At 40.6% G+C, this 71,535-nt stretch overlaps 2 protein-coding genes and 1 long non-coding RNA gene across 11 annotated transcripts; 2 read left to right on the top strand and 1 right to left on the bottom strand.

The window, feature by feature from the left end:
- The first annotated feature begins 20,837 nt into the window (after nt 1–20,837).
- SNRPB2 (small nuclear ribonucleoprotein polypeptide B2) lies at nt 20,838–31,448 on the top strand. Of its 8 annotated transcripts, none has more exons than XM_070485532.1 (8): nt 20,984–21,030; nt 21,987–22,198; nt 22,661–22,768; nt 23,157–23,329; nt 27,254–27,394; nt 28,225–28,275; nt 29,703–29,791; nt 30,248–31,448. In XM_070485532.1, the coding sequence occupies exons 3-8, from the start codon at nt 22,705–22,707 to the stop codon at nt 30,405–30,407; spliced, it is 678 nt and encodes a 225-aa protein (XP_070341633.1). In that variant the 5' UTR covers nt 20,984–21,030; nt 21,987–22,198; nt 22,661–22,704; the 3' UTR covers nt 30,408–31,448. The 8 variants fall into 8 exon arrangements, with proteins under 8 accessions (XP_014685183.1, XP_014685181.1, XP_014685176.1 ...); XM_070485533.1 differs by having other exon boundaries at nt 21,023–21,224; XM_014829697.3 differs by lacking the exons at nt 20,984–21,030; nt 21,987–22,198 and adding an exon at nt 20,838–20,965.
- A 3,894-nt stretch (nt 31,449–35,342) lies between these two features.
- On the bottom strand, nt 35,343–47,977 carry LOC123277179 (uncharacterized). Of its 2 annotated transcripts, none has more exons than XR_011494549.1 (3): nt 47,621–47,859; nt 46,247–46,432; nt 35,343–35,553 (listed from the first exon to the last, which is right to left on the bottom strand). It is a non-coding gene; the product is annotated as an uncharacterized lncRNA (long non-coding RNA). The 2 variants fall into 2 exon arrangements; XR_006513925.2 differs by having other exon boundaries at nt 35,413–35,553; nt 47,853–47,977.
- On the top strand, nt 36,423–39,875 carry OTOR (otoraplin). The gene is made up of 4 exons (XM_014829689.3): nt 36,423–36,697; nt 37,054–37,193; nt 38,112–38,222; nt 39,061–39,875. Exons 1-4 carry the CDS (start codon nt 36,583–36,585, stop codon nt 39,082–39,084), a joined length of 390 nt encoding a protein of 129 aa, XP_014685175.1. The 5' UTR covers nt 36,423–36,582; the 3' UTR covers nt 39,085–39,875.
- Nucleotides 47,978–71,535: the final 23,558 nt, after the last annotated feature.

Raw genomic sequence — 71,535 nt, 5'->3', positions numbered from 1 at the left:
AAACACCTCTTCTTGTTTTTTAACCCGATTATGTATTTGTTTTTAAGTATATTTCTCCTATAATTTCTAAGATTGTGCAATGGGAAAGAGAAGTTAAAGAATATTGGCAGGAGCCTCTCTCTTTCTGAGTAGACTTTAGAAACTGTTTTCTTTTAAGTTTTGTTCTCAAAGAGCACAGGAAATAGTGTTGCATTTATTTATTACAAGGAGTTATCTTTATATTCTATCAGGGTTATATGTCAACTCCTTGAAAGCATATTGCATTTTAGAGATACTCTTGTTAAAAGAGAAATCTCTGAAGAATGACAACGGTTATCTTGGCAGAAATCCACAGTAAACAGAGCTCTGGCTAGAAGAAATCACAATATGCAGTCTCCCAGATAAATGACCCTGTAAGAGGAAGCATAATCTGCGTTTGCCAGCATTGTATGTCTGTGTGTGTGTATGTGTGCTTTTAATAGAAAAGTTTTATTTGCAATTTCATGTTAATTAGTGACCAGTTACTGGCCAAGATTTGAAATTAAATTAGGAAATAAGTGTAATGAGAACCTGTATCTTTTCCAAGAGCAACATTCCCCTGGCGGGAGAAAACAAAAAATATAGCTTTTCCTTTTCCCCCATAAAATAGCAAGTTCAGCATTAAGAGAGCATTCTGCTCTCTTGGATGTAAAGTTTAGGTTTTGAAAGAAACCTCTAACCACTTACTGTAGTGACAGTGTGCTCTCACCTCTTGAACTCACTTCTAAGCTTAGCATTCACTCCTATATTCATTGTATTAGCTAGTTTTTGCTTTGCAATGAACCCCCTCAACTGCTAGGGACTGAAAACAGCAGCCATTGATTCAGTTCAGGAGGTGACCGGGTGCTCTGCTGCCTGGGCTGGGCTTGGCTGAGCTCAGCTGGCTCATTCATGCACCTGTAGTCAGTTTGTGATTTGGCTGAGAGCTGCCTGGGCTATTTGCTGAGGTGACAGAGGCAACTGGTTTGACTGGTCCAAGTGTCTCTCACCATCCAGCAGGCTATCTTTTGCTCCTTCACATGGAGGAGGGGTTCCAACAGCAGCAAGAGGACAAATCCCGAAGCATGAGACCCCTCAAGCTTCAGCTAGCCCCACTCTTGTTAAAGTCCCATTGGTCAAGCCAGTCACAAGGTAAAGAATATATTCAAGGGGTGAAGGAGTGCAAGAATTTGTGACCATTTTGCAGTCTATTAAGTCATATTTTAATGAATTCTATTAATGTAGTTTATCTATACACATTAAAGATTACTCCACAAACTTGAAGGTATTAAGAGAAAATATCGGGGGGAAACCATTCCATGGTAATAATTTATTTAGTAATAATAATTACATAGTAATTTCTTATTCTGAAATAACATGAGATTGGGTAGGAGAACTGAGTTCCAGACCCAGCCCACCATTTTTTAATCAATGCAATTTTGGACAAATCATTTAGCGTGGGAGATAGATTTTTTAACATTTAAAATGAAGACGTTGGATTGGATTATCTCTGAGGCCCCTCTTCTCACTCCATTATCAGTAAAAAGAAATTTGACATAAAATGGATAAAAACAAACAGCTTTATCTGGAAGAATTTACAAAGACAAAAATTCTTCTGCACCCAGCAAAAGCGTAGGAATTTCTCTTCCAAGAAAATGAGCCCTAAGTATTCCCAGTTTTGGACTTTGGATACTTAATCCCCAAAGAAACACTTTCATCTTCTCTCGAACTTTCTCCTACCTCTCCACTCAGTCTTTGACCAGATTTACCATGAGGAGGTCAAACCAGTGGATTTGGGCTTTACCTTCTTGCCTTGCTATGCTGCTCTCCCATCCTGGGTTAACTTTGACCTCATTGAGGCAGACTGTCTTACACCTTCCTTTTGTTCCTAGTAGTTAGCAGAGTGTCACCTGTCAATCATCAATAAACATTGGTTGAATAAATTGAATAAAACTGAATTGGTTTTCCACACTGAGTAGAAGAATACGATTCTTCGAGGACTGTAACAGTATATTTTTTGGGAAACTGGAAACCACTGAAGGCTGCACCTCCAGCCCAAGTTAGAGGTTTTCTACCCTCAACCAGGAAGTGATTTGATTTGCTATGGCTGTCAGAGTCGGGAAGCAGGTTGCTCTGTAATGTGGAGAAGACGCATTCTCCAGGACACGAGTCAGAGATTCCATTCTGTTTGGAATAGAAGCAGGCGGTGAGGAAATGAAAGTTCAGCCACCGCCTGGGCATCCCTGATCTGGAACATTAAAGACACTTGAACCACAGCTCTCTGAGGTTGAGCCGAGAATTGGCACCAGCCCTCCCAGCAGCAGTGAGGCAAAGCCATTCATGCAGCCCTGTTGGTCTACATATTCTGCTCCAGCCCCCCTCCCAACAACAGTGAGCACCAGGAGGGAGCCGGGGAGGAAGACAGCTCATCATGTTCATCCTAGAAAACCAGCATTTGGATAATTAGCAGGTTCTTAGACTTTCTTTTTAAAGTCATTGACTTTCCATCCAAGTTCTGTCATTGTTCTGTCTTGGGTTTTGGCCAAGATCGTCTCTGAGGATACAAGATGGAAAACTAACTCATATTGGAGAGTGGAATCTCTTTCATTTAACTTAAATAAGCAACGACAATAATAACAAAATGCATTAAATAGCAAAGAAAAAATCCTTGTCATTTTCATTGACTCAAAATAGAACTACTAAATGTAATGCAAGATAACATTGATTAACCCTGAGAAGTGGGTACTAGAAGTCAGTCTGGCAGGGAAAAAATATCTGATTTGGGAAAAATTATATTCAAGAGCTTTATGTTCATTTTAAACCTCAAAGTGTGACTAGTAATGAAAAACTGAGACTCTAAGCTTCTGATTAAAATTGATAGGGGCAGTCTTACTCAAAGCCAAGGAAATGCTATAGAAATCCTCATTATCTCTCTTGCATGGTTGCTCTCCAATTAATTAATTAACCCTTAATTGTTCTGCCTAATACTCCTGTGAGCGAGGAACCTGGTGAAGTACCACCATGTTAATGAGAAGGAACTGGAGGCAATGGGATGAAAAATGATCTCTTCAGTCACAGAAGGAATCCATATCAGAACTCGGCACAGGATGCGCGTGCTCCCGGCTTCCTCTTCTGTGCAAAGAGCGGCTTCTCCTGAAGAAGCAGGTGGCTGCTCTTCCTTCTCCACCAGAGGCAGCCTTTTTAACTTAAAGCGGGAGGGAGTTAGACCCTACACTGCGTTTTCCGCAGCCTTTCAGGACAAGCAGCCAAGATGCCATCAGTACCTGGATTTCCAAATCTTGAAAATTTACAAAGCATTTGAAAAGGAGAGAGAAAAACGGTTACATATTAAACATACAATGATCTTTATTTTCTTATGACTGGCTGCACCTGAACTATTTATTTCCCTGCCTCCTAAAGGGTCTAGAAATCTAAGTTGGGAGCACATTTCCCGAGCATCGTGCAGGCAGGACATCGTGATGGCTCAGCCACATTTACTACCATTCTTTTTAAACAATTTTAAATGGTTCTTCCAAAACATCTTGAGGGATTGAAGTAAATGAATGTTTTGGTGGATATAATACAGTACTGGGTCCAGAAGCTCTTTATTTCGAGATTAAGAAGACTAAGAGAAATTATGATCAAAATAAATCCTGAAAACTGGAAGGAGCAAGTGCTCTTAACAAGTTGGCAGATAGACCATGAATTCTCACGTGACGAGCAGGAGCAACATGGCTCCACAGCTTTCCCCTCATTCAAATTCATGGAAGAATAAATCGACAGTGTTTGAAATGCCTTAGAGGAAGAATGCACCAGACGAGCACAGAAGGCATTACTGAAGGCATGAATTCAGCTCTGCGTGGCAGAGTAGCTGAAATCCACATTAGCCACTTTGGAATCATTCAGAGGAAAAAAAGAAAGAAAAATATAGTATAAGCAGATGTTTCCTTTTCAATGTTTTTAGCGAACACTGGGCAGTTGGACACAATTGCTTCCCTGGTTGTCACAAGCCCTCATTGTATGGCAGTTGGTGGACTGTTGGATAACAAACAACACGGAGAGATTGCTTCAGCGTGGTTCCTCTGCTGCATGCCAGGTGCATTCAGGGTTTAAACCTTTGCATGAATCCCAATGGGCTTTCCAGGCCCAGCATAGGTGGACGAAGTTAAGGTCCCGAAATATTGGTCAAGGCATCAAATTGTCTTCCCAGCTTGCTATGGGCTGAATTGTGTCCACCACACCCTACCCCTCAAATTCCTGTGTTGAAGCCCTAACCCCTAGGAGCTCAGCATGTGACTGTATTTGGAGATAGGGCTCTTAAGGAGGTAAAGAAGTTAAAATGAGGCCTCTAGAGTGGCCCTAATCCAGCCTGACTGGCGTCCTTTTAAGAAGAGGAGATTAGGACTCAGAGACATCAGGGATGCAAAGGCCACGTGAGGACACAGCAAGAAGGTGGCCATCTGCGAGCCAGGGAGAGAGATCTGGGGAGAAACCATGTCTCCAAGGACTTCTGGCCTCCAGAACTATGAGAAAAGGAAATTCTGCTGTGTAGGCCCCTCAGTCCATGGGACTTTGTTCTGGCGGCCCGAGCTGACTAAGATGGCAGCTCTGATCCCGCCTGCTGTTCAGCACTCACCTGCAGCTCAGCAGACTTCCCGTGTGTCCGGGCATAGAAAAGCTGCTCAAAAGTATTTGTTGAGTGAATAAATGAGTGAAATGGATATTCCTTTCCTTCACAGTTTCCTTATTTCTCTAAAATAGGCCTAGTCACAGTACCTCCATCACAGGGTTGTGGTTGGAAGTACCTGCAAGTGCTTAGATCATTGCGGCTGGCACAGGGTAAGCCCCATAGAAGTGTTTGTTCTTATAGCGTTACTCTTAAACTTGGTATAAGTTTTCTTCTTTTGGTGGCTTTAGAGAAAATCATCCTTAAACCAGGCAGTGAGATACACTCTTGGGCGCCAGGAGTGTTTTACTTCATGCAGTTCCAACAGATCCTGGGCTGTTTTTCTCTATTATACCCAATAGGTTTGCAGACCAGAAAATCACAGGAGTTAGAAATGGATGAGGTGGGTCTCATCACATCTGGCTCATCCTTTAACAGCTGGATTAGGTTCTTTTATATCAGGGCTGGGAACGGAGGATAGAAGGAACAAACTGAAATTCTTGACTTTCCCCACTCTCCAACCTCCTGCGTCCCAGCAAATGCATCAGACTCAAAGCAGGCAGGCCTGGCCCGTGCCTTGAGGGGCGGTAGGGGGGAAGGCCAGGTCCCTACAACAATGCTTCAAGTATAATGAGTGACAGTTTACCGACTTTTGTCTTAGCGATGCTTCCACTATGGACTAGATTTTACTTCTTGTTCAAAACTTTCCGTAGCTTCACATGATATCCCTTAGTTATTCCTCCTCCTTTGGAAATAAAATTCCTCAGTAAAAGCCCCCAGATAAAGCTAACAGAGCCAGCTTTTGTGCTCTCTGTTTCATGATTACAGAGCCAGCCTGCAGCATGCTCCATTAATCTCTCAAACTAGCCTCAGACTAGGGCTGCACTGGAAGTGTTTCCAATTTTAACCTGTCTGTCTGCCTTCCACGAGGCTTTGTTAATGCAACTGACACTGTCTGGGAGGGCCCCATGGCCCTTTTGTGTCCCTGTGTCATTTCCACTTCATCACTGCATCATTATTAATTTGCAATTTCCCCTTGTTGATTACATAGACATTTGTAGATGAACAAGGAGAAATCTCAGATTATAACAATGCAGTGATGAAATGGACCCTTTAGGTCAAGAGCTGTGGAGAACAGGTTTGGCATCGTTTGCATTTGCTGTCACCTGTCCCCATGGTGTGTGAGCAGAAAGTGCTTAATAACTAAGTGATAGGATGGGAGGTGCTGGTCACACATCCATTTCTACGTTTCATTCCTCTGCCCACCCATGATACCTCTATTCTTTATTTTCTCTCCTCGATTACTTTTTTCTGAGTAGCCAGTGTAGTGTGGCACACTGAAATTGACGTGTGCCATTGAGAGGTAAGGCAGAGAGAGCGAGTGTTCTAAATTTTTAATTTTGAAATGCTGTGTGCTGCCAGAAAACAACAGGGCAAGCTCGACTAGTAGGTGAATGGGGAACACAAGCCACAAAGGATGCTTGAGCTCGCCGCAGCGACCATAATGGGGAGAAATAAGACAGATGCCAATGAGGGAAGAGAAAAAGGGGCACTTCTCCCAGCCAGCTGTCAGCCCTGAAAGCAAACGGCGCCGGCCGGGAAAGCTGCTGACACCACTCAAGGTAAGAGGGAAAAGAGGATGATGGAAGAGAAGGTGAGGAAGAAATCCAGAAAGTGACGCTGCAGTACAGACTCCCAGCCTCTCACCTCTTCAGGAAAGGATGCTCCGCCCTGCCCACACTGACTGCCCCCCAGGACGCGGGACACACGGATAGCCAGCTCAGGCATGGTGGTACTAGCTGGTCCCAGGGCCTCCTCCTTAGCAAGTAGAATTTCCCACTGTGGCCTAAAGTTGAAGAATTTTTCTTCCAGTCTTTTTCCAATGGGCTTTTACAGAATCGTAGAACCATAGGATATTAGAGCAGCAAGCAAGTTTGGAGATCTTGCGAGCCCTTCATTTTGCAGTGCCCAGCAACACACAGCGGGGTTGGGATGGGCAATTACACACCAAATGCCAAGCCTGGCTTCTGTGTTTGTTTTCTGGTAAGCTTCTTATTGAAGTATAACACACTCAGATAAAAATGCACAAATCCTAAGTGTACAGCTCAGTTTGCATTTCATAAAGTGAATACTATGTCATACCCGTATAACCAACACCCAGATTAAGAAATACAACATTCCCGGCCTCCCAGAAGCCCTCATTGTGTCTCTTTCCTGGGGTAACCCCGCCCCACCTCAGGGAACCTCTATCCTGATTTCTAATAGGATAGATTAGTTTGCCTGTTTTTGAAATTTATATAAATGAAACCAAGCAGTAAGGCCTACTTCATGCTTGGCTTCTTTCACTCAACATTACATTTGTGAGATTTATCCAGGTTGTTGCATAAAGAAATATTTTGTCCATTTTTGTTGTCATATAATATTCCATTCTGTGACCATACACCTTATTCACTCTATTATTACACTGGGGAAGGACATATGGGTAGTTTCCAATCTGGGGCTATTGTGTATAGTACTCAGAACCTTCTAGGGCATGTTTGTCATCTTGTTTTTGTTGATTTTGCGTGTACACATGCACTTCTGTTGAGTGCATAACTCAGAGCGGAGTTTCTGGGTTATAAAATGTGCCTATGTTCAGCTTTACTAGATACGGTCAGTTTTCCAAAATGGTTGTACAAAGTTACATTCCCACCAACAGTATATGAGCGCTCCAATTATTCCACACTTGGTATTGTCTGTCTTTTTCACTTTAGCTATTCTGGAATGTGTGTTACAGTTTGCTTTTGAGACACAAAGATTTGGAGTTAGATTTTTTCCCTTAGTGGACACAGTCAATGAACTGGTTTGTATACGCTCCTCTAGTTTCTGATGCCTGGTGCCAGAGCCATCTGTAAAGCTCTGTCAACCTGGAAATACCGAGCGCCTAAAATGGAATGATGCAAAAAAAGGATGGGGCACTCAGAGAGCTCACACTCAACTTGGGAAGATAAGAATTCCGCATGGGACGCTAACAGGCCACAGTGAGGCACTGTTTGGAAGTAATATTAAATGCTCTCTTAATGTTTGTGAAATGTTGGCTATGAGCTTCACAGTGGAATCGGTCCCTGAGTGAGGAGAGGGGAAGACGGCAGAGCATGGGTGCTGGGAAAAGCTTCAGCAATGAAATGGGATTCAGCTGGGCCTTTAAGTATAAGGTGTCTGCAGGCGGAGAAAACTGGAAAAATATTTCATGACCTTTGCTCTGTGGAGGGGTGTGCGCATTCATGTGTGTTGTGACATGGAGCAAATGTTTTCATATTGACAATGACCCAAATTGCCAGCACCTTGAGGAGAGTCATGATTATGTGAGAAACACAAGGCACGGGGATCAGTTCACTGAACGTCTCCGAGCATTAGTGCCGTCCTTCATGTTTCAAAGTGTCCCCTCACATCTTGCATTAGCTGTAACTTCAGTCACTTAGACCAAAAGAACAAAGTGTGCTTTGAAATTAGGGGGAGTTTTAAGACATGATTTGAACGCTGCTGTCAAGTGTTTAGAGTGGGCAAATGGATTCGACAAAATCTATTTCCCACCTCAGATTTTAAAGTATTGAAGCAAATCTCTAATTTCTGGGAGGCACTTACATGTCACTAGAAAGTCTTTATGAGGCATTTAGCTTGGTGAATATCTTTTTTTATCTTTTAAGCAGGAAATTTAAAGAAAGGGCTTCTTGCCTCCAAATATTAATTTTCACTTTTTTTTTCCTGAGGAAGATTGGCCCTGAGCTAGCATCTGTTGCCAATCTTCCTGTTTCTGCTTGAGGAAGATTCACCCTGAGCTAACATCTGTGCCAGTCATCCTCTACTTTGTCTGTGGGATGACTCCACAACATGGCTGCTGATAAGAGGTGTAGGTCTGGCCCTAAGAACCAAACCCAGGCTGCTAAAGCAGAGCACACCAAGCTTAACCACTAGACCATGGGGCAAGCCCATAATTTTCACATTTAGGTTTTAGAAAAAAACCTTGGGCAATATCTCCTGCTAAGAAACTGCTTTCCTAGCCTTGTTTGTAACTTGGTGAGCCCATATAACTAAGTTCTGGCCAAAGTGATATAAATACAAGTATAGTTTGAGACTTCTGAGAAACCTACCTAAAAGACAGTGAGATAAGCCTTCCTCTTTTCCTTCCTGTTGCTTGGATATAATGACTGGAGCTCCAGCAGCCACCTTGGACCATGAGGTGATCTTTTGGATGGAAGCAGAGAAATAAAGCAAGAAAGTAGAGCATAAAAATAGAGAGAAAACTGATCCATGAAGATTTTGTGGAACTGCCCTAGACTGCTGTTTTTTAGTTGCTTTTTATTTAATAAATGTTTATGAATTTAAGCCACTGCAAATGAATCTCTATTGTTAGCAGTTGAACATGATTCCCCACTGATGCTTGCAGATGGATAGAACTGTATAACCCATACTTTCCCAACATACAGATTAAGGCCAATCAGTGGCTCCTGATGGTGTTGCCCTCTCTCCTGGAATGTGGACAGGGATACGCACCCAGCTCCGTGTTTGGCTTCCTGCACTATTCATGAATGTCACTATCGGTCAGTCCTGTTTCTCTCCCTACCCTCACTTCTGGGTTAAACTCAAAATTGTGGGAAAAAGAAGTGTCTTTCCTCACTGAAAGATTGCAGACCTCTGTTGTGGCCTTTATATCAGAGACATCCATGGCCCAAAAGACTCGAGGCATCTTGAGGAGAGCCATGATTATGTCGGTACTCCACCCAGCAATGTGAGAAGCCATTCTTCCAGAAAGGCCAAGTGGCAGATTATACCTTCCAAAAGTGAACACAAGATTATCTCTGGTCCCACATGAACTTCAAGAAATTCTCCACTTCTCCGATCAAGAGTGGAGCTGATGTCCCCTCCTTTGAATCTGGGCAGGTTTTTTACAACTGTCTCAAGTAATAGAGGACACCCAGAATAGATTCTATGTGACTTCCAAGGCTGGGTCATAGGGCAACACAACTTCTGCCTGGCTCTCTCTCTCTCTGTCTCTGTCTCAGTTGACATGTGCATTTCTAGTTCGGAGCTATCAAATAAGAGGTCCACTACTCTGAAGTCACCCTGCTGGAAAGACCATATAGAAGTGGAGAGATGCCCAGAAAACACTGATGCTCCAGTCCTACAACTGTTTGAGTCTTGCCAGCCCCGGTGCCAGACACAGCAGTGAAGAAGTCTTCAAGGTGATCCCAACCCCAGCTGCTGTCTGACAGGAGATACCCTGAGTAAGAGCTGCCTAGCTGAGCCTTGCCAATCCCTAGAGCTATGAGAGAAAATAATCAAACGATTGTTGTGGTTTTAAGCCACTAATTTTTAAGATGATTTGCTCACAGCAATAGAAAACCAGGACAGCCCAACAGGCTGAATGTCAGGGCTCTGAGATGCCGTTCATTCCTGCCCCGCATTCCATGCTTGGACACCTTCAGATATGTCCCTGGTAGGCGGGCCTTCCCATTTCCCCTGAGCTCCTCCAGACTCTCTACCCCTGAGACAGCCAGCATAGTTTTCAATCTGCTCTAAAAGTGGAAATTTGCCTCCCTGTGATGTCCACCTTTTGGTCTTAACTCAGAGCTCTGGGATTATCTGGGTTAAGCCAGACTCCTCCTCCACAGCAAACTTTGAACTATTTAAAGACGTCTGTCTTGCTTCTTGAGAATTTTTATTGCTCTGATTATTGCTTTTTTCCCCTTTTTTCCTTTGGTATATCTTTAATTCCTTCTTGACGACCCCCTAAGGAGCTAGGAGTGAGAAGAAATGATGTGAGGCCAAAACTCTTCTGTAGAGAAATCTCCAGAGGGCAATGATGTAATAGAAGGTAAAAAAGCAAGATGCAAAATTATGCATTCACTTATATTATTCAATTATAATTGTGCAAAATAAGCATATAAAACAGGTCATAAGAAATACCCCCGATAGAAAAATTGTATTAAAAGGGTGATTTCCTGCCCAATTTTAAAAACTTTTAATAATGTCATTAAATTACTTATACATAATGTGCTTGAGCATCTCTAAAGAAGGAAATAGTGCTTCGTGGCCTAAGGAAGGTGGAGATACTAATGAAAGAGACATGCAGGCATCCCAAAGGGATGGCCTGCCTCATGTGGGTGCCACCCCTCAACTCTGCAGGGCTTTTGCCATGTCTAAAGATTATGCTCGATTCATAAACGCTGCTCAAGGTCAGAGGGTCCAGCTGACTTTTTAACCAGCTGCCAGATAATCACTTTACCGCAAACAAGTAAACCAAGGTTCACTGCGGGCAGACCATCCACAGTTTTTCTCTCCCCTTTCTCCTCTCTCTCATAAATCCTTATTTACTTTCGTTCACTGACAGCCTATGGATCACCTCCCTTGTAAGGGTCAATTTGCATGCAAAATACTAACTAAAAACCTCTGAGTAATTTTTTGACTTTTTTTAGTCTTAAAAAAAACAAACCTTCAATGGCTTCCCATTTTCTAGCATTAAAGATAGAAAGAAGCTGATCACCACTATTTATTCCAGTTTATTTCACATTTCTTTCTGACTCTAACACTGGTAGAGTCCACTCATTGTCGCTGAATGTGACCTGTGAATGTCTTATTTGTCTCTGTCCATTCTCAGAGCTTCCTCTTTGGTTTTCTTTGAGCGTCCAAGCTCAAATTTTCCTACTTCTCTGCACTTCACAGAGCTTGTGCATGTACCATTTTTTACATTTCATAAAGTGCCTTTTGAGGGGCTGGCCTGGTGGCACAGTGGTTAAGTTTTCATGTTCCACTTCGGTGGACCAAGGTTTGCCAGTTCAGATCCCAGGTGTGGACCTACACAGTGCTTATCAAGCCATGCTGTGCCAGGCATCCCACATTTAAAATAGGGGAAGATAGGCATGTTAGCTCAGGGCCAATTTTCTTCAGCAAAATAGAGGATTGGCAGTGGATATTAGCTCAGGGCTAATCTTCCTAAAAAAAAAGGGGGGGTTTGGGTCAGTTACACTTTTTAAATGTCCTCTTTCCTTAACAAATTTGTAATTCCTATGAGAGAAAATATGGCATATTATACATGCCTTGTGTCTCCCACAGTATATAGAATGTGCTTAATATATATATATTTAATTCCTATAGAAAGAACCCCTTTTAGTCAAATAGAACCACAGGAAGAAATGAAAACCAATATTTTTAGCACCCACTATGTGTCAAACATGTGGTAGTTTCTTTCCCATTACTTTATTTCTTATATTCAATACAATAACCATTTATTTTGACAGTATCACCCTTAGACAACAGGGGCAGGGGAGCCCCTCCCAGTCCACAGGGCCAAGTGATTGTAATCCCAGAACCGGTATCCCTTCCTTTAAGGGATTATAGTCTGGGTCCAGGGACCTCAGAATCCTCTGTCTGAATGGCTCAAGTCCTCTTTCAGGGCCTCCATGGGTCTCCTTACTCCCAAGGACAGACCTTGTCCAAGGGACAGCCTGTAGGTGGTTTCTTGGGGCAGGGCAAGTTGAGGAGAGGGTGAATAGAGCTTGGACTCACCAGCTTGGTGTTTGTGCATCTTCCTTGTGAAGTTCCTGGAGGTTTGGAATAGAACAGAAGGGATGGGGCAAGCTCGGAGAGGAAGGGACCAACAGACTCCCTTTGTACTCTTTCTCTGGGGCTGCAGATGTTAGGGGTGGCCCTCAGTTTGGTTCTCATTAACCCCAGTTTACAGAGGAGGAAACTGAGTCCTAGAGGGCTTAAGTATCTTGTATAAGCTCTCCTATCTAGTAAGTGGCAAAGGCAAGATTTGGCTATTCTCAACACCTGGTCTGGCAAGCAACAAAATAATTGACGATAACATGAAGCATATTACGCAGAAAACTATCAGTCAAACTTGGCTTTTAGAATGGCCAACCTATCTGACAGCTATTTGGCTGAAGAACAGGATGAATCCTAGCAGTGTCTTTGAAAAAGGGTGAGAGGGTGCCTTCCGTTACAGACTCCGCCAGACAGGACTCCAGAGAGTGAGGGAGTCTTTTCCAGCCTTCCTCCTTTATGTGTATAGAAATCTGTAAGCCAGGACTGACAGTCACTGAACAGGAGTGTCATTACCTATACTTTGCCCATTCAACTGTGTAATTGTAAAACAGCACATCCTCTGTTCAAAGGGCCCCATTACTATCAGGACAGAACCAAAGGTTTGCTGTTGGGATTTATGCTATCTGACAGCAGAAAGGAAGCTTGAAGAGAGCAGCCATTCATTTTATAGATAAAGAAACCAAGGCCCAGAGAGGATACGTTAACTATTCAGCTTACACTACTAGTAGCATGAAACTGGGCCAGGGGTGTGTTGGAGCCAGCTTGTACCAGCTTGCAGAAATCAATTTTTAAATTTTCAGGAACTTTTCAAGCCTGTGACCATGGTGGGAGTATTTACACCAAGGGAATTGGCAAACTTTACAAATCGGGCCTTTCCTCTCCTCTCCTCCCCATGGAAAGCAGTTGTTAGACATTTACCAGCACACTGTTGGCCTTATTCTTCTCTCCCATGTCTTGAGAGATTGCGTGGAGGTTCCCTGGGCTCTAGGCTTTTCTCTCTGTTCTCACCAGCCAGTTATCTGCACTCCCTCATTTGTCACTCAGCAGGGTACATTTCCCACGACATAGGGCTTCCCATCCAAATTTCCCCTCCGAAATCTCCAGGCTTGTCCATTCAACTGCCTGCGTGACATCTCCACCTGGACATCTCCCAGTCAACTGAAATTTAACCTATTCAAGATGAAACACTTCATCCCCAGCTGCCTTCCCCAGCCTGCTCTCACCGCAACACCGTTTGCCACTATTGCCCCAAGTACTTGTGCTGGAAACCTGGGAGGCATGATGATTCCTTTCTTTTCCTCATATTGTGGGTTGAATTGTGCCCCCTTCAAAAGATATGTTGATGTCCTAACCCCTGTGAATGTGACCTTATTAGAAATAGAGTCTTTGCAGATGTGATTAGGATGTAAGTTAAACTGAGATCACGCTTGTGTAGGTTGGGTCCTTAATCCAATGTGACTGGTGTCTTTATAAGAAGAGAAGAGACACAGAGACAGACACAGAGGAAGAAAGCCACGTATGACTGAGGCTGAGTGATCTGTCTACTAGCAAGAGAACACCAATGATGGCCAGCAACACCAGAAGCTGTGAGAAAGGCGTGAGCAGATTCTCCTCTAGAGCTTGAGAGAGAGCACGGCCCTGCTGACACCTCGACTCCAGACATCTGGCCTCCAAAACCGAGAGAATAAAGGTCTGCTGTTTGAAGCCACCTAATTCGTGCTGGTTTGTTACAACAGGCCTAGGAAATTAATACATCTCATAATCCCTACCCTCTCCATGTTCAATCAACCAGCAAGACCTGTCAATCGTGTCTTTGAAAAGAACCCAAATCTGTCTACTTCTCTGCCACCACGTTAATTTAGGCCACTCTCATCATCAGCTTGGACAACACAACTGTTTCCTAACTGGCCCAGATGTGACCCCTCCAATTCATTCAGAAAGACCCACGCGAAGACTCAGATCACATTACTCCCCTGCTTAAACATCTGATTTCTATTGCTCTCAGCATAGCATGTCTTACAAGATGCTACCTGATCTTGGAAATCTCACCCTCTACGCTCTGGCTACATCTGTCTTTTTGTCTGTTTGTTTGTTTGTTTGTTCCTCAAATTTGGCAAGTTCCCTTTCATCTCAGGGCTTTTGCGAGAAGTATTTACTCTGCCTGGGGAACTGTCCATTCCCTTACTCCTACTTGCTACCTTTCTAACTTCCTGCTCCTTCTCACCTTTAGATCTATAAAGTCTTTCCCTCTGCCTCTGTTTTCTTTCTTTCTATCTTCCTCTGGCAGACTGCATTTGCAAAGATGGTTGTAAAGAAGATCTGCATATCACCCACCTTCAGACAGCCCAAGACACTGCAGCTCTGAAGGCAGCCCAAATATCCTCAGAAGAGCACGCCCAGGAGAAATAAACTTGAGCACTATGGTCTCATCAGATTCCCTCTGTCCACCGAGTCAGCCATGAAGAAGATAGAAGACCACAACACACTTGTGTTCATGGTGGATGTCAAGGCGAACAACAACCAGATCAAACAGACTGTGAAGAAGCTCTATGGTATTCATGTGGCCGAGGCCAACACCCTGATCACGCCTGATGGAGAGAAGAAGGCATGTCTGGCTCCTGACTATGATGCTTTGGATGTTGCCATCTAAACTGAATCCAGCTGGCTAATTCTAAATACTAATTTTTTCACCATAAAAAATAAAAAGGTGTCCATAATAGTATCTCCCTTCCCACAAGATTTCTACAGTGTGAAGCTGCCATTCCCACATCAAGAAATGGAATCTAGGCTGGCCTTATGACTCACTTTTAACCAACAAGAAATTGCTAAAAGTTTGTTGTGTGACTTTCCAGGCTAGGTCCAAAAGGGTCATGAAGCTTCCACCTAATTTTCTCGGGACACTTGGTCTAGGGGAACCTGGCCCCTATGTAAGAAATCCAGCTACCCTGAGACCACCAAGCTGGAAGCATCATGATGGTCACTCCGGTTGACAGTCCCACGTGAGCTCAGTCTTTTAGCCACTACTACCGCCAAAGCGAGTACAGCTGTGGGTCCTCCAGACCAGCCCGTCCACCAGCTGAGTCCCACTGAGTGATTTCAGTTGCTCCAAAAGGAGTAGAAGAATCACCCAGCCACACTCTGAGTGAATTCCTGACCCACAGAGCCCATGAGACATAATCAAACAGTTGTTGTTTTAAACCATTAAGTTTTGGGATAGTTTGCAATGTAGCAGTAGTAATAGGAACACCTCCACAGTTGTCACTCAAAACTCACAAACATTTACTTATTGATCTGACACCTCCTAGAGGTCAGAAGCTCTGTAAGAGCAGGTAGCATGTCTGTGCTCTTCCTTATCGTGTCTTCAGTAGCTTGCAAAGGATTTGCTATGTTGTAGTTGTTCAGTGAAGATCAGAGTGTCCCCAAGTCTTAGTACAGTGTTAACCTATTTAAAGCTTAACACTCCACAAAGACGTCTGGGATACCCTCTGCTGAATGAAGCGAGGGATGAGCTTTTCCAGTCTTAGCCACTTGAAATGGATTCTGACGTTTGCAATTTCAGTCACAAGGAAATAACTTAGAACTAATTTCTTTCAGGTTTCTAAACTGACCAGTCTCATTCAGAATCTTCTATTGAAGTGACAAAATACATTATAAGTTATATTAATACATTTTAGAAGCTGAAGTAATTTGGTAACATTAAATGTCAGAAAGTAGCTTCATATTAAAGCTGAGAAAAAGACTATGATTAAAGAGAGACTATCCAATATCATTGAGAGATAAACACTATTTCTTATTTTTTTCACCATCCATTTTAATAAACTCATTAACCCTGTGCTGATGTTTCTGCCAGTGGATATTAGAGAAATTTACAATAGTTGAACTGACCCACATTCTCCTTAAACAAAATAGAATAGGAAGCATGAGTCTCATTTACATAATTGTTTTGGATTCCCTAGACAGAAATAGTTTTCAGCGTTGTCTTGTCCGAATGTAATCTGCAATTCAAACTAGAGGCTTCATTTTTTCTTTCAACTTCTTTGTGATAAGAATCCAAACTGTCTCATGATGTTAACTCTTACCTGAAATGTTTTATAGATATCCTGATCTTTTATTGCCAGATAATTTTGACCACCCTAAAATTAGAGCGTGAACGTGACATCTCTTTATTTCTTCAGAACCTTCTCTGAAGGTATGTGAAAATGCTACCAACCACTAATTTTTCTCTCTGCTAGCCCTCAAGATATTTTCTTATATAGCCATCTTACATAGGTGCTCAATAAATCTGGGATTAAATTACTCAATAAAGGTCACTCGGAAGATGGATCATATTGTAATAAATTGATTACGTTGATTTCTTCTTCAAAAAGAATGTCACCTCAGATACACAATCTCTTATGCACTCAATAGTAACCTGTAATTGTGAAACTGCTCATGTAAAACTCTTTTGAAATTTCTAAGAATGATTTCTCAGAGGTGGTTTTAATTAGTGTATTAAGTCAGAACGGTGAGGTTCTGTTACATTAACAAATATGCCCTAAATCTCAGTTAATTATTTCTTGCTTATGTTACATGACTAATTTGAATGTGTGTGTGTGTAGGGGAGGTATTCTGTAATCATTATAGTCACGCAGGGACCTAAGCTTGACAGAGGTTCCATCTTGGGATATGTTTCCAAGATCACAAAGACAGGAAAAAGGGCACGTGGTGAATTGTGGACTGGCTCTTGACACTTCTGTCTGGAAGTGATGCATAGCTCATGTGGTCCCACTTTGTTAGTCAATGCAAGTTACACGACCATGCCAATTTTCAAAGGGAGTGGGGAAGTGCAAGCCCTTCATGAGCCTGGAAGGAGGCAAGAACCAGAACGCTTGTGCACCGCTGTACCGACTGCCACAAATCCGAAAGTGACCCAGGGCCTCACAAACCATCAAACACTCTCATGTCAAGAGGAAACAAAAATTCCAGACTTTCTCACTCTCACTTAAGATTTATTTCCAAGTGCCCAGTAGAAGGCAGATAAAATAAAGTTTCAGATAAATAGTACCTCCTTTGAAAGAAACAGTCAGTTTGTGTTTGCATAAGAAGATGGCATTCTGCATCTGGTAGTGGCTCTGTGGCTCCTGAGCTAACTGGTGTGAAATGTTGCATAACTTACCACACCTTCTTAAAGAGGAAGTGCTTAGGGTCTTGCTACCCAGAAAATGGGGGACGACTACCAGCATCAGCATCACCTGGGATCTTGCTATAAATGCAGATTCTCGGGCCCTTTCCCAGCTCTACCAAATCAAAATTTGATTTTAGCAAAATCCCTAGGTGACCTGTGTGCACATTAACATTTGAGAAGCACTGGATTAGGGTATCTGGGGTATGCCCACGAAATCAATGATATATCATGTTTGAATGTACATAACTGAGGTCCAACATAAAAAAAAGTTTCCTTCTTTAACTTTGGTTTTTTGAATTGTCATAGGAATTAAGACTGAAGAAATTTACAGCATTGAATCATGGAATAAAAACTTGCTGTACTTGAGGATTTTTCTGTATAATATTTGGCTTGTTAGGTGGGCCTCACAGGACTGGCATCTTACTTCCAGTCCTGAAGGGAATGGCAGTTGTGCGCGGTTACTTTAGTGAACCTCAGGGGAGGTCAGATGACATCACACTGAGCACAACTCACACATACTATAATACTGAACAGAAGAAGTGCGTGTCCCCCCCCCCCCCACTACTTTGGATTAGTTATCAGGTCTTTAAAGGCAAACTACTGCTTCCAAACTTCATGGAATGCATATATTACCATAGCCTATCCCAGACTCCACCTATTTTGGGAGAGGGTATTATGCTCGGGGATGTGAATAATACCCCATTATTAACATTAACACCGCAGTACATATCAGAGGTGAAAGTCACTTGTTTTTTTTCTTCCCTGAAAACAAGAATATTTCCAAAAAGAATAAAACAGAAGGACTGAAGTGGACTAAGAGGAAATAATTACACAAAACGATTTCTTCCCTGAACTGCGGGGGTGGGGGTCCTTTTTAGGAAGTTTCAGCTAACATAACCCAGTCATGTAGGAAAGGTAAGCCTGACTTGGTGCTCAACAATAATGCATAGATTTGTTTAATGCTTGTTGTGAAAATAATTTCACTCTACATAAATTTCTTAATGTAATCACCACCAGGGGAGAGAAAGAAGACACAAACAAATTGTCGTACATTTCGCGGCTCTAACATAATAAGTCAAAATTTAGCCTTCATGGTTTTATGATGCATTTTCCTTTAAACATGGCCCTGTCTCAAAACTACTACAGCAAGATACTGAAAACACTTAACGAGAAACATAAAACATGTGCAGATAAGGTAAGAAAATATATGTATATTCAGAGTCACTAAGAGACTCCTCACTTTTCATCCTTATAATTTAGATGTCTTGACACAGTTTTATTCCCAACTGTTTGTAGTAATTTTTCTGCTGCTCCTGAAACAAGTGAGTTTCATCATCTGTAGATACTTGGCTAGGGTGTTATAGTGCTGCCTCTGGACTTAGTTCGATAAAAAACTTGTTTCCCAGGAAAGTAAATCATGTTGCCTAATTGAAATATGAGAGACTGGACTGAGCAGGACTCGGAATAAACCCATTTGTTCTTCTATTATTTTTAAAAACGTGAGTTTTGAACATCTGTTTCTGGATCTGATCCTCAAGAGGTGAATTTGATTATAAAGGAATGATGGTTATTTTACAGTACATCTGACCAAAGTGTAGATATTATAATGCTTTTAATATAGTTATATAACCAGGCCATGCAAGGCTTCCCACAAAACCAGAAAAGCTCCACTCTCCCTTTCATTCTTTTCCCAGTCCTGCTTTCAATTACTGGTTTCTCAAAATCATTCAGGAAACCATCGAGGACCATTAACAGGATATTGGGAAGCCCAGGCAACTGCGCAAGGACAGGAAAACACACTGGCTCTTTTTAGAACCTGGGAAAGAGCGTGCGGATCACTGCCACTAATTCAGCATTGGATGATTTCCTTCTCACAGCCTAATGTCGAACAGTCTGCCTTTAGGTCTCTGCGCTTCCCTTGGCAGTATTTCCTGCCCCGGTAGAGTCTCTTCACAAAGCCCTACCTTGTCCTCTTTTAACAGTCATGAAGAGCTCTTGGCCAGAACCACTCGCATAATACAGTCAGGTTATAGCTTATTTTCAGAAAAAATAGTTTAGGCATCCTCATTATCATCAAACAGAACTAATTAATGGCTCAGATGCTCATATTAATGTGCAGGGCAACTTGTCTTGTTATTCAAGATTTGTTTTTGTTTACTTTATATTCTCTTTTAATGTGTTAAGGATAGTCTCTTTATATTCTTTCATAATTCCTTAACTGAGACAGGGCCATTTACATTTCTTCTAATTTTTATATATATAATATAATGCTTTTCTGTGATTAACATTATCTCCTATGCTTATGTTCATCTTTATATCATATTTGATTAGTGCTGTCTGATTTTTCCATGAAGCTTCATTTATTCATTCAATACACATTTCTTATCAGCCACATTTCTAGTTACTGGGGTGCTTGAGTGAACAAAGCAGACAAAAATCCCCACCTTCAAGAAGCTCACATTATTTTCAAGGTGTTGTGACTTTAGGTGATCTTTTAAAATAAAAATCCCCATCTTACAAGACCAACCTATTTGGTCCTTTCACATATATGTCTAAGTCATAGCCAGCATTTAGAAATAACATTTATGAACCACTTATTGTGTCTGGCAATGTACTAATGGCTTTACACCTAGCTCACTTGATCCTCACAATAACTCTAGGAGGTCCTATTATGATCCATAGTTTACAGATGAGGAAATGGAGGGTGAGAGATGTTAGTTAAGGGCAATATACAAGATTGGATTCTCCTTGGCTCATTATCACCATTTCCTATTCTGGATGATGCTGTACACACATTTGATGAATGCATGAATGAATGCATGCACTTTTTGGAATTCCCATTCAGCTGGGCCTAAACACCAACAACTTCTATTACCCTCTAACAATGTAGACATTTTGTGGGGAGATGAGAGAGTGGGAAGAATGATAGGAAATTAATGTTTTTCTGAGTGAGTGTAGGCAGATGATCTTACAGGTGTTTGGTTAGCAGTGGAGCGCTGTTGCCTCATCAGGTGAGAGGGGCGGACAGACATATCAATTCCTCCGCTTTGGGGCCTCAAACTGAGCTGCCTCTGGGATTCAAGCTCATCCGTAGAGTGTTGGAGGAGAGTTCCCTCAGAGTCCCTGGAATCGAAGTTGACTTGTGGGGATACTGGCTGCCCTGGGTGTGATATTAAACCGGGGCAGCCAGAGCCCAGCGAAGGGCGAAACCAAGGCTCTTGCCTGGGTAGTTGGCGGCTGTAAAACCACATAGGATTTGGAAAGATGGCAGGCACCCTTGTGTGGGGGGTAAAAGCCGCGCAAAGTCTTGGAAGGGGCCAGGAATCACCGCCCTTCCTCGTCCCCTCTCCACGGCGCCAGGAGTCCCGCCCAATCCTACACGGTTCCCACAAGCTCCTCCCTTTCCTCCTTCCCGATTCGCGCCCGCCAGGTGTGCGCACGCGCAGAGACTTGGCCAGCTGCCGTTGGAGTCCGCGGGACATGGATCGACTCCGTGCTCGGCTTCCCGACTTGTCGGCGCTCGATTGCGGCGCGTGACAGCGTCACTTCCGGTACGCGGCTCCGTTTCCGGCTTTCGGCTGGTACGGCGCGCGGCGGGGGCCTCGGGTGCGTTGGGGTGCGTTCTTCCTCGCTGCCGCTTGCCGCTGCGGCCGACGCTGCCCTGTGGGAGCTGGGCGTAGACGAGGCAGGGTGGTGGGGCCGGGACGCGTCGGCCGGGGGTTCGCGGAGGCTCGGCTAGGGGGCGCGGAGGTGACGGAGACCGGCGCTCTGGTCCGGGGACCCCCCCCCGAACTTAGGAGCCTTTCTCCGGTGGGGCGCGTTGGGGCCGGGGATCGCGTGGCCGCTTCCTTGTGCTTCCGGCCGGGCAGTGGGCGAATGTGTCTGGAGTGGCGGGAGGGCGCTCGCGGGAACGCAGTGGAAGATAATTGGCGTCCCTTTTTGTGCGAGGCGTTTACAACTCGCTGTGCGCCTTCCGGTGCCTTCCAGAGGCCCCTTTGGGATTGAGGAGGCGACTCCCGGTGGCCCTGCACTAGTCCAGGCCACCAGCACACCTTGCATGAGAGAGTCCAAGAGTCTCTCCGCTGATCTGTCTGCCTCCGTTGAGCTCTCTGTCACTTCCCTCTCGTCTTTGGCGACCCCACTCCTCCAGGTTCGGGGCTCGCAGGTGTTGGAAGTGTTACCTTTCACCTTGTAACCCGCACACGTTCCCTCCCCGTCCGTGGGCTCTTCCCTTGTCAGTCATATACTCTTCACCTGCAGTGTAAATATTTGTGAACATGTGGGGCACCCAAGGAAATAAAGCAGGGTCACAATTTGCAGCTAAAGACAGTGTAAAAAATGAAGTAGTGAGGTGAGTGTGAAAGGAAAGTGCAAGCGACCGGAAGACAAGGGCTGAATTCTCAGGCCTGCTTATTAGCTGTGTGACCTTAGGCAAGTCCCTTAACTTGTAACAGCCATTAGTAACAGGTGCTCTAAGTGCTTACTGTCTGCGCAGGAACTGTGCTAGAACTTTATCTTACTTAGTCTTCTGAGTTCCTTTGGGTGAATGCTGTTACCATCCCCCTTTGTCAGATGTGGACCTGAGGGACTGAGGAACTTGCCCCGCAGTCAAGCAGCTAGTAGGAAGTATAGGCAGGATATGAATTCGGCTCTGGCTGGTACCAGAATCCGAGCTCTTAAGCATCCTGGGATACTGCTCTCTCTGAGCTCCATTCTTTCAAGTCGGTTCCAGTTAATCTGGGAGTCAGGACAGCTGGAGATGGTGTTTATAAATTAAATAATAGGTATGAAAGCCCTTTTTAAATGTACCCATGAAGTAGTGCGTAGCAGACTTCATCATTGTTCTATGTTAATAATTTTTACTGGGCATACCTTTGCTAGTTTCTTTTTCACTTTTCTTCAGATCTACTCAATTTTAAAGTAGTTGATTAAAAAATAAAAGTTATTTCATTAGGCAGATGGAAGAACAGCATCACTTGTCACATTTGAAAGATAGTGTAAAATAAATGTATTGAGTGAAATGTTAGTAAAATTTGGCTGGCTGCTGGTGCTCTACCAAGTTTGGAGCCTGAGAACTGTTCTCTTGTTTAAGAAGGAGGGCTAGCAAGTGCTGGAGAGCTTTTAAAGACTACCACTAAACTGATAATTTCTGATATTTGGGATTGAAAGAGAATTGAAAAGTTAGTAACGCCTCTGTTATGTCCTTATGCCGCACTACAGTATGTTAATCCTTCCTGTTTTAACAGAATAGTTACTGTCTCCAGACTGTTTGAACAATTTAACCCAAAACATGGATATCAGACCAAATCATACAATTTATATCAACAACATGAATGACAAAATTAAGAAAGAAGGTAAGTACTTTTTAAAAATGTTTGTTCACAGCCAAAGTGTCTTTAATTACTGCCGTCTTGAAAATGGTACTGTTTCGAGTCCTCACGTCTAGTCATCTTTCTCAGTGCCTGAAATAATGGTTTGTTTCTTTTTGTGTAAGGATTTTAAGGCTTTCTAAAAATAAAAATAGGGTCTGAAAATGTGTTGAATCTGTTTTCACTCAAAGATAAAATGGTTTCAGATAACTTTTTAAATTAGTCAATAGGAATAGTATGATGTTTTCATTAACATTTGTAACTGTATCAATAAGTAAGTACATGGTGGGGGAGGCACTCCATGCAGTGTCATTTTATGAAGAGTTTTGGCGTTGTTTCATTCACAGCTTGTTTCTCCTCTCATTTTTCCCAGAATTGAAGAGATCCCTGTATGCCTTGTTTTCTCAGTTTGGCCATGTGGTAGATATTGTGGCTTTAAAGACCATGAAGATGAGAGGGCAAGCCTTTGTTATCTTTAAGGAACTGGGCTCATCCACTAACGCCTTGAGACAGTTACAAGGATTTCCATTCTATGGTAAACCAATGGTAAGTCAATCTTAATATTTTGGCTTTAATTGATATTAATGGTATAGTAGATTTGTAAAAATACACTTGAAACTATGGTTATTGTTTTCTACTTTTAATTATGTGTTAAAACAAGTTTGGGTTTATTTTATTTGCATTTTTTATGGAACACAGTAGTAGAGTTTATAATGCACTTGATTTATGATAGTTCAAGTGGACAAAAACAAAATACATTAACATATAGAATATTTAAAAAATAATGTCTGTATAGGCAATATTTTTATCTCAAAAGAACTAGAAATTAATAGCTCAGAAGATTAAAAAGAAACCTCTGTTCATAAACTTGTGAAACAGCACAAAACAAAAATCCTGGGTCAAAGAGGAACTCTAATCTGAAGTTTCAGGAATTACTGATATATCAGAAGCTGTGCATTCCAGGTAAAGCAATGATCTAAGGAAAATTCATAGACTTAAATTCATAGGTTTTATTAATGAATGACAATGAATGAAAATGAACTAGTTATACATGCAAAGTTTTAAACTCAGGAGTGACATAATGAGGTTCATGTTTGGCTGCTGGATGACGACTGGACTGTGGGAGGGCCAGAAGGGAAGTCGGGAGCTCAGTGAGGCGCCTGTCGGTGTAAGAGATGGTGGAGGACTGGAGCAGGGCGGAGACAGAGTGCAAAGCAAGGGCTTGTGCATGTGAGTGCATACACCGTACCTTGGGTATGTTCAGAGTGCTTTTTTTCTGGGACTGGAATGTGACGGGGTGGGTGTTGGGGGAAGAGTCAAGGCCCAGAGTTTTGAGGACCCAGGTCCTCATTCTGGTTCTACCGTTAACTGGCTCTGTGCCGGTGCTTGGTTTCACCCCCTGTAAAATGTAAGCAGATTGCCTATTCTTTGGTCTAATTCAGAGGTCAGCAAAACCTCCAGGAAGGATCAGACAATAAATATTTTAGGCTTTGTGGGCCACATACAGTTTTTGTTGTGTATTTGTGTGTGTGTGTGTGTGTGTGTTTAGTAACTTTAAAATTGTTTAAAAAAAAGTCTTTAATTCATATGCGATAGAAAAACAGGTCACGGGCTGGATTTGGCCCATAGTCTGCAGTTCAGACAACTGGTCTAATCTCTTTATTTTACAAATGAAGAATCAGGCGCAGAAAGGTTAATGGCCTATCTGGTTTATAATTATATTACCAGTGGCAGCATAAGGACTTTGGAAGCTTATCTCCTAACACTCAGTATTGTGATTTTTTTTTTCCTAAACTAGGAGTCTGTAAAGGGCCAGATAGTAAATATCTTAGACTTTGTGAGCCAGATAATTTCTGTTGCAGCTACTTAACTCTGCCTTTATAGCAGGAAACACAGCCCTAGATGGTATGCAAATGAATGAGTGTGGCAGTGTTCTGCCAGGACCTAATTTACGAAAACAGACCGTCTTGGCTGTGGTCAGTAGTTTGAGGACCCCTCTACTACACTGTTTACTTCTGGACCGAGCGCTTTTTGTCTGTTCCTGGAGCAAGTTTTCTTCTTATCTTCTCTTTAGCTCTCCTTTTCCCATCATTTCCTACGCGACTGGGCACCATCTGTGTGGAAAGGTCTACCCCAGAAAACTGGGGGATTATGCCTACATACCCTAGTTTTTAGTTAATTGGCATTTCCTGAAACTAGCTCATGTTTCTTAGTAGTATGAAGAAATAGCATAATTGAGATCACAGCTGGCAAGAGCATAAAACTGGGTTTTAATTTAGATCTAAAATTACAATAATATGAGGAACACTTGCTTCCCATAGAGGTTTTTCAGGGCTGTTTTGTTGAATTGAGATGATAAGTTTGCATGTGCCTGTTACTCAAATACAGAAAAGCTGGAAATTGTTTGCTGTGTTGGGCACTGGCTTCACCTGGCCAACTAATTATTAAATCAATGGGAAAAATCCGTTAGACTGATCTTATATTGGAGGTATTTTAGGAGGTACATTCTCTCTCTTCAGGAAGGTAGCAGATAACTGCCAAATCTCCAGCATCCTGGAAGACAGAGAAGAACGTTCTTCGAGCTGTCTTGTTTTTATTTATTTAGGTGGTTTTAGTTACTCTTCTGTTTTAATTCCAACGTACTAAATCAGAAATGAAGAAAATTTGCTGTAACTTGGAACTCAGAAGAAAATTACTGTGTAATTCAAGGACATTTAGTTATTTAATGCCAAAAATTCCTCAGTAAATTAGAACCATCTTCCTAAGGGCTTCTGTCACGAAACCTTCGGCATAAATGTAAATCTTGCCCCTTCTCTAAGCTGTGGGTAGACTTTTATCCCTTACAGGTATTTATTCCAGATCAAGGTTTTTCAACATTGACACTTTGGACATTTTGAACTGAACAGTTCTTTGTTGTGGGGGACTATTTGCTCATTGTAGAGCATTTAACAGCATCCCTCACCTCTGCTGCGTGTCAGCATGTCAGCCAACAACATCTCCAGTCAACAGTGCCAGCTGTCCCCTGGTGGGCAAAATCGCCTCTGTTTGAGCACTACTGGTCTAGACCAGCCAGCTAAGAGCAGTGGCTGAGATCAGAGATTTTCACAGGTGACACTGTCATAAAAACAGACACAAGGTCGCCCACGATCTGTTCAGGTCAGGGAGAAGGTTGAAGACCCAGGGGAGTTGAGAGGGAATCCTTGGGACCAAGGCAGAGTTAGTCTAAGCCTGTCCTTTTGATTAGATGGTGACCTGCATGACCAGCAGAGTTGCTTGCAGGGATAAGTACCCTCGGAGCAGCCAGAGAAAGCCTCAGGTCCGAGGAGGAGCTGTGGGCCGCTTCCTCTCTTGTTCCCCAGCACGTTAATCTCTAGCTGAAGTGAATGAAAGGGAAGAATTGCTCTTGGTTTTGACGAGTTTCCTGCTTTCATACACTACTTTAGGATGTCACTTCTTCCCTTCAGACCGAGACCAAATTCTTGCTATGTAAGACAATCATAGTAATTTGTAGGACCATTGTGTTTTGCTGTGATCAGAGGTAGTTTCAGCTCTTTCAGCTCCAGAGAAGTGTTTCCTTGAAGTGAAAGTTGCAGTTTGCAGATAGGCACACCCTAGGCAGCAGTTTTAACTCCTAGGAAAAATTTGGGGACAGTTAATTGGTGTTAAATCTACCTGTGTGGTAATGCTTTAGGCCAGGGCCACACTACTCGAAGTGTGGACCCCACCATCCCCTTTGTGCTTGTTAGAAGTGCGGAATCTCAGGCCTCACCCAGACTCACTGCATCAGAATCTGCAGTCTTGCAAGCTCTCCAGGTAGTTGGAAGGCACATTAAGGTTTATGAAGTGGTGTCCTAGAACAGTGTTTTGAAACACTTGCCTGTCGTCTCCCTGATTCATATTGTTCCTGCGGCTTAGAAAGAGTAAGCAAGTGGCCTAGTTGCTCTAGTTGTGATGCCATCTTTTTGTTTCCTTTCAAAGCATTTTAAAATTTTGAGTTGATGCCACGATTAGTCATTTCATTTAAAAACAATCAGATTCAAAGGAAAGTTGTTCTCAATCTTTGGTACTTTAGTTTTGGAAATGAGCACTTCCATACGATACTTTGCATAAGATGATTGACACATCCTGACCCTAGAGAGTCCCTGCTAAAGGATACACAACTTTCCAGCCCAGTTTTCTCTATAAAATGGAGAGAAGCAGTCGTGCAGGTACTTCAAACCTGTTTTTCCCATATGAAAGTCTGTGATTTTTCTTCTGATAAACACAGTTGAATCCAACTTTGTCTACATTGCGAATCATAGGCCACAATTTATTTTCACTTGGCTCTCAGTGTATTTGACAGATCTCCTTAGGGATGTGTTTAAAATTAGCTTGCAGTGTATTTGGGAAATGAAATTTGAAATATTAATGACTAGTGTAAACAGCTTTCAGCATAATGAAAAGTAACCTGTTTTCACATGATTAAAACAGCGAATCCAGTATGCAAAAACAGATTCTGATATAATATCTAAAATGCGTGGCACTTTTGCTGACAAAGAAAAGAAAAAAGAAAAGAAAAAAGCCAAAACTGTGGAACAGACTGCGACAACTGCAAACAAAAAGCCTGGTCAGGTGAGATGGACAGAAGGTCCTGTTCTTTTAGTCTTAAAAACTTAACAGGGAGTCTGTCTTCCCCTCAAGGGATAATCTTTGAGGGGTGTGTGTGTGCACATGCATGTTATGTGTGTGTAAATGGACTTTTGAGAACCTGGAGTGGTTGAGTTCTAATCCAGTGTCTATGTTTAAGCACCGACTTACAATATAAACCTTTACATATGCAGATTTATATTGAACAGTTTTATTTGAATTTGCATGACATTTAGTTCCATGATTCTGCAAAATATGTTAATGTCTATTGGCTTATTTCTCAAGTTCTGCTGCCTGTAAGTAATGCTGTAGATATTATCTTTAATCATGAGTATTCCACTCAAAGCTCCTTTCTTTAAACAATTCAGAAATTCAAAATATAATGTAAAATACTAGATAAAAGTGAAATTATCCAAAAAGTAGTTACTTTTGGGTTGAAAGTGATCAGAAATGAGTTTCACTGAATATAATGTTTGACTTATGTCTAATTGTTTAAAAAAGTAAGAAAGGCTGGTTTTTGGTTCTTGGTTTTTCCATATATTTCTCCATAATTTTATACTTATATATTATAAATGTATGATATTAATATATTCACAATTTTAAAGCTTAGAGGTTAAATTTTATGATATAGTCTTTAAAGTGTAGGGCTAGATCTTTCAAAAATAACTGACAAATACGTGAATAATTGTTAAAGTAAAATTAAATGGAATAAGAAATCTGTTTAAATCAATACTGTTTTCATGCAGTAATGATGAACACCTCCAACTTTTTTAGAGCGATTGGAAATTTTAACTTTCCCTATTCCTTTTGTTTAGGGAACACCAAATTCAGTGAATACCCAAGGAAATTCAACACCAAATCCTCAGGTAATATTTTTTCCATAGAGCACTTACTTTTTAAAATAAAATTATAAGCCAATAACAATATATAACTTGCATGTCTCTAAAAACTGAAAATAATTCCATCAAAAAAACATAAGATGTTAAATTATGTAACATTTTAATATAGAAACTCATTCCTCAAAGTGTTTTAATTTTCTTTAAGAGGGAGAAAGCAAAACCTGACTGACTTTATTCCTTGCTTTCCGTATTGTATCAAGGATGGAATCAAAATGACAGAATTTAATCTCTGTGCTGGCCAGGAGCAGACGTTCTTGTTTTCCGCTCCGTATGTACATAGCCCAGGGCTTTGCAGACCCACAGCTTGGGGAGTCTGGCCAGGTCACAGCTGTCTTCCATCCAGTCAGCAGAAGCATGCAGCCGTCTTTTCTCACAGAGCAAAGTTGTTTCACAGTTACCCTTGCTCTTACTTCCTCAGAACCAATATATTGAAGTCTCCTTATACAGATGTTTTAGAAAGTCCTTACCAAATCTCCTCGCCAAAGGCCTTGAAGAGAAAGCCTCACTTACCTACTGATGGTTTCCTACATGGTTCCTCGGGTGCTGGAGTCTGGCAGGATCCTTGAATCCGTGGAGATTTTCCTCCTCTGATTTTAAGTTATTTGTGTTTTCTTATATTGTCTACTATGAAGTTCTTCTATAATTATAGGCCAGTTCACAAGTGCCAGCTTAATTCTGTCAGCTATAAGTTCCTTACACTTCATCTTTTCTCCTCATGAAATGCGCCTGCAGACAAGGTTCTCGTCCACAGGACCGTCTCTCTGTCGTGCCCTGTAACCTCAGGCTGCAGTATCTGATAGTTTAATAGCCGTGCCTGTTTCTGCTTACTTGTATGTAACTGGATGCTATCTGTACCTCATTTACTTGCAGAAAACATTAAAAGTCACCAAGTAGTGGTTCTAAGTGGTAATCTTTCTTAAATGCTGAGAGGTAGTAAATAATAATTCAGAGGAATAGAATATCTGAGTGTTATTACTAGGGTCACCAGCTGAAGAGGGATGACATTGCTGCCTTCTCTAGTTTTGTTAGGATCTTTCAATTCTGTAATCCAGATGACAAAATTAAAATTACAATTACAGCTGACCTCCAGGTGCTTAAAACTTAAATACTTTAAATACTGTTAATTAAATACTTAAAAGCTGTTAATAAGATTTGTGATCTTCCAAATATGTGTTAAGTGACTTGAATGTCTGCTTTCTTAGTTGCAGTTAGGTTTCTGTTTGTTTTTCTGGTGTAATTGTTTTTCAGCTTTAGTGTTGGATGTAGTACGATTTCATAAGCCTTCATAAACTGTGGAATGTAACTCTCTGAAGTTTAGATTTTAATGTAAGAGCCAGATGGCTTACAATCTTTTGTATACTTAAAGCTAACTTTGCCTTTTTTCTTTTCAATAGGTCCCTGATTACCCTCCAAACTATATTTTATTCCTTAATAATTTACCAGAAGAGACTAATGAGATGATGTTATCCATGCTGTTTAATCAGTAAGTCTTTTCATGAACAAGTCTGTCTGAGAGCCTCCTGCAGGACACATGGGACGTCTGTGGGTTGAGTCCATCTGTGTGTCACAACAACAGTTCCCTGCGGGGTCATTGCTTTGGTCTGGGATTAATCGTGAATTGAAGCCAGTCTGCTGATTTAGCAAATAAAAAGCTAAATTACCTGAAATGTTTGAATTATTAATTCTGATTGATGAGTAAAACAGGAAACAAAGCTTTGATATAATGACAAAAATAGAATTAGCTTACTGTTCCTGCAGTTCTTGCATGGTATTAATTACGTTTTAGACTCTCATCCTCAGGATTCTTGTTTGGATGTGATACTTTTCCTGGACCAATATCAGGAAATATAACAAATTTAAACACAAAATGAACATTTACGTATTTGATATCTTTCATATATTTGCATATATATAAATTGTTTTTCTTTTTCTTTTTTAGATTTCCTGGTTTCAAGGAAGTACGTTTGGTACCTGGGAGGCATGACATTGCATTTGTTGAATTTGAAAATGACGGACAGGCTGGAGCTGCCAGGGATGCTTTACAAGGATTTAAGATCACACCGTCTCATGCCATGAAGATCACCTATGCCAAGAAATGACATTTGGGAGAGTTGTCTTTTCAAGGACTTGGTGTTATTTATAATGTTTGTTTTGATAACATTTGGTCTGGCCATTTTAAGAGTTGGGGCTTGAGAGAAAGTGAAACTGAAATTTTTGTGAGGGGTTTAAAAAATTGCCTAGTCTTTCTTTAGCCTTAGTGAAGTATGAAATATGAAGGCCTTAATTTTGTACAGTAAACTTTTATTTGTATTCTATACATAATACTTCATTTTTTAGCTCAACTGTCCTATCACCAAATACTTTTGCTAGTCTAGAACATACCGTAAGGAAACAGAACTGTAATAGAGTGCTTTTCTAGTATTATTTTGGAGCAGCTAATGGTAGAGAAACATTGAACCATTTTAATAAAAGTAAAGGAGAGTTAGATCAAGCCCTTGATTAGATTTTCTGTAGTGTTATTTTTTATGCATACGAACTGCCATCTTGGAGTTTGTCTTTTTTTTTTAAATGAGTCTTGTATTGATAAAAATGATCATCCTGGATATTAGAAGAAAAGAAACTAAGACTTGGGCAGGATCTAAATTTGATCTTCTTCTTCAAATAAATGAGCACAGTATTTGGCTGGTAGTAGACATTTCATGAATCTTTTCATTCAGTGTTTATTGAGTAACGGCCATCTAGGAGTAACTGTATGTACTGTTTCCTGGTAAAACAGAAGGCAGGGGAATGCTCTCTTCAGACCTCACATTTCATGCTCTTATCCGCTTGAGGCAGGATTGTTCCCAAAGAAATTGGTTAATAGCTACCCTCTTTATTGAAAGACCTCCAAGGGAAAGATTTTACAATCGATCATCTTTGAAGACAGGCTGACTTGCAAAGGGTTGCCAATCCTAGTCTTGCTGCCTCTTTGTAATTCTTAAACACCAGTGTTCAAATGTTTCCAGGGCTCATTTTCTTTAGCGTTTGATTTATACCTAAGCTTATTGATTTAGTCCCTTGCTAATAAAACGATGGATATCTTTAGAAGTGGACAATTTTTTGCATGGATAGCACATAGTAAAGTGACACTATTGATCGTTTTTTGTGTGTTCTTCTTTTAATATTTCTTTGAACAAAACTTTTCCTTATTAAAATTTTTATACTTATGAAATGACTACTTTTAGAATTGAGTAGATTATCACATCACTCTTTTGCATATATAGGGAGGAGAACATAATTATTTTTCCTAAAACTTTGCCACATTCAGAGTATGACTCTTCTGAATAAGCTAGTTGTTGAGTTCATGTGCTTTTGTCAGATATATTAACTGAATTACCAGAAAAAGGACCATGCTCTTGGCTCTTACAGCAGTGCCAATTGCTGTTCAGTTTTCTAGCTGTTTACTCTCAGTGGCTGTCGTTAGCTTGTCTGAGAACAGAAAATACTTCACAGACCCACCCCCAGTCAACGGCTGTCTGAGCGAAGGTAGAGAGGTCATTGTGGCTGGAGTAGGTGGGGGAGAAGTCGAGGAGGGGATTGTGTAGGCCTTTTTAGGGACTTGCCTATGCTCTGTGAATTGGGGAACTATTAGAGGATTTTTAAAGTTATTTACATACAGTACACTCATTTTAGTGTTCAATTTGATGAGTTTTGGCAGTTGTATACAGTTGTGTAATCATGATCAAGATGTAAAATGTTCCATCACCCCTCAAAGCCCTGTCGTGCCTCTTTGCAGCCAGTCTATTCCCCCATCCCCGACCCTAGGCAGCCTCTGATGTGCTTTGTATCACCAGGTTGTGCCCTGTCTGGTCGGCTGCCAAGGTTCATCTCTATTGCACCCATGAGCAGTTTGTTCTGCCAGTTGATGGGCATTTGGGTTCCAGTTTGGGGCTATTATGAATAAAGTGGCTATGAACGTTCACATGTAAGTCACATACGTTCACATACAGGTAGACATGTTTTGTTAGAAGATTTCGAGCAAAGGAGTGACATTTGATTTACGTTTGAAAGCTTTATTTAGATACCATTTCCAATTTATGTAAAAGTTGCAGAAATAGTACACAGAGCTCCCATAAATGCTTCTGAACCATTTGAGAGTGTTGACCTGATTCCTCGTTACCCCTTAATACTTTAGTGTGTTTCTCCTAAGTACAAGGCTACCCTCCCACATAACTGCCGCATGACCAGCAAGATGAGAAAATATCAATAGTTCAGCCAATCCAGTTCAAATTTTGCTTATGTCCCAATAATCCAGTCCAGGATTGTGCCACATGTGGTTGTCACGTCTTTAGTCTCCTGTCAGTTCCTCAGCCTCTCCTTGTCTTTCATGATCTTAATTTTTTATAGAGATATCTATAAATATATATCTATGGACATATCTATACAGTTATATAAAAAACAATGAGTTTACAACAGTACCTCTAATTGCAGTCCCCCAGCATGGAATTTATTCTAGCCTTCCCCGTTTCCTTTTTGTAACTCTCCACGAGTCGCTTTAACCTTAATATATGTGCTTATTTGCTCAAGTCTCCCCGTATGGAACCAAACTCTAGAAAGCAGGGCTTCACAAGGGAGGAAGGGGAAAGAAAAAGGAGCTAAGCTACACTTTGAAGAAGATTTGATCAAATTAGGACCTTCTGACCTTCACTTCTCACCCACCGGTGGGAGTGGGAGTTGCAAGGGGCGTTTGGAGGGAGTGGATGTTGCTATCTATGTAATGCTATGGTTCTCAACTTTGGCTACGTGTTAGAATCATCTGGGAAACATTTTCAAATACCAATGCCTAATCTACACCCCGTGTCATTTAAATCCTAATCTCCATGTGGGAAACCTAGTCATCAGTATTTTTTAAGTTCCCTGGGTAATTTCAATGTGAGTCATGGTTAAGAACTAACAAAGCAGATCTCTCTCTACCTTAATGAAGTAGGTTGTAATGATTAGATCATTCGTTCAAATTGTATTTGTCAAGGGCAGTATATTGATAAATAGAAGATAGTGTAAAATTGGAACCTGTTGTGAGAAGCTCACATCTCCGTTTTAAACTTTACGGCTTAAAGTATTTTTTGTTTAGGTATTTAACATGCGTTTTGTCCCTTGAAAATGTTGCATCCAGCAGAGACCTAGTGAAGAATGTGAAGCCCTGACTAAAGATGTTTGCTTTATGTGATTTGCCCTTGAGCAGTTCTCATACTTTAACATTCTTACGAATCACTTGAGCATCCTGTTAAAACATAGATTCAGATTGAGCAGGTCTTTGTTAGGGTCTGAGTGAATATTTCTACAAAGTGACGCCAAAGTTGCTGGTCTGGGGACCATTCCCTAATAATTTAATGAGTCTTACTTTGGGCGATGTTATGAACATTTTTTTAAGTCTAATAAAACCTGGGGACTTTCCCCTGAAGAAAAAAAGTATAGGTGCGTGTACACACCTAAGCAAACGATTTCAGGGGATCATGCGTTTATTCAATGAATACCTATTTATGAGTGCCAAGTATTTTTCTGGGAGCTAACGATAGAGCGAGGGACAAGCTAGACATGATCCCTGTCTCATGGAGCTTTGATTGTAGTGTTGGGGGGCAAACCACCGCTAAGTAAATAAGGCATGTCAGACAGCGATACATGCTTTAGGACGGTGTGCCACCATCAAGTGATGGGTGGATTGGGTTGGAGGAGTGCAGGGAGTGGCCCTGTTAAACTCGTGTGTCCATGGAAGCATCTTGGCCAGAGACCTGGATACCGGTGCCTGGAGTAAAGCATCCCAGGGAAGTCAGCGCAGTGGCCTGAATTAGAAATGAGGTTAGCGCTTTCAAAAGTCAGAGAACAGCTGGTATGTTAGGAAGAGAGCAAGTGACAGGAGGTGACTTTAGAGGAGCAGGGAGGCCAGATTATACAGGGCCTCGTGGGTCATGGCGAAGGGGGTGCTTCCCCCCACCTGCTTGCCCAAGCCTAGTTTTCGACCCGAAGGGATTCTCGGCCTCCATTTTAAGAACTACAGACTGAGAAACTGATTTAGGAACTGAAAAAAAAAAATGTCTTTTGGGGATTAAAGCCTCAGAAAATACACCTGAAAATCGAGGAAGGAGGTAAGTAAACTGGGGACAGAACCCTATTCTGGACTCCTAGTATCTGCAGTGTCTTGAGCATAGCAGTCAGGCACAGCTGCTTGTTGAACTACTGCAAATTTAAATTCCTATTTGCAAGCAAAATTTTTCAAAGAGGCCTCTAGTTCCATTCCGTGGCTCCCCATGGCAGAAGGCTAGGACATCCCAGGTCTGCCCAGGACGCGCTCAGGAGGCTTGACATCACTTATCTTTGCTTCTCCACCTTCGAGTGGCCAATAATGGCTTCGTGTTGGCATCAGCCTCTCTTTGCTGTGTTGTTGGGAGCGCTCAGATGTGGCTCTAGTCAACGTTTCACCCTGCTCTCGGGGAGCTGTAGCGGCGTGGCAATCTCAGTTTGTGCGGTCCCCGTTTCTTAAAGTGCCTCTTAAGTGGTAACTGTCTTTTAACTCTCCTGTGCTGGGGGCTGACGTGAGACTAACAGTCTGTAAAACAGCTGCCCGAGCAGGATTAAGAAGATTTAATCAACGCTTTAGTTTTCCCAGAGATCCTCTTAGGCCCCTAGATTATAGGAAGGAAAAATGCCCTGGCATTCTGCTTCCAAAGATGATTTCTAACTCATTCTTTCCTTGAAGCGAAGCAGGAAATAAAGGACTTAAACTCCCAATTCTGTTTTGACAGTGGATGAATGGAAACAGCACCGGAGCGCAATCCTGCTGCGGAACCTTCGGATGGGGTGGTTAGGACAGGCGGCCCTGGCCTTAGCTGGGCTTCAGTTTCCTCATCTATAATGGAGATACTGAATTAAACAAGCTTCCAAATCAGGGCCAACTGTATAAAAGATCCTTCCCTGAAAATAACACATACCCCCCAACCCTGCCCCCACCCAAGCAATAAAGCTTTATTATATACACATGCACGCAAACACATGGCCAAAACAATCAAACTTTTTTATTACACTGTAAGTATATTTTGCTTTCCCAGTCTATCCCTTGAAAAATAGTTTTGTACAGAAATACTTTGTAAGTTCAATTCTTGTCCTTCATTTTCTGAGATGACCACATTAAGGGGAAGGAAGAAGGAGGGTCTGCTCCGAAACCTCATCGTCAACCACGTTGGACAGGGCATCCCGACTCAGGCCTCAATTCTGGAAATAACCAGAGGGGGCACCTTATGAGAGAGGTGACAGCCCCAAACGCCCTATAACAAGCAGCAACCCATTGTCCGTCTTTCCTAATAGAAATTAAACCCTTGGGACGTGTTTTTATTCACGGTTGTCTCTCTGGTGCCTAGAACAGTGCCTGGCACACAGTAGGTGCTCACTGAATACCTGTTGAGTAGGTGGAACCAGGTATTAGTGCTTTGACTTGGTGACTTCTAGCAGGGCCTTCTTTCCATGGGAAAGATGCCTGAAGTAGGCAATGTGGGGTGGGGGGTAACACACACCTCTAACTTTACTCCCTTCTCTACGATCCGTGATCCATGAGCATTTGAGACTGAATTTCAAGTCTCAGAGAGAGAAGGTGGAAAGAAGATTGTTCTATTTTTCCCAACCCACTCATCCCTCCCTTCCCTATTAGTAGGGTCCGGTTGTGACAACAACTAGTGTGTTACAATCCATGTCCACCCCAAGACAGACATGACTTGTAAGAATCCTATCATGAATGATTCGTAAACTTAAGCATCCTTTATTTATCTATTATATAAATCCTAATGTTTATTAATTGGATTTGTTTAAATAAAAATTATTTGTACTAAATATATAATCTCACATATTCAACAGATTCCTACAGTTAACACATCTTTGCTTGTAAGTTGAAGGAAAATGAGAGTTGAACGAAAAAAGTCTTAAAAAGTGATTTAAAATTCTCATAGTTCCTTCAGCGATATCCTGCTGGTGCGATAAAGCACAGTGAAAGTGGTTTTAACAACAGTGGACCGTTTTGGATATCATCTGGATATAAAAAAGACATAGAGTTCAAGTCTCTTTGGAAAATCAGATGCCAAATAGCCCCTGGAGCCCAGGAGCTGTTATGAAAGCAGAGGAACGGTAGACACCCTCCCATTGGCCAGGGAGATTTAGCCAGATGTCTGGCTTTCACATAAAAGACAGGAACCACTGAAGTCAGTTTCTACTTCCACCCAAACGGCGACAGCAAAACAGCAAAAAAAGAAGATGGCAAGACTCTTGTCACTTTTCTTCCCAGGTCTTGTGGCCATATGTGCCGTGCATGGAATATTCATGGACAGACTTGCTTCCAAGAAGCTCTGTGCAGATGACGAGTGTGTCTGTAAGGACCTCTTTATGCCTTTCATTATCTTTCTATTATAGAATTGAAAAAATATTCACTAACAGCATAAAATCTAACTGTACTTTGAAATGACTCTTCCCTAATATGCATATGATTGGCATTGCTTCTCCTGGTCTGTGCTTCTGGTGTCTTACTGTGGAGAGTTCACTTGCTAAGACCCTGTTGGATGCAGCTTTAATACCTTGGCTATCTTGCTCTTCTTGAGTTGAACACGAGCTGTAACCTGGGAGGGCTTCGTTGCTCTGATTTCCTAGTTTTCTGATATGCTCTGCCTTTTTACTGTTATAAAATCCGGGAGCCTAAAATGTAGTCATTTCAATGTTTTTTTCTTCCAGATACTATTTCTCTGGCCAGAGCTCAAGAAGATTACAATGCCCCAGACTGTAGATTTATTAACGTTAAAAAAGGGCAGCAGATCTATGTTTACTCAAAGCTGGTAAAAGAAAATGAAGCTGGAGAATTTTGGGCTGGCAGTGTAAGACGAGATTATTAAAAATATGCCCACATCTTGACATATGTTGCTCTTAATTTTTCCTCTATTAACTGTCTTCAATGCATCTTAACGTTTAGACTAGCTGTTAAGAACAGTGTAGAGGTTATAGATGTAAATGCAAAAATTCATGTGTGTTTGCTTTTATTGCATTTTAAAGAAACAAAAGATAATTTCATAACATAACCAAATGTAGGTTTATGCGATGTTTTGGCAAGAAAAACATATCAAACACATAGAGGCTTGAACATCCCAAAGCGTTTGAATCTTATTCAAAAATGTTTGAGCAGATTTGCCAAGTAAAAGTCATATGTGTTGGCAGTCAGTCTATGTTTCAATATTTTTAAAGAAACTTTAGCATCCTTTTTAATTCCAAAGACTCTGCTTTCTTCAGTAAAAACATGCAGGAGTGGCCCCTGGGGAGGGATGAAACAGGATTAATTTACTGTCCTCAGCTGCAGCCCCACAGATAGATTTTCAAGTAATGAAGAATTAAATCTTAAATTCAATCAAGTATCTGTTTATTTGAATTTTTCAAAACTGAGAAATATGAGTCCTTTAAAATAAAAATATCTATTTACTTTTTCAAAAACTTTACTGAGTTTATTTACTTACGGCTTCCAAAAAGACTTCAGGAAGCTCACAGGACTGCATAAAACAAAAGAATGCTAAAGTAGTGTCACCAGCAAGACCGAGCCACCAAAGAATAGATGGACAATTTCTGTGGGTTAACCTCGTTGCTACAGGTAAACTACAAATTTGGCTCTGAGCCTGCTGTAATCCAGAGTGAAAATCGAGGCATTGGTAGTTATGTAACTTGCATTAATAGCAAACAGGATGTCTGAGGATTTCTAGAAGACTCATGTCAGCCTTCCCCTGACTGTTACGCTTCTGGGCACTCAGGTTTATGGTGATCGCCATGAGGATGAGATGGGAACCGTGGGTTACTTCCCCAGTAACTTGGTTGAGGAGCAACATGTGTACCAGGAAGCCACCAAGGAAGTCCCCACCACGGTAAGCATCCTAGATGTGGCCAGAGAAGGACGCAGATCTTGGGGTAATGTAGGCTGGGGTTATAAATGCGTCATGTGACTTACCAGATGTATCAAGCAAAGCCCCCCAACTTCCAGTGGTGACGTGTCTGAGATAGTGAGGTTTCAGGGAGCATTATACCTACTAACAAAGGTTGAAAGATTAGTGCTCCACTAGTCAATTTTTGGTTTGGATGCAAGTTATCCTGGAAAGGAGTCCATGTCACAAAGAAAGAAATCAAAATAGTATTAGCTGACTCTTACTGATGGTTATACTTATTTGCTAAAAGACTTGGGCTGAGAAAAAAAATTAATGCCTATATTTAACAAAATCAAAACATTCTGGAAAAATCTTTGAATGCCTTACTTTTGTGGTAGATAGACTCTACTTATGTATGAAAAAAATTATACTCTTTTTAAAGCCCTGGGGTCTCACAAACCCAGGACAGAAATAAAAAGATCCCTTTTGAGCTACTTGGCAAGGTGGTTGTTCTAAAGCGATTCTCCTGGAGCTAATTGCTGTAAGAAATAATTCAAAACATTGCCCAGCCTACACAAACGGGACTCGCTTGTCATTGCTTCTTAGTGTTGAGCTTGAATGTGCCAAATAACCATAAATTAAAAGGGTATTTGAGAACCTTCATTTTCAGTAGTTTTTGACTGAAGGTGATAATTATGTCATACGCTTTGGGGTTCAATCTTTACTTCTTTTAAATCCAAATTTCCCTTTGATCACAGATGATTTTAGATAAAGAACCTGCATCTGTTTTCTGGCCCTGCTTGCTCAGTTCAATCTTTTTTTTGTTTTTGTTTTTTTCTAGGATATTGACTTCTTCTGCGAGTAAGAAATTAGACAAATCTGGAGATAGAAAGGAAACACCAAAAATAAAGGAAAAATGAAAATAACCAAAAAATATATGTCCCTAATTTCTGACTTTTGTTTCCAAGATTTGTTACCTCACAGGAGGGCTGGGCCTTGGGGCCGGAGGTGGCAGATAAAGGAGGGTATTCAACTCAGTCTCGTTTTTTGCGGGCCTGGTCTTCGCACCAGCTGGGTGGGGTGATGTTTGGCTCAAGTGGGCAAATTGAAAGCAGAGAATTATTTTTCAATTATTTTTCAGCCTAGAGAATCTTCTCTTACACAGGGATGCATAGCGAAGATGGTTTATTTGTAGCTATTTCTAAATAGTAATTCTTTCCAGCTCTTTGGCTCCCTGTATAAACTTGGTAGGTCACAGGTCTTCCCTTTGGACATGATATTTTCTACTTAATTTGTCTCTCTGGCTAATTGGAGTGTTATAATGTACCTGAAGGGGTTTTATCATAAACGAATACTCTAAGATTGTTACTTTTAATATTTGACGTCTTTGGGGTGTGAAGCTGGAGGGGCTGGGGGAGAAAAAGCTGTCATTTCAGACAAATTATTTCTCACAAATTATTTCAATTGAGTAATTTTACCTTATAAATGATCAATTTACCTCTCTCCAAATTTTAAATAAGTATGTGTGTCTGTAGTGGTGGTGGAGAAATTCACGAAATATTTTTAATGAAAGAGTTTCCCCTTAACATGTGCTGTCACTGGATGTTAGGCAAGCTTCAAATCAAAAGACACAGGAAATAAAAATGTCTGTGGGTTATTTTCTGTACTTCTATTTCAACTTTGAATTTCCTCTTCCTGTGTAAATCCCCCAGTCAAGGATGATGCGTCAAGAATCTGGTGAGGGGATGCAGATTTGGTGGTCCCAATGGATCCACACATTTTTCTATATTTAACTGGAAATCTGCTTTGATTGTGTACTGCTAAAGTAATTCTTTTGATGTAGATATGAGTTTTTGTTTACGTGCAATTAAAAGGCCCGTACTATTCTCAAAAAAAATTCATAATTTCTGAGTTAAAAAAATTTTTTAAACATTTTTCACTTTGGGGTATAGAAAGTCTGTGGGAGGGGCCTTGGGAATAGGGTTTGTTCTGCAGTTTTCTGTGGTCTGGTCATCCCACAAGCATGAAGAGGAGGTCATGAAGGACAAGCTGAAGACTTGGACCACAGGGTCATTTTTCAGCTGTGTCCACTGTGACTGGGGGAATATGTTTTTGCCAAAAGTCTTATGGAGATTATTCAAATAAAGTGGTACCAAAAAAAAGCCCCGAAACCCAAACCCAAACCCACTAGCTTATTTGTTTCTATCTTGGGAGGCGGGGGAGTACTAACTTTAAATGCCATCCAGGTCTTGGAATGCAAAATGCCATCCCTGGACCAGCCCCAGAGTGGGCCTCACCTGGGAGCTGGTTAGAATGAGGAATCTCGGGGCCCACTGCAGACCTGCTGAACCAAAATCTGCATTTTAACAGGACCCTCAGTTGATTCGCGTACACATTGTAGGTGAGTAAAAGCTTCTTTCTACCCTTTTAGGTTCCGTGGCTGGACCTAAGAATTAAATGGACATGAGGCAGATTAATGGGAAAAGAGCAAAAATTTTACTTAATATCTTTATATGAATGTGAGTCTTCAAAAGGAAAATGAAGTCCTGAAGAAGCCATTCGGCCCAAAAGCTTATTCTGTACACAATTTTAAACAAAAAACAATAAATTGTGGGGATGTGACAAGACAAAAGGGCTTGGGCCCGGGACAGTAAATTGTGGGACAGTCACTAGGAAATATGTGTGGGAAACTAATGGAAGGTGAGGGTTATTTCAGTAGGTTTGTCCTCACAGGTCCATTTCAGCATCAACGCTCGGTCCCTGGCGATGCGAGTGTTCTTCTCTTCCCGGCACAGAAAGGGCACCCTACTCAGGGGAATTTTTATGACCTGCTTTTAGGTAGAAAGGGGGAGGTCAGAGGACCCTCCTCCCTCTGCTGCTTCTTAAGTGCCTTCAGCTCAAAACAATCCATAGGCCAAAGTGGCATCTTGTGAGGTTTGTTCTGAACCCCTTCAACGTTAGAGACTGAGAAACACTGATTTTAGTTCCCTCCTCTCAACTTACACATAAAGAAACAAATAAAAAACCTAGAGAAGCTGAGAGTTGAAGCAACTCCCCCAAGACTAAGCCTTTGATGTTCCTAACCCAGCACTCCCCGGCATCACAGGCACGTCTTGGTAGTCTACTGCTCTCTACCCAGAGAAGAGGGGGTAAGTGCTGAGGGTTTGGGGGGCAATGGGGCCTCTGGGACCCATTTCCACTTGGGGAATCTTTCTTCCTTCCTTCCCACTAAGAGCAAGGACATCTTAACACCTCTACGAGCTTGTCAACCACTGACATTGTTGGTTCGCAAGCTGGTGAGTTCCCCAGGTGAAATCTGAAGCTGGGCCCTGTACATGGAGGGCAAGGGGAGACCGAAGAAAGAGGCAGGCCATTCCAGATTGCCAGGTGGCAGTTTTAATAAGCAAGGCCACTTATTTATGAGGCTTGTCTGGGGGGCCACAAGACAAGTAGATCTCTGCACCTGCCCACCAGATTCTTAAAACTACACAGAGGCCTTACCAGGGTCCAGTCACCTCTCCAGTCCAGATGGCTCAGCACCTCACTCTCTCAAGGCTGTGTCCTTGAAATGGCTGCTAGTGTGGGAATAGTGGGCGGAACATACATTCCAAGGACAGGGGAGGAGGTAAGGAGGCTTTGCTTGACCAGCTTCAGCTTGCAGGTCAACCACGGCCATGTCCTCTCAATGATCTCCTCCAAAAGACCTTAAAAAAAATCTAGGCCTAGGGATCCTTGAGGGAATTCTAGCTTCTAGGTTTCCTTGATATCTCCAAGCTGATGGATGCTTGTTTATAGATACACACACACACACACACACACACACACACATAGTTTTAAAATTTTACTATGTAGCTTGTACTGTCTTCCTGTGGGAGGGAACTAAGAAATTTGATTTGCCATCCCTGACCTCACAGAACATTGTCGACGAAAACAATCCATAACCAATCTATAAATGAAAATTTGGGTGAGTTTATTCCGAGCTGAAATCTGAGGACCATGGCCCGGGGCCTTTCTTCCCAAAGGAAGAAAGGGCACCAAAGAAGTGAGGTATATAGAGTGGTTATATGCCCCGAAATAGGACGTTTCACATAGGATTGAAATGTCCCTCCCACAATAGTCACAAGATTGCCCTGTCAGCACAGCACTTGATGGACACAGCACGTGGTGGGTCTGCTCTCTCAGAGGGCGTAGCAAGAGGCAAGCCTATTGTCTCGAGCTGGGTGGTCACAGGTGAGCACAGCAATCAGTTTCTAGCCTGAGGAAGGATGCTTAATCCTTAAGGAGATGCCAACGTTGGGAGGGGGAGGGAAGTTGCGCCTTTATTTCAAGGGCCTTTGCTCTTGCCATAGGGAATATCTAAAGCAGATATACAATGCATGCTCAACAGCCACGGTCAGGCCCTTTTGGAAAGACAAGGTCAGGCCGAATTAGGTTTATACCAAATGGCTTCCTCATATTCTCCGATATATCCTATTGCTTGCCATTTTTATTTGTCAACATGGAGAATAAGACTTCCACTGTTACTGAAACCAATGTGGGTTCCCTCCTGGCGAGTTAAATCAGAGTCTCCTCCAGAAGTAGTTGTCTCACAAAGTAAGCAGTATTTGCAGCAAATAGGAGCCCATGAGGAATCATTTCCAGAGTCAGGGTGTCCCCGAACAAAGGGAAGCAGGGACCATTTCGGATGGGGAATGAATATTCAAAAGGGAGAGTGGGGTATTCGCTCGCACAGGCTCAGTTAGAAAACATGTTTCCACATACACTGCAGGTTATGGCAATAAGACCTAAGCTCCTTCTGGAGAGATCTTAGCATTAAAATAAGGCAAAAGTCATAGGTGTAGCTCTTGAGGTGAGGGCTGGTCTGGTTCAGGCTGGTTGGTGATTGCATCTCCTCAACATAACAAAAGGGAAAAAAAGTTTGGAAAAACAGTTAAACGCTTCCAAACCCACCCTTGAGTTCCTCAGTGCAACCAGTCAGTGACACCACTTCTGGATGAATAAGGAAACAATGCTGGGGAGTGGATATGGGGAGCACAGGCAAGCAGGTTTCATGAGCCAACTTAGGGCAAGTGGTAGATGTTACCTAGAGCAGAGCTGTTCAGCGTGGCTACCAGCGCAGGAAAAGAAAAGTACAGAAACTGGTCAAAGGTGAGAAGAGTCGGTATGGTAGATGCTGACGCAACAAAATGAAATCTTGTTTAAGGGCAGTGTAGAATTGGTGGCTCAGAAGAGTTGGATGATGAGGACAGAGCCCAGGGCACCATGGAGTAATGTGAGTTGTATGTGTCCTATCTCTGCATGCTTGAATAAGGTTATGACGCTGCTGGACTTCAGTTTTCTCGACTATAAATGGAACTAATAACATCTTGCTTGCTGGTTGTTGCAGGAGTTAACTGCAATGTGTGTACGGGTCTGGACATAGTAGGACCCCTAAGTGGCAGGCACTATTACCTGATCCAAGAGGGCTGGATGGAGAATGGCCTCCCCTGGAGGAGTTGTGTTTTAACCTGCCAGATGCTTCACTGGTGAGAACTTGCACTTACCCTTTCAGACCATCTCGGATTTCTAAATCAAAGATTTTTGTAACACTTTCCAGACTGCATACTTTTTCTAGTTTCATTAAAAAAAAATCACCTGAAGTTATCTGAAATAGTCCCAAGTCATTCCACTAGCAATTTGGTGACGTAGCATGGAGTGTATAATTTTGATTTGAAGCCCCAGTTCTGGCCATAGTCCTTCATCAGCACCAACATGTGAGGGTCATCCATACCTCAGTGAGGAATACCACACCTTATAAAGATCAACGCATTAGAGTCGATATATAATTTGCTTATCTCTAAGACCTACAGCGAGGTGGGTGTCAGCATGTAAACTAATCATCTTTAGGCTCAACAAAGTCGAGTTGTCTTATTTGTCTATAGCCTCGTAGCAAAGGTGTAACCAATAACACCTCTTGGGAAGCCAACCCCAAAAGGAGAGCATCCCACCAGAGTGTAAGCCCCTTGGGTTCCCACAGCTTACTGGCCCTGGCTATGACCTCAGGGGGGTGTGTGTCCCTCCACTCTCCTGCTGCTGGAAGTTCACGTCTCTGGCCGGACATTTTGACCCGCACTCTGATCAGAGCCTTATACAAGGGCCAAAGCACATGACAGCCCAGGTGACCACCGAAGAAGAGAGAACACCTCCATGGACCACAACAGGTACCCACCTGGAGAATGAGGTCCTGTGGCTTCCACTCCTTCTCTAAAAGAGTATGCATGGGTGCGGAATGCATACTAATGGGAAGTTTATTCTGGATTGACTACTAGAGTATATGACTTTATATTGGACACAACTGTGTTGTGTTAAATAATCCTATAATAAATACAAGTAATTAGAATAGGCTACATCTGATTGGTTCTCCCAAATTATGTCAAAGCCAGTGGAAAACCTGTAATATGAACTCCCCCACATCTTGAGGAATAATGGCTCAGACTTCTGTTGTTTGCGTGACTATGTTCATGTCATTTAATCTCTTGCTTCCCAATTCACTCATCTACACATGGGAATAATAATGCCTTTGAGATTAATAACAACTAACTTTGGGGGTAATTATGAGGATTAAATTAAATGAGACATCGTATGTAAAATCACCAAGCACAGTGCACAGTAATTGTGTAAATAATGGTAGTAAAATTAACTTCAAAATGCGAGGCTTTTAAAACATTTTGGAAACCTTTGAAGAACTACAGTTCTTTTTTTAAGTGAATCAAAAGTCTATCTTGAGAATCTTTTCAGAACACTTTTGTTTTCCTCCACAGCATTTTCGAAGTTGTTTGCAAGGCATACTGCAAATGCTTAGCACAAAGATGCAGACACACACATGCAGGCACACACACACACACACACTCACACACACGAGTTGGGCAAATGTTTTACTCAATGTCTGGGATGGCGCATCTTCCCTGGCTTCATTATCAGGGAAACGTCTTTGGTGCTCTGTCAAAGAGACATCTAAAACCACCTGGGTAAAAGAGAGAGCGCCAGGGAGATATTATAAGCCCCAGTGGTCTCCTACTTTAAGTCCTTCCCTCCTGCACTCTCCTGCGTCCTCAAAGAATATCACAAATGGCAGGAGGCCGTTGGCCTCTCCCTGCCAGCGGACACACAGCCGATAGCGACTTCACTTGATTTCAGCTGCTCCTTCGAGTGCTCACAATTGTGACATGTCCTTGACTGAGACATAGGTGGCCAAGGGTCTTTTTGAGTAAAACCCTTGTAGTCCTGCAGAAACTATTAACGTTGACCTAATTAACGAGCCTACAAATCTGTAGGACATCTCATTTCCAGAGCATAGTCTTTTCAATTCACTTTCCTGGCTACTTCCCATGAATGAATATTCAGCAAATGGCAAGAAAGGGCAGTTGAAGGCAGGGCTCTGATTATCTGCTAAAAGCACTGAGAGCTCATCCCGGCACATTACGTGGCATATTCCTGCTGTCCTAGCATTCTTTTTGTTAAAAGTCATACCTCTTGTTGAAGGGGCAAGTGGTTGGGAATGGTACTTTTGGTTTCTGCAAACCTGTAAGAGGTAAATGAGAATCCCCATCAGGTGTTAAGATTAGAAAGCTAGCCTTTAATTTCTGACCATGAATTCCTCAGACCTTTCCTACCCAGGCCTAGCAAGGGTTTGTCAGACTTGCTATGTGAAATGGCAAAGTGAAATGGAATAAGTAAAGCATTTATAAGAATGATCAGGCCTCAAGTTGACATTTACCAGAACATCTAAGTTATTGGGGTCCACACCTCTCCTCCCTGCTCCAACTGCTTTTGTGAAGACAAAAAATATTTTGTTTGTGCAAAAAATATTTGAGTCACAGTTGACTTAGTTCATTGTTCGCAGTGTGACCAAATTCAGCTGCAGTCCTTGTGCAGTGAAGTTTTAGGAAACTCTAGCATATTTCATACGCTTAGAAGAAAGCTAAGTAGAAGGTGTCAGTGCCTTTGGCATCACCCTTTCCTGACCCCTGATAAAGGTGGGCACTTACTGTTTCTCGTGTTATTGGCTGAGGAGGTGCTTGTGCCCTTGTGGACCTGGTTCAATATAGGCTCATTCATGTAGTATTTAAACAAATCTCTGGAGGGAGTGGGTGTTTCAGCTCCAAGTGGAGAGAAGAAATGGAAGCGAACACTGGGAAGAACATCTCATTTCTTCAACAACCAGCCTCATCCGCCTGAAATGGTGAAAAAAAGAAGAGTAAAAGAAATTACACAGCTAATACTGTTCTGTGTTCTACCCTGAAACACAATTTTCATGACTTAAGGGCCTTCCCATGCTAAGATGTCCTCTTGGCTGCGTCGCCTACAAGTTCCACGGTGTATCGGTAATTTAATCAGGAAAATCACATATTGATCCACAGGCTTTATATAATCTACCCTCTAACCCATTATTAACGGAGACAGAGAATGCTCCCCAAACCATGATTTCAGTATTTTTCTAAATGGAAATGACTTTTCTGTCACACGTGAGCAATTGTTTTAATCATTTTTCTCAAGTGAACACTACGCTAAAGTCAGTGTGCTTGGGGGGTAAAAAATGAGCTGGTGCTACCAATCTCTCCCCACCTTTCCCACCTCCCATCTCTTCTTACCCGCCCTCACCCGCCTCCTATTTGCTTCAGCACATGAATGTATTCTGGCCAAATGAACCAGTTGGGAATGTTAATTTGTCTGAGCAATCCTATGTCAAGCTGGAAAAAAAAAAAAAAAGGCTATGCCAGCTTTTAGATTTCTACAAACCACAGCAGAAAGCCTGGGTCATAGTCCCGGGGGGCCCACTCGCCGCCTCCTGGACTCTCATCACTCAGGGTTTGTCAGTTTTCCTCCTGCTCCTTCTCCTCTCCTCTGCTCCTTGTGACTCCAAAATGATTTTGGGGTCTTTTTTTCTGCTTCCATATCTTTCCCCAAGCCTTAAGGTACTGCTATTAACGCCACCACAAATGGATTAGCAGGCATAGCCTGAGCCTTGCCTCCCAAGGATGGTAAGCAGACACACAGGTTCCCAGGAACCAGCTTCAGCCAGGCTCAGAGGGACCAGAGCCAGACTCACAATGCTGCTCTGTCCTGCAGGAAAGGGCAGAGGGGTGCTGGGCCACTCTAGGTGATACATGTTCCCAAATCCCACTGTTGCCTGAAGCAGACAGAAGAAAGGAACAGACGTTTCTAGGGCACGAACAGTAAACCAGTGTCTTTGATGACGTCCCCCCCAAACAGACCATGAGATGAGGATTTACGTACAGTGATTTATGGACGAATGACTCCCAGGAGAACCAGGTAAGGGAGAGAGGGCAGCAGGACAGGAAGGGGAGGGAGCCCGAGAAGGGTGCAACCTCAGGCAAGGCCCTACAGTGGCTGGCTCCTACCTGATCCCACCGGGCCTCGAAGTGCGGTAAATTACACCTCAGGGTCTGCCCGGACTGAGGCAAGGAAGCTGAGCTTTCTTCTGGCCTGTTGGTCATTGATTAAGCGTTGTGGTGGGAGAGCATCATCTCCAGACAGACCTGGCTCTCTCTGCGTGTGGGCAAAGTGGACTCAAGGAGGCTGTAGGTGCTGGGATGCATGACAATGTTAGAGGCATTTGCTGGGAGCACTGACCTTATCTGCTATATCCCAACTCTGCACAAGGTGCTTTTCATTTCATTCCATCCTTACAGCAGTCTGTGAGCATGCGCGAGTGATGGCTAATCTGGTTTCAGATTTCCTCCTTGATCTGCTTCCACAGACCCTGAAACTGTCAGATGCGTGAGCTGTAGTGAAAAGCTTTGGTTGGACTCGGGTGACATCCAGTGGTGAACTTTGGATGTGGCACACAGAGAGAAATTTCCCTACTTGAGTCAGGAACCCGGGGTGAGCATCCTTCGTCCTTCATGGCCTTTAGAATCATCAATATCAGGACGGCCTCCTGGGGTGGACTCTGAATACTCCACCCCTCCCCAACACATACAATCCTAAAATCTGCTCATCTCATGGCATAGACGGGTGTATTAATATGCCTTCATTCAACTGATTTGAAAATTCACACATTAGCGGAAAGCTGACATTTCACTTTCAGACCTGTTATTTGTGTTTGCCTTGGATAGAGTTTATAGATTGTTTTAGTTGATTTAATTCATTTACAGAAAAGCAGCAATAGCACCTGGAGCTCAGAGAGTAGAAGCTTCCCTAGAAACAGTGAACACAGCCTTCGTCCCTCTCCAGGCTACAGGACTGGGTGTCCAGATCTCGCTCATAAAGCGTGGGAGCAGGGATCTGCAGCTAGACAACCTGGCTTCAAGGTCACAAGCTGTCCACAGTACCAAGGGCTGGCGCATGATAAAGACAAGAAAGTCTGATTTTCTACTTCATCTAACGGGGCAGTTCTCTGCCCGGGGTGATTCTGACCTCATTCCCCACCCCTCCTCCTAGGGACATTTGGCAGCGCCTGCAGACATTTTTGGTTGTCATCCCTGGAGGGGGCAGTACTGGCGTCTAGTGGGCAGAGGCCAGCGATGCTGCTAAACATGGCTGTGCTGGGCACAAGAGAGCCCCCAACCAGGAACTATCCAGAGCCAAAGGGCAAAAGTGTCCAGGCTGAGAAAGCCTATTCTGAGGGGCAATGTTAATCTAGAGGCGAACTTTGAAAGAATGACTAATGCTAGGAAGGCCTAAGCAATTATCTGGCTGTGTGTTTGTTTTCCAAGTCCAGTCTGGGGTGTATTTGTTTTGTAATGAACCATTAGGCAGAGCTGGATACCTGAAAAATAGATCTATAGATAGTGTAGACTATCCCGACAAACATACACCACACCTTCCAGTGCTATGATAGAGCACAGAGAGAACTTCCATTTTGCAATCAGCTTGTTACAAATGAACATCGGCAATTCCCTTTCTCGATGGTTTTAAACATGGTCCTTTTGCTTCGGGCTCTAGTTGTGCACACCCTTGCTCCCCATTAACATTTCACCAAATGCCCTTCATCAGCTCCAGGAGGGCTCATGGCTTCTGAAGGGCTGACACATGATGGGGGCTGAAGGCTATTTGCATTTCTTCCCGAGTCCGTTTTCAGTCTCCTCCAGGAGATGCTTAATTGCTTTTCGAAGAGCTATCATGTCCTCCTAGCTATACAGCTTCTTCCAGAAGCAGATTACAATGTCCTATTATTTTTCAAGCAAAAATAGCGCTTCCCTACCCCTCAGTAATGTATGCACTGTCAATTTCAATAGCACCAGCTGTCTTGATCCGACATGCAGTTCTCTTTCCCTTTATTTCCCTTCCTTTGCCATTTTCATCGCATTTAACCTTTCTCAAGAGAGCTTCCTAGGCACACAATCATATTTATAGAGTCTCTGTACATTTGTGGGTACAATTAAAATTTAAACACTGCACATTTAGCCCAGTGTTGACACTTCTCATTTCTTAAAGGAAGAATTCACTTAAACCTTAATAACTGAATGTTCCCTGTACTTTCAGTGCATACTTCACTTCTGAGAAGGGGAGAAAGACATCATGCAGTTCTCAAGTATTAGAATTGTGGGTTTGTTTAAAAAAGATATATAATTGGAGACCTAAAGCCTAATTTAAAATTTGTTATGTTAACTCATAATGGAGACATAAATGAATGTAGATTTTTGAATGCAGCCTAAACTCAACCCCTGCTTGTTATGGGGTTTGTGTGATTTTTTTTTTTGAAGTTGCTATTGAATTTAAGTTTAAAAGAAAGAAAACATTCCTGTGCTTTTCTCTAAAACCTCCTGCCCTCATGTGACATAATACTGCCTTTTTCAAAATGGGCAATCTGAGAAACAGGAAAGTTAAAAATGGCTAAAATACACACTAGGGGTTGGAATGCGGGTTTGGGTACTCCAAACCCTACACTCTTGTGCCTGCCCCCCTTGCCCCTCACCCCACCCCGCAGATGCCTGACAAGGGAGTGGCATCCTCAAGGTAAAAGAACCAACTGAGCTGCAAAATATCAGCTTAATTAACCTTTAGGCAAGCATCCGAAGATGCCCCATCTCCTAACAGAGGGCTTCTGTGGCACGGGCTGGATTGAAGAGTGTGGCTCAGACTGGGAAGCCTGCATAAGGTTTCCTAGTTCCTGCTTCCTCCAGTCTCAGTCACCCGGGTCTGTGGCACAGCATCCAGCTATCCACGTAGACAAATGGCTGATCCCACTCAACTACAGAGGGAGGAGTTACAACAATAGAGAGGAAGAAGAGCAGAGGTTCTTAACCTGGTCCATGACACGTGCATCTCTTTACCTGAGGCCCTTTATAGTCTCTGGAGTTTGCTCTACCCTTTCAGGGCAGTCTGGAAGTACCAGAGGATTAATGCCTCTTGGGAAGAACCCTTAACTAATGACTGAGGGGGGTTAGTGTGTAATTTATCAGCATCCCCACTCTTGGAGGGCTAACTCTTAGGTGTGTGGTCTACACTGTCTCCCAGAGGTCTCAAGTGAAACTGAGTGCCAGGTGCCCATAGGGATGACTTTCTTGAGATCACACCCTTGTGGTTGTCTTCTCTTTCCTGCCTCACATTCCCACTCCCCTACGATGACCCCTGGAATCATCTCCTAAAGAAATCACTTCTACTCATGTCCTTGTCTCAGGGTCTGTTTTCAGGAAACCTAAACCAGGACAAAAAGTATGGCTGGTTTCATCTTTAACAGGCAGGCCCTGCCCAGGGAAGCTGGAAGCAAAAGAGGACATGAGAAGAAGGCCTCAGGCACAAAGATGCAGGAGGTGGAAAAGAAGGAGATGGCAGAGCTGTAGCCTTGGGAGCCCAGTGGTCCCCACCCACTAGTAGAACTTGGTCCATGGAGTGTCTCAGATTCTGACCAATAGGATTTGCAATTCCTTCTCCATTGGGGAAGAGATTGTGGGAGGCAGAGTGGAAGAGAGGTTGGAATTTTTCCCTCAGGTCCCCAGCCCACCCCAGCCCCTCAAGAAAGAGAAAGCCAAAACAAAAATTTTCCCCTCCCAATAGCTCAGGTTTGTCCCGAGCTATTCCCATTTCAGCGTGGCACACATTCCCAGCTGCCTATGGTCAGAATTCCCTGCAAGTTCACATCCCCACGGGAAGACAGAGAGTATTTATCTCTGTTTCATCTTCTAAGCTTCTTATACCATTCCCAGCCACCATCGCTTTCAGACTAGTCACGTAGGCTTACTAGTCAAACAAGACGGTTCTTAAATTCCTCCATTTCTTAGTATGAACACGACTCAGAGCTGTGAAAAACTTGTAGTGCAGCCTTTTGAGTATATTTTATTAAAAGGTAAGATTATGCTCGAAGCAAAGGTTAGGCAAACATTTGCTTAATGCCTTAGTACTTAACAGACAGGGAACGTTTCCTCCGTCAGGAAGCTGAACAAAATGGCTGCCAGGTCAGGAAAGGTCTTTACTTAAAGGTCAGACCAAAATATAACGGGAAAGAAAAAATAGTTTGAAATAGGCATTTTTCTTTTTTTCTTTAAGGAAGGGATACTGGTTCTAAGTGGAGATTTGTTTCTTCTTTCAAAGTTTCAGAAGTTCATATTGTAAGTTTTTGAAACACACATTCTTAAAGCAAATGTGTAATTGAAGGAATGCAGCTAAATTGGCCCCAGCACAGCCTCAAATTTAAACAGGAGGAAAGTGACCAAGGATTTGGAGGTGCCAACCTCCCCTTCCCAGCACAACCCAACTAAGTGCCCTGTTCCTTCATGGCACCTGTGCCCCAGGCACTCCCTTATTCCATATTGCCAGGCCTGGGATCCCATTTCCCAAGGGGACAGATGGATTGGGGAATAGAGCGATCATCCTTGAGCCTGTTATGGGCCAGATAGTCAACCTTTCACAGGTGCAACCAGCACAACACCTTTCTGCCAGAGGAAGGAACTGCAGTGGCTGGCAGGTTGCTGGGGAAGCTATGTGTAGGAGGTCACTGATGCTTGGAGCAGGCTCCAGGTGATGCACACTTGCTCCACGACCAAATGAATGAGGAGGTGGGGATGCTGTGTGGTGGTTTCCCAAGTCTTTGGCCACCCTCTCCTATAGGAAGTTCTAGCATCTTTTCCCATCTCCACCTGATTTAATTAAACCCTCTCAGAAATCTCTTGGACTTGTTACATGGTATAACAATGATGCTCTGATATACCTGGATTTGATGCATGGTTTTGTCTCTCTGAAATTTATGGCAGATAGTTAACTTCTCCAAGATGCGTTGGTACTAGTTAGGTTTTGAAACACTGCTTTACCAGTTAGTAAATAGTCACAGCCTTGAAGCCCCTCAAGTGTCCCTTCACTGCCACTCCTGCCTCACAAGGCCTTCCCCTGGGATCACCAGGACCTCCAACAGTTACAAGATTAATGCCCGGAACAGCAATGGTCCTCAGGACTCTGCTCGATTCTGATGGGCTGGTGCCCATGCTCTCTCAGTTGTACTAATCTGATGGGACTTAGATTTCTACCCATCCCTTCTCTCTGGGTTCTGGCTCAAGTCTACACTGCCTCAGTAGCTCTCTGATGGCTCAAATATATGTTGCATATTTTGGCTAGCTTTTCTGGTTCTTGTTGAGAAGGTTGGTGTGCAATAAGCTAGTCTATAACTAGTGCGAACAGGAACCATCTGTGGACTTCTTATGTGAGACAGATGAATCGCTATTTGTTATGCTACTAAATGCTTGGTTACTTGCAGCCTGATGAATTCCTAACTGATAAGCTTGCTGTTGCTAGGACCATGCCATGTGTGTGATCCATGCTCAGCTGATCTGTGTAATGACTTGGGCTTGTGGTCGAAAGAGAAAGAGACTGAGCAGGCTGCCTTGATTGGAGCAGAGAACCATAAAAAGCAGAATCCTGGAAAAGGTAGGTACTTCAGGATAATCAGAGAAGGATCATTTGAATTTCTTCATTTTGGAAAAAAAAGGCAAGAGATTCCTAAAGTGTACTAACAGGGTGAAAGGTTTATTAGAGAGAAAACTTTGGAAACTGCTGAGTGGTAATATTTCTAGCCCAAGTTAATAACTTGCTGGAAACCCAAGAGGAAGGCATTTTGTCTTAGCTTTGCCATTAAGCACAAAGCCGAAACTTCAGCCCATGATTTATAACCCTCAGAGCTCTGCAGATTTCATTAAAAAGTACTAAATAAAGCCTGACACCTCCCAAGGTGCCCCATAGCCTGGGATATGGAGAGATAAGGGGCTTTTTCCAAGGTCAGACTCTAGGCAGGAGAGAGCCCATGGATATGAGCAGGTTAAAGGAGAAACGCAATACAGACACACATGCACATGTGCACACACATGATATGGGTAGTTGGGGGAATAATCTGTCTAAAGCACATGTCTTCTGTGGCAGATTGTATTTTTCCAAAGATAGTCCCATCAACATGTCCCACCTTCCCTCCATGCTCTTCTTTCAATGCGAATAGACTCTCATTCATCGAGAAGTAGAGGTCTCTGTTCCTTCCCTTTGCATCTGGGTGGGCCTGTGTCTAGGGTGGAAGTGATGTTGTATGACTTCCAAGAATAGGTCATAAAGGGCAGTGTAACTTTTGCTGGGTCTCTTGGGATCCTTGACCTGGGAATCCTGCCATCCACCACATGGAAAGGCCACTGTGCATGTTCTGGCCCCAAGCCTAGCTGACAGCCAGCGTTGACCACCCACCATCAATATCATCAGCGGCAGCCTTGTGAGTGAGTGAAGCTTCAGAAGGTTCTAACCCCCAGCCTTTGAGCTGCTCCAGTGGAGCTATGTGGAGCAGAGATGAGCTGTCCCCATTGAGCACTTCCCAAACTGCAGGTGCCCAGGCAAAAGAAATGTTGTTTTAAGCCCCTAAGTTTGAGTGGTTTGTTATGCAGCAATAGCTAGCCCTCCTTCCCTACCTCTGAGAGTAATGCTCACAAGAGTTGCTCAGATATCACTCGTGACAGAGAATATACCTGAAGAGACACAGAGTCTACCAATGGCTTGAGCTGGTCCAAGTGAGTGTGTGAAGGCAAAGCTCTGGGTCTTAATGCAGCCTCGGTGTGGCGTGAGGCCCTTCCTTGTGGGGATGGTTGGCAGAAATACCAAGAGCAGTTCTGGCCCCAAGCTTTAAATGGTACTGGATTTAGTTTCCCTGTTGGTGGCTTTATTGAGAAAAAAATTAAAGTCAAGGGGTGTTTGACAGAGACTGCCAGCTGAGTCCTCAAATCCTTTTTCTCCCTCTTTAGTAGCAAGTTCCTGAATTTTAGCAGAACACAAACCATTCAGAATAAAGCTTCCTGCTGCAGGAGCTTCTGAAGCCCCAAGCCACTCCTCTGTGAACCGTATAATCTCACTGCAGCCCTGGAGATGGGTCTATGCACTGGTCTTCTTAGTTGTTTTCTCCTCTATGCCATATTCATTTTTCTTCTCTTCTTTTTAATTGGAATAAAAATTCATATAACCTAAAAGTCACCATTTTAACCATTTTAAAGTGTATAATCCAGAGGATTTTAGTATATTTACAATGTTGTGCAATCATAATTACTAATTCCAGAGCATATCATCCAAAAAGAAACCTTGTACCTTTAAGCAGTGACCGCCCCATTCTGCCCTGCCCCCAGCCTTTGGCAAACACTAATCTACTTTATGTCTCTATGGATTTTCCTCTTCTGGACATTTTCTACAAATGGAATCATACAATACATGATCTTTATTTGTCTGACTTTTTCACCTAATATTTTCAACGTTCATTCATGTTGTAGCACATAATAGTACTTCATTTCCCTTTTTTTGGCTGTATAATATTCCGTTACATGAATATACCACATTTTGTTTATCTATCAGTTAGTGGCTATTTAAGTTGTTTCCACTTTTGAGCTATTATGAATAATGCTTATGTGAACATTCATGTACAAGTTTTCATGTGGACATATGTTTTTATTTATCTTGGGTATATACATATGAGTGGAATTGCTGGGTCTTACTGTAACACTATGTTTTTTTTTTCTTTCTTCTTCCCCCCAAAGCCCCCCAGTATATAGTTTTATATTCTAGTTGTGAGTGCCTGGTTGTGCTATGTGGGATGCTGCCTCAACATGACCTGATGAGTAGTGCCACGTCTGCGTCCAGGATCCAAACCAGTGAAACCCTGGGCCACTGAAGTGGAGTGCGCGAACTTAACCACTTGGCATGGGGCTGGCCCCTGTAATACTATGTTTAACTTTTTGAGGAACAGCCAAAATTTTTTTCACAGTGGCTGTACCATTTTACTTTCCCAACAGCAGTGTATTGGGGTTTCAATTTCTCGACATCCTTTCCAACATATTATTATTATTATTGCATTGTAGCCATCCTAATGTATATGAAGTGATATTTCATTATGGTTTTGATTTGCATTTCCCTTATAACTAACAATATTGAGTATTTTTTCATGTGCTTATTGGCCATTTGTATATCTTCTTTGGAGAAATGACTGTTCAAGTGATATGCTCAGTTTTCAATTGAATTGTCTGTCTTTTTGTAGGGATTCTTTCTATATTCTGGTTTCTGGACCCTTATCAGATATATAATTTGCAAATATTTTCTGCCATTTATGTGGATTGTCTTTACAATTCTTTAGTAGAGTCCTTTAATGCATAAAAGTTTTTAATTTTAATGAGTTAAATTTCTCTCTCTTCTTTGTTATTGCTTGTGTTTTGATGTCATATTAAAGAAACTGTGGCCTAATCCAGGATCGTGAAGATTTATGCCTATATTGCCTTCCAAGAGTTTTATCTCTTACATTTAGATCTTTGATCCATTTTAGTTAGTTTTTGTATATGGTGTGAGGTAAGGGTCCAAATTCATTCTTTTGAATGTGGATATTCATTTATTCTGACCATTTGCTGAAAATAATATTCTTTCCCCATTGAATGATCTTGGTACTCTTGTTGGAAACTAATTGACTGTAGATGTGAGAGTTTATTTCTGGACTCTCTTGTTCTGTTCATCTATATGTCTGCCTTTATGCCAGTAACACAGTTTTGATTGCTGTATCTTTATAGAAAGTTCTGAAATCACAAAGTGTGAGTCCTCCAAGTTTGTTCTTCTTTTTCAAGATCATTTTAGCTAACTTGATTACCTTGCAATTTTATCAGGATCAGCTCGTCTGATTTCTGCAAAAAAGGCACTTGGAATTTTCATAGGAATTGAACTGAAACTGTAGATCAGTCTTGGGAGAATTGTCATCTTAAGGATATTAAATCTTCCGATTCATGACCAAGAGTTTTTTCTTATTTATGTAGGTCTTCTTTCATTTTGTTAAACAATGTTTTGTAGTGTTCAGTGTAAGGGTCTTACAATTTCTTGGTTAAATTATTCCCAGGTATTTTGTTCTTTTTGATGACATTGTAAATGGAATGATATTCATAATTTTATTTTGGTTTGTTCATTGCAAGCATATAGACATACAATTGATTTTGTATGTTGATCTTGTATCCTGCAACTTTGCCACACTCATTTATTAGCTCAGATAGTTTTTTTGTGAATTTTAAAAAGTGTTTTCTTTATGTAAGATGACGTCTTCTGTAGAAAGAGATAGTTTTGCATTTTTCTTTCTAATCTTGTGTTTCTTGCCTAATTCCCCTGGCTAGAACTTCCAGTACATCTTGAACAGAAGTGGTGAGAATAGACATTTTTGTCCTTTTCCTGATCTTAAGGGGAAAGCATTCAGTTTTTTTCACCATTAAGCATGATATTAGCTGTGGGTTTTTCATTGATGCCCTTTATTGAGTTGAAGAAGTTTCCCTCCATTCCTAATTTGTTGAATACTTTTGTAATAAAAGTATGGCATTTTGTCAAAGGTTCTTTTCTGCATCAGTTGAGACGATCATGTGATGTTCCTTTCATCCTATTAATATGGCATATTAAATGGATAGATTTTTGTTATGTTGAACCATTCCTGGAGTAAATCCCAACTGGTCATGGTATATGATTATTTTAATAGGCTACTAAATTCAGTTTGCTAATATTTTGTTGAGGATTTTCTCATCTATATTCATACAGGATATCGATGTGTAGTTTTTTTTTCACATGATGTCTTTGTCTTTCTTTGGTATCAGAGTAATATGATCTCATAGAATGAGTTAGGAAATGGTTCCTCCTCTTGGATTTCTTGGAAGACTTTGAGAAGGATTGGTATTTATTCTTCTTGTAATGTTTGGCAGAATTCACTAGTGTAGCCATCTGGTCATGAGTTTTCTTTGTTGGAAGTTTTTTGTTGCTGTTCTTTAATATTTCAATCTTTTCACCAGTCGATTTGGGTTTTATATTTCCTCTTCAGTTAGTTTTGGTAGCGTGGGTTTTGAAGAATTTATTCATTTCATTTAGGTTATTTATTTGTTAGCATAGAATTGTCATAGCATTCTTTATATAATCCTCTTTATTTCTGTAAGGCTGGTAATAATATCCCCACTTTCTTTGCTGATTTTGGTATTTTGAGTCTTCTCTCTTTTTTTCAGTCAGTCTAGCTAAAGTTTTGTCAATTCTATTGATCTCTTTTAAAGAGAGATCAATTGGTTTCATTGATTATTTCTACTGTTTTTCTATTCTCTATTTCATTTACCTTGACTCTAATCTTCATTGCTTCCCTTGTTCTGCTTTCTTTGCATTTAGTTTGCTCTTGACTTTTAGTTTTTAAGGTGGAATGTTAATTTGAGGTATTTCTTCTTCTTTAATGTTGGCTTTTGCAGCTATAAGTTTCCCTGTAAGCACTGCTTAATGGCATACCATATGCTGAGTTATGTCTCTATTTTCATTAGTCTGAAAATATTTTCTAATTTCTCTCATGATTTCTTCTTTTACCCATTGATTATGTAGGAGTGTACCATTTAATTTCTACATATTTGTCAGTTTCTCAAGTTTCTGTTACTAATTTCCAATTTCACTCCCTTGTCATCAAAGAACATAATTCATACAATTTCAATTATTTTAAATTTACTGAGGCTTGTTTTATGACCTGCTTTATGGTCTATGCTGAAGCATGTTGCATTGCTTGAGATTCTTATTCTTATGTATTCTTATGTCGTTGGGTAGAGGGTTCTATAGGTTGTCAATAGCGTTGATCAAGTCTTCTATTTCTTTGTTTATCTTCTGTCTAGTTGTCCTATCAACTATTGAAAATAGGGTACGAAGTATCCAACTGTTATCATTTTTTATTTAAATTTATTTTATTGAGGTCACATTGGTTTATAACATTATATAAGTTTCAGGTGTGCATCATTATATTTTGACTTCTGTATAGACTATGTCATGTCACCCCCAAAAGTCCGGTTGCCGTCTGTCACTGTACACATGTGCCACTTTACCCCTTTCGCCCTCCACTTACCCACTTCCACTCTGGTAACCACCAGTCTATTCTCTGTATGTATGTGTTTTGTTGTCGTTGTTGCTTGTCTTCCACATATAAATGAAATCATATGGTATTTGGCTTTCTCTGTCTGGCTTATTTCACTTAGCATAATACCCTCAAGATCCATCTGTGTTGTTGCAAATGGCAAGACTTCATCTTTTTTTAGGGCTGAGTAGTATTCCATTTTATGTATATATACATCTTCTTTATCCATTCATCCACTGGTGGGTACGTAGGTTGTTTCCAAGTCTTGGCTATTGTACCTAATGCTGCAATAAACATAGAGGTGAAAATATTTTTTCAACTTAGTGTTTTCATGTTCTTTGAATAAATACTCAGAAGTGGGATAGCTGGATCATATAATAGTTCTATTTTTAATATTTTGAGGAATCTCCATACTGTTTTCCATGGTGGCTGCACCCCAGTTTACATTCCCACCAGCAGTGGAAAGTCTACCCATCCTCTCCAACACTTGTTATTTCTTGTTTTTTAATAATAGCCATTCTGATGGGTGTGAAGTGATATCTCATTGGGGTTTTGATTTGCACTTCCATAATAATTAGTGACGTTGAACATCTTTTCATGTGCCTGTTGGCCATCCATATATCTTCTTTGGAAAAATGTCTGTTCGGATCCTCTTCCCACTTTTTGATCAGGTTTTGTTTTTTTCTTGTTGAGTTGCATGAGTTCTTTATATATTTTTCATGTTAAGCCCCTATCAGATATATGATGTGCAAATGTATCTTCTCTTTGCTTAGGTTGCCTTTTTGTTTTGTTGATGGTTTCCTTTGCCATGTGAAAGCTTTTTAGTTTGATGTAGTCCCATTTGTTTATTTTTTCTTTTGTTTCCCTTGCCTTAGGAGACATGATATTCAAAAAGATACTGTTAAGGCTGATGTTGAAGAGCATACTGCCTATTGTTTTCTAGGAGTTATATGGTTTCACGTCTTACATTAAAGTCTTCAATCCATTTCAAGTTAAATTTTTGTGCATGGTGTAAGATAATGGTCTGCTTTCATTCTTTTGCATGTGGGTGTCCAGTTTTCCCAACACTATTTGTTGAAGAGACTTTCCTTTCTCTGTTGTATATTCTTGGCTCCTTTGTTGAAAATTAGCTGTCCATAAATGTGTGGGTTTATTTCTGGACTCTTGATTCTGTTCCATTGATCTTTGTGTCTGTTTTTCTGCCAGTCCCATGCTGTTTTGATTACTCTGGCTTTGTAGTGTATTTTGAAATCAAAGAGACTGATACCTCCAGCTTTATTCTTTTTTCTCAGGATTGCTTTGGCTATTCAGGATCTTTTGTTGTTTCATATAAATTTTAGGATTCTTTGTTCTATTTCTGTGAAAAATGTCATTGGGACTTTGATAAGGATTTCACTGAATCTGTAGATTGCTTTAGGTAATATGGACATTTTAACTACATTTATTCTTCCAGTCCATGAGCATGGAATATCTTCCCATTTCTTTGTGTCTTCTTTGATTTCTTTCAACAATGCTTTATAGTTTTCAGTGTACAGGTCTTTCACCACTTTGGTTAAATGTATTCCTAGGTATTTTATTCTTTTTGTTGTGACTGTAAATGGGATTATATTCTTGATTTTTCTTTCTGCAAGTTCATTGTTAGTATATAGAAGTGCAACTGATTTTTGTGTGTTGATTTTGTACATTGCAACTTTACTGTATTCATTTATTATTTCTGATAGTTTTTTGGTGGATTCTTTAGGGTATCCTATATGTAGAAGCATGTCACCTGCAAATAGTGACAGTTGTACTTCTTCTTTTCCAATTTGGATCCCTTTTAATTTCTTTTTCTTGCCTGATTGCTTTGGCTAGGAGGTCCAATGCTGTGTTGAATAGGAGTGGTGAAAGTGGGCATCCTTGTCTTGTTCCTGTTCTTAGAGGGATAACTTTCAGTTTTTCACTATTGAGTATGATGTTAGCTGTGGGTTTGTCATATACAATCTTTATTATGTTGAGGTAGTTTCCTTTTGTACTCATTTTATTCAAAGTTTTTATCACAAATGGTTGCTGTATCTTGTTGAATGCTTTCTCTACATCTATTGAGATGATCAGGTGATTTTTATTCTTTATTTTGTTAACATGCTGTATCATGTTGATTGATTTGCAGAGGTTGAACCATCTTTGTATTTCTGAGTAAATCCCACTTGATCATGGTATATGATCCTTTTAATGTATTGTTGTATTTGATTGGCTAGTATACTGTTGAGGATTTTTGCATCTATGTTCACTAGCAATGTTGGCCTGTAATTTCCTATTTTGTGTTATCCTCTCTGGTTTTGGTATCAGGGTAACATTGGACTCATAAAATGAGTCAGAAAACATCCTATTCCCTTCAATTTTTTGGAAGAGTTTGAGAAAGATAGGTATTAATTTTTCTTTGAATGTTTTGTAGAATTTACTGGGGAAGCCATCTGGTCCTTGACTTTTGTTTTTGGGGAGATTTTGTGTGTGTGTGTGTGTGTGTGTGAGGAAGATTGTCCCTGAGCTAATATCTGTGCCAATCTCTCTCTATTTTGTATGTGGGATGCCACCACAGCATGACTTAATGAGAGCTGTGTAGGTCTGTGCCTGGAGTCTGAACCCATGAACCTTGGGCTGCTGAAGTGGAGTGTGTGAAATTAACCACTGCACCACTGGGCCAGCCCCCTTGGGGAGGTTTTGATTACTGTTTCCATCTCCTTACTAGTGATCAATCTAATCAAATTCTCTATTTCTTCTTGATTCAGTTTTGGAAGGTTATATAATTTAAGAATTTTTCCATTTCTTCTAGATTATCCATTTTATTGGTGTATAGTTTTTCATAGTATTCTATTATAATCTTTTGTATCTCTGTGATATCTGTTGTAATTTCTCCTCTTCATTTCTGACTTCATTTATATGAACCTTCTCTCTTTTTTTCTTAAAGGTTTGTCAATTTTGTTTATCTTTTCGAAGAACCAGCTTAGTTTTATGGGTCTTTTATTGTCTTTTTAGTCTCTATTTTACTTATTTCTGGTATGATTTTTATTATTTCTTTTCTTCTACCAATTTTGGCCTTTGTTTTTTCTTCTTTTTATAGTTCCTTTAAGTGTATTGTTTATTTGAGATTTTTCTTGTTTTTTTCAGGGAGGCCTGTATTTATATAAACTTCCCTCTCAGTACTGCTTTTGCAATATGTCATAATTTCGATTTAATTTTTCTCCAGGTATTTTTAAATTTTTCCTTTGATTTCTTCTTTGACCCAATAGTTATTCAGTAGCATTTTGTTTAATCTCCACATATTTGTCACTTCTCCAGTTTTCTTCTCATAGTTGATTTCTGCAGTCAGAAAAGATGCTTGATATTATTTCAACATTTTTAAGTTCATTGAGACTTGTTTGCTGCCTAATATATGATCTATCTTAGAGAATGTTTCAAGTGTGTTTGAAAATAATGTGTATTTTTCAATTTTTGGATGGATTGTTCTGTATATATCTATTAAGTTCATCTGGTCTAATGTGTCAGTTAAGGCCAATGTTTCCTAATTGATCTTCTGTCTGGATGATCAATCCATTGATGTAAGTAGAGTGTTAAAGTCCCCTACTATTATTTTGTAACTGTCAATTTCTCCGTTTATGTCTGTTAATATTTGCTTTATGTATTTAGGTGCTCCTATGTTGGGTGCATAGATATTTATAAGTTTTGTATCCTCTTGTTGGATTGTTCCCTTTATCATTATGTAATGCCCTTCCTTTTCTCTTACTATTCTTTTTTTTGAAAGTCTATTTTGTCTGATATAAGTATTGCTACCCCAGCTTTCTTGTTTCCATTTGTATGAAATATCTTTTTCCATTCCTTTACTTTCAGTTTGTAAGTATCTTTAGGTCTGAAGTGTGTTTCTTATATGCAGCATATATATGAGCCATTTTTGGTTTTATCCATTCAGCTCCACTATGTCTTTTGATTGGCGCATTTAGTCCATTGACATTTGAAGTAATTATTATTTTTTTTTTAGATTGGTGCATGAGCTAAGAACTATTGCCAATCTTTTTTCCTGCTTTTTCTCCCCAAATCCCTCCAGTACATAGTTGTATATTTTAGTTGTGGGTCCTTCTAGTTGTGGCATGTGGGATGCTGCCTCAGTGTGACCTGATGAGCGGTGCCATATACATGCCCAGGATCTGAACCACCGAAACTCTGGGCTGCTGAAGTGGAGTGCACGAACTTAACCATGGGGCATGGGGCCAGCCCCTAAAGTAACTATTAAGTATGTAGTTATTGCTATTTTGTTACTTTTTTCTGGATATTTTTGTAGTTCTTCTCTGTTCCTTTTTTTTCCCTCTTGCTATCTCCCCTTGTGATTTCATAGCTTTCTTTAGCATTATGTTTGGGTTCCTTTCTCTTTATGTTTTGTGTATTTTTATAGATTTTTGGTTTGTGGTTACCATGAGATTCATATATAATAACCTCTGTACATAGCAATCTATATTAAGTTGATGATCTTTTAAGTTCTACCTCTTACTAAAAGCCCTACACTTTTACTCTCCTCTCCCACGTCTTATGTTTTTGACATCATATTTTACCTCTTTTAATTTTGTGTATCCTTTATCCTCCTATCATAGTGATAGATGATTTTAGTACTTTTTCATTTTGTCCTTCATACTAGCTTCATAGGTGGTTGATCCACTACCCTTACTATATATTTGCCTTTAAGTGCCATGGCTAGCGTATGGTTTTTTCCTCAGCAAGCCTGGATCTCTGCTTCTTCCACCTCTCTGTCACATATACCTGTCACATCTCCTTTATTGGTGACCTTGTTTAGAACTTCTAGATCCATCCTAAATTTTGTTGGTTCCATTGCTCAATCTTCATTTGAGAGAAGTGTTTTAAGGATTCTTATTATCCTTGGCTTCTGTGTATTTCTACATGTATCACTTTATGGCAATTGTTGGGGTGTTATTGGGTGCATACATATTACTAATTGTTATGTATTCCATCATGATTTATATCATCTAAAATTAAATAGCTATAAATGGCTTTCTAGAAGTCTTTGGATCTTAATTTTACTTTACCAGGTGTAAATATTATATCCCCTTCTTTCTTTCTATTTCTCTTTGCCTAGTATATCTGCCTATCATTTTATTTTGAAGCTTTTGGAATTTTTGCATTTTATGTGTGTGTCTCTCTTTGGGCTGAAATCTATACAACTTTTTGGTAGCAAGGCAGCTACTTTTGTTGCTGGTGGAAGGAAGGAAAGTGGTGTTCTATAGACTCTCCTCCTTGAATTGTGCTGTGGGCAACATCAAGACTAGTACAGGGGCAGTTTCAGTGATAGCAGAGTGTGGAAGATGAAAGAATGAATGTGGCCAATATCTATTCACCTTTCTTACACAGTAATAGAATTTCTTGTTGGACAAATTAGATACATGACCTCCCCATGAATGATACTTCCCAGCCTCCTTTATAGTTTTGTATGGCCATGTGACTGAGTCCTAGACAATGGGTTGTGAGTAAATTTGAGGTGTGCAACTTATTGGTCTTGCTCTTAAAGGGCAAGAATAATGCACCCCCCTCCTCCTCTATCCCATTCCCTCTTCTTCTTTTCCTTTCCTTAGAATATGGATGAGATATGATAGCCAGAGCATACATCTTGAACCACAATCTAAAAGCTGCAACTTGAGAATGGCTAGGGTTTCTGACACTGCTGAGGTGTCATGCCAGCTCAGGATCACTTATGTGGATGTTTATGTGTGAAAAATAAACTCCTATGTTGTCAAACTACCATATATTGTGGACTTTTGGTTACATCAGCCTAACACAGATGCTATAACTAGGGGTACACAGACCCATGGACATCCCCTCCAGGGCTGTGGAGGGCAGTGTGGCAGTTGGAGGAGGAGCAGCTTACTGAGATCAGGGTCCCTTCAATTCATTGCACAAGGGTTTCCAGTTATTCATGGAAGACAAGGTTCTCTCATTTGTCTCTCTTCACTCTGAGATATCCTTTGCAGTGATATTAAAAGAATAAGAAAGAGACTAAGAGTAGGACCAGCAGTAGATGAGTAATTTAAATTTCTATATGTTGGATAGAAGATTGAGGAGAAAACTGAGTGGACAAAGTCACAGCCAGGCTATGTGGAAAGAGGCTGCCCAGAAGGACCCTAGACAGGCTCTATATTTAGAGATGGTGGATGCCAGAGAATGTGAGGATGAGAAGCAGAGATGAAAACAAGAAGACTAACTAAAGATTACATAATGAATAGTCCCCTCCACTCCCTACTCTCCTCCACCTATTCAGAGTTCAGACATCCCAATGTCTACCTTGCCCCATCCCAGACATATAATCAGAAGATTTATCTCAAAAAGAATTGAGCAATCAGTCTAAAAACAGCTAGGAGAGCTGGGGCAGGTTAATAGCCCAGTATAAGTATATTCCTATTATGGCATTTGGGGAGCCCTAAGCATAGTTATATATTATTCTTACTCCAGAGTTTGGTGAATGACAAGTCTCATACATATTCACTGAGTTACCAGCCATCTTTCATTCATTTTAAAATATTCATAAAGTCCAAACATAAATAGACTTTGAAAGAAAACCTGTGGCATGAAAGTGAAGGATTGAGACTAATAAAGGAGTTACTAACAAGAGAAAAATGTAATTGTAAAAACTGAATATATGGTAAAACAAACTTTATTATTGCCAGAGAAATTAGAGTTGATATTTCACCCAAAGAACAGGAACAGGAACAGGATGCTATGAAATATGGAACAGAAAATGATAAGTAGCTGTTGGAAATTAAACATGTGGTTGCTGATATTAAAAAATATATTTATAAATTTAGAAGAATAAGTTCAGGACATCACTCAGAATACAGAGAAGCAAATCTGAGAGGAAAGGGAAGAGATATAGAAGACCAATCCACGAGGAACAGAATGGAAGAAAAACTCCCAGAGCTGACCAGAGACATACTCTTCAAACTGAAGGATTCCACTGAATACTGAACAGAATAAATAATTAAAGTCCCAATTCTAGTCACATTGCTGTAAAATGTCAGAACATATTAGAATAAAGGTAAAATCTTGGAGAGGGGATCACAATAAAGAAATAAGATCTAAACTGTCACCAGACTTCTCATCTGTAGCGATGGATTCCAGAAAAGCATGATGCAAAAGTTTTAAAGTTCTGAGAGGTCCAGACTTCTATGCCTAGCTAAACTAATTATTGAATGTAGGTCAAATTAAATTCATTTTCCAAAATGTAAAATCTTAGAAAGTTTCATGTATCTTTTATGAGGAAGTTACCTGAGTATCCATTTCAAGAAGAGGTAAATAACAAGAGAGAGGAATATGTGGTATATATAAATCAGAGGTCATCCCAGAAATCAAAAGAAAACAGATCTCAGGATGATAGCTATATGGCCTAGAGTGACATTTGTCTAAATTAGAGCAAGAAACTGGAAGACTCTAATAAAAATTTCTTTAGACAAAATTGATTCCAAGAAAAGAACAGAGAAGAACTACTAAAACACCCAGAAAAAAAGTAACAAAATGGCAATAACTACATACTTATCAATAGCTACTTTAAATCTCAATGGACTAAAAGCTCCAATCAAAAGACATAGAGTGGCTGAATGGATAAAAAATAAGACCCATATATACGCTGCATACAAGACACATATTTCAGATCTAAAGACATCCACAAACTGAAAGTGAAGGGATGGAAAAAGATACTCCATGTAAATGGAAATGGAAAGAAAGCTCGGGTAGCAATACTTACATCAGACAAAATAGACTTTACAACAAAAACTGTAGCAAGAGATAAAGAAGGACACTACACAGTGATAAAGGGAGCAATCCAAGAAGAGGACATAACACTTGTAAATATCTATGCATCTAACAGAGGAGCACCTAACTATATAAATTATTAACAGACACAAAAGGAGAAATGGACAGTAACATAATAATAGTAGAGGACTTTAATAGTCCACTTACATCAATGGATAGATCATCCAAACAGAAGATCAATAAGGAAACATTGGCTTTAACTGACATATTAAATGAGATGGACTTAGTAGATATATACAGAATGTTTCATCCAAAAACTGCTGAACACACATTCTTTTTGAATGCACATGGAACATTCTTCAGGATTGATCACACATTAGGCCACAAAAAAGTCTCAATAAATTTAGGAAGACTGAAATAATATCAATCATCTTTTCTGACCACAATGATATGAAACTAGAAATCAATTATAGGAAGAAAACTGGAAAAGCCACAAATATATGGAGATTAAGCAACATGCTACTGAACAACTATTGGGTCAAGGAAGAAATCAAAGGAAAAATTAAAAAATACCTGGAGAAAAATGAAAATAAAAATATGACATACCAAAATTGATGCAGTACAGCAAAAGCTGTACTAAGAGGGAAGTTTGTAGAAACACAGGCTTACCTCAACAAACGAGACAAATATCAAATAAACAATCTAACAATACACTTAAAGGAACTAGAAAAAGAAGAGCAAACAAAGCCCCAAATCGGTAGAAGGAAGGAAACAATAAAAATCAGAGCAGAAATAAATAAAATATAGATTAAAAACCAATATAAAAATCAGAGGAACTAAGAGTTGGTTCTTTGAAAAGATAAACAAAAGTGACAAACTTTTAGACAAGACTCACTGAGACAAAAAGACACAGTGCTCAAATAAATAAAATCAGAAGAGGAGAAATTACAGTGGACACTACAGAAATACAAAGGATTATAAAAGAATACTATGAAAAGCTATAAGCCAAAAAATTGGATAATCTACAAGAAATGGATAAATACAACCTTCCAAAACTGAATCAAGAAGAAATAAAGAATCTGAATAGACCTATCACTAGTAAGGAGACTGAAACACTAATCAAAAACCTCCCCCAAAACAAAAAGTCCAGCTTCCCCAGTGAATTCTATGAAACCTTCAAAGAAGACTTATTGCCTATTTTTCTCAAACTCTGCCAAAAAATTGAAGAGGACAGGATGCTTTCTAACGTATTTTACAAGGCCAACATTACCTTGATACCCAAACAAGAACAACAAAAAAAGAGAATATTACAGGGCAATATCATGGATGAACATAGATGCAAAAATCCTTAACAAAATACTAGCAAATCAAATACAACAGTATGCTGAAAGGATCATACATGATGATGAAGTGGGATTTATTCCAGGGATGCAAGGAGAGTTCAACATCTGCAAATCAATCAACATGATACACCACATTAATAAAATGAAGAATAAAAATCACCTGATCATCTCAATAGATGTAGAGAAAGCATTTGACAAGATATAGCATCCATTTATGACAAAAATTCTGAATAAAATGAGTATTGAGTAAAAGTACCTCAACATAATAAAGCCCATATACGACAAATTCACAGCCAACATCATACTCAGTGGTGAAAAACTGGGATCTATCCTTCTAAGAACAGAAACAAGACAAAGATGCCCACTCTTGCCACTCTTATTCAACATAGTATTGGCAATCCTAGCCAGAGCAATCATGCAAGAAAAAAGAAATAAAAGGGATCAAAATTGGAAAGGAAGAAGCAAAACTATCACTGTTTATAGATGACATGATTTTATATATGGAAAACCCTAAAGAATCTACCAATAAACTATTAGAAATGATAAACTAATACAGTAAAGTGAAAAGGAACAAAATCAACATACAAAAATTAGTTGCAATTCTATACACCAACAACAAAATAGCAGAAAGAGAAATTAAGAATATAATCCCATTTAGAATCTCAAGAAAAAGAATAAAATATCTAGGAATACATTTAACCAAAGAGGTGAAAGACCTATACACTGAAAACTATAAAACATTGTTGAAAGAAATCAAAAAAGATACAAAGAAATGGAAAGATATTCTGTGCTCGTGGTGGAAGAATTAACATAGTTAAAATGTCCATACTTCCTAAAGCAATATACAGATTCAGTGCAATCCCTATCAAAGTCCCAATGACATTTTTCATAGAAATAGAACAAAAAAATCCTAAAATTTATATGGAACAACAAAAGACCCTGAATAGCCAAAGCAATCCTGAGAAAAAAAGAAAAAAACTGGAGGTATCAAACACCCTGATTTCAAAATTTACTACAAAACTATCATAATCAAAACAGCATGGGACTGGCACAAAAACAGACACACAGATCAATGGAACAGAATTGAGAACCCAGAAATAAATCCACACATCTATGCACAACTACTTGTCAACAAGGGAGCCAAGAACATACAATGGAGAAAGGAAAGTCTCTTCAATAACAGATGTTATTGGTGTTCATAAAATTGGACAGCCACATGCAGAAAAATAAAAGTAGACCATTATTTTACACCTTACACAAAAATCAACTTAAAATAGATTGAAGACTTCAATGAAACCATAAAACTCCTAGAAGAACCCATAGGCAGTATGCTCTTCAACATCTGTCTTAGCAGCATCTTTTTGAATACCATGTCTCACCAGGCAAAGGAAACCAAAGAAAAAATAAACAAATGGGACTACATCAAACTAAAAAGCTTCTTCATGGCAAAGGAAACCATCAACAAAATGAAAAAAACAATCCACCAACTGTAAGAAAATATTTCCAAATCATTAATAAGGGGTTAATATCCAAAATACATAAAGAAGTCATACAACTCAACAACAAAAAACAACCCAATCAAAAAGTGGGCAGAGGATATAAACAGACATTTTTCCAAAGAAGATATACAGGTTAAAAGATGTTCAATAGGAACATGAAAAGATGTTCAACATCACTATTAGGGAAATGCAAATCAAAACTTCAATGAAATATCACCTCATGCCCATCAGAATGGCTATAGTTAAAAAGACAAGAAATAAGTGTTAGAGGGGATGTGGAGAAAAGGGAATCCTCACACACTGCTGGTGTCAATGCAAACCGGCACAACCATTATATAAAACAGTATGGAGAGTCCTCAAAAAATTAAGAATAGAACTACCAAATGATCCAGCTATTCCACTTCTGAGCATTTAACCACAGAACACGAAAACACTAAGTTGAAAAGATATTTGCACCCTTATGTTTATTTCAGCATTATTCACAGTAGCCAAGACTTGGAAACAACCTGTGTGCCATCAATGGATGAATAGATAAAGAAGATATTGTATATAAATACAGTGGAATACTACTCAGCCATAAAAAAGATGAAATCTTGCCATTTGCAACAACATGGATGGACCTTGAGGGTATTATGTGAAGTGAAATAAGTCAGACAGAGAAAGTCAGTATCATGTGATTTCACTCATAAGTGGATGATAACAACAACAACAAACACATAGATACAGAGATTAGATTGTTGGTTACCAGAGAGGAACAGAGGAGGGAGAAGGGTGAAAGAGGTAAAAGGGCACATATGTGTGGTCATAGATGATAATTAGTCTTTGGATGATGAACATGATGCATTCTACACAGAAATTGAAATATAATGATGTACACCTGAAATTTATATAATGTTATAAACCAATGTTACCTCAATAAAAAAATTAAAAAATAAAAATAAATAAAAATAACAAACTATACTACAAAGCTATAATAATCAAAACAATATGGTGCTGGCATAAAAATGGAACAAAATTGGAAGCCTAGAAATAAATGCTCACATATATGGTCAGCTAATATTTGACAAGGGAGCCAAGATTACTCAACAAGGAAGAATATTCTCATCAATAAATGATGTTAGGAAAACTGAGTAACCACACAGAAAAGAATGAAATTGGACCCCTATCTTTCACCACTCACAAAAGTGAACTCAAAATGGGTTAAAGACAAACAGGAAACAGCATGGTACTGGCACAAAAATAGATACACAGATCAGTGGAACAGAATCAAGAGCCCAGAAATAAACCCACGCATATATGGACAGCTAATTTTTGACAAGGGAGCCAAGAGCATACGATGGAGAAAGGAGAGTCTCTTCAATAAATAGTGTTGGGAAAACTGGACAGCCACATGCAAAAGAATGAAAGTACACCATCATCTTACACTGTGCACAAAAATCAACTCAAAATGGATTAAAGACTTGAATGTAATACCTGAAACCATGAAAATTCTAGAAGAAAACATAGGCAGCACGCTCTTTGACACTGGTCTTAGCAGCATATTTTCAAGTACCACGTCTGACCAGGCAAGGGAAACAAAAGAAAAAGTAAACAAATAGGACTACATCAAACTAAAAAGATTCTGCACAGCAAAGGAAACCATCAACAAAATGAAAAGACAACCTAACAATTGGGAGAAGATATTTGCAAACCATATATCAGATAAGGGGTTAATATCCAAAATATATAAAAAGCTCATACATCTCAACAACATAAAAACCAACAACCCAATTAGAAAAGGGGAAAAGATCTGAAGAGAGATTTTTTCAAAGAAGATATATGGATGGCCAACAGGTACATGAAAACATGTTGAACATCATTAACTATCAGGGGGATTAAAATCAAAACTGCAATGAGATACCACCTCACTCCAGTCAGAATGGCTATATTTAACAAAACAGGAAACAAGTGTTGGAGAGGATGTGGGGAGAAGGGAACCATTGTATACTGCTGGTGGGAGGGTAAACTGGTGCAGCCACTATGGAAAACAGTATGGAGTTTCCTCAGAAAATTAAGAATAGATCTACCATATGATCCAACTATTCCACTGCTGGGTATTTATCCAAAGAACTTAAATACACAAATGCATAAAGATACATGCACCCCTATGTTCATTGCAGCGTTATTCACAATAGCCAAGACTTGGAAGCAACCTAGGTGTCCATCAAGGACGAATGGATAAAGAAGATGTGGTATATATACACAATGGACTACTACTCAGCCATAAGAAAGGATGAAATCCAGCCATTTGTGACAACATGGATAGACTTTGAGGGAATTATGCTAAAGGAAATAAGTCAGAGGGAGAAAGTCAAATA

The sequence above is a fragment of the Equus asinus genome, chromosome 15 (assembly GCF_041296235.1).
Source record: "Equus asinus isolate D_3611 breed Donkey chromosome 15, EquAss-T2T_v2, whole genome shotgun sequence".
NCBI lineage: Eukaryota > Metazoa > Chordata > Mammalia > Perissodactyla > Equidae > Equus > Equus asinus.
This window is presented reverse-complemented; position numbering and strand designations above follow the sequence as displayed.

What these genes read in the sequence shown, in the direction of transcription:
- SNRPB2 (XM_014829697.3), top strand. Translation starts at nt 22,705, where the DNA reads ATGGATATCAGACCAAATCATACAATTTATATCAACAACATGAATGAC. An exon ending in CAAACAAAAAGCCTGGTCAG is followed by an intron (nt 27,395 to 28,224) that starts GTGAGATGGACA and finishes CCTTTTGTTTAG; the next exon opens with GGAACACCAAATTCAGTGAA. An exon ending in ATTCAACACCAAATCCTCAG is followed by an intron (nt 28,276 to 29,702) that starts GTAATATTTTTT and finishes TCTTTTCAATAG; the next exon opens with GTCCCTGATTACCCTCCAAA.
- OTOR (XM_014829689.3), top strand. Translation starts at nt 36,583, where the DNA reads ATGGCAAGACTCTTGTCACTTTTCTTCCCAGGTCTTGTGGCCATATGT. An exon ending in TGCAGATGACGAGTGTGTCT is followed by an intron (nt 36,698 to 37,053) that starts GTAAGGACCTCT and finishes TTTTTCTTCCAG; the next exon opens with ATACTATTTCTCTGGCCAGA. An exon ending in GAGAATTTTGGGCTGGCAGT is followed by an intron (nt 37,194 to 38,111) that starts GTAAGACGAGAT and finishes CTGGGCACTCAG; the next exon opens with GTTTATGGTGATCGCCATGA.